Raw genomic sequence first — 72,089 nt, forward strand, 5'->3', positions numbered from 1 at the left:
ACTGACACTTATTGGTTGCTGAGAGGGGAGATGCCATTTTCCTCAGTGGTGTAGATAGCTAGCCTTATGCTGGTACATAATGTGCCCCCATGTTAAAGCAGGGCATTAAATAAATTAGTGGGGATTCACAAAGAAAACCTAAGAGTTTAAAGAGGAAATTTTGTGAACAGTTTCAGAAAAAGAGTTGAATTCATTATGTAAATTTATGAAATTGTCAAACAATAATAGCCCATTATGAATTTAAAATAAATCTAAAACATATAAAAATTGAAATCAAGATAATCTCATTTGATACCACAAATTTTTGCCACTGTACTTTCATTGGGTTAAGTTCTTATTAGCTTAGTTTTACCTAAAAATACTAACTGAAAATAGCCTTTTATGCTTCCTTTCTTTGCATGTCTATTCCCAATATTTTATTTTCATTTTTATTCATTGAATTTAGTTTCAGTGTTTAAAGTTTACGTGCACGCGCGTGCATGTGTGTGTGTGTGTGTGTGTGTGTGTGTGTGTGCAGGCATCTGTGTACCATATATATCAATGGGAGCCAGAGAATACATTCAGATGTTGAATCTCAGTTTTCAACTTATTTGAGTTAGGGTTTGCTGTTCTCTGCCACTACATATGCCAGATGAGATACCCCATAAACCTCCAGGGATTCTCATATCCCATCTTCCCATGCCACTATGGAAGCTGTGGGGCCACAGATGGGAACCACTATATGTGCTTTTTTGTGGGTACCAAAACTCATCTTTTCCTGACAAGTGCTTTACCCACCAACCCATCTTCTTTGTCTTTGACTATTTCAAAATTAAAATATGAGTAAACAGGAAATCCATTGTGAGCAACTTCCAAAATTCTAGAATTACAAAGCTACCTGGCTGCTTAGACAGTTACAAAAAGGTTTTCTGTAACATGGGGACATCCTTACTCAGCCTACAGGCCTAGAGTGCCTTGTAGATTTCTCAGTGAAGTAGGAAATTTGAAGGCCTATTTTACCTATTCTGGTAAAGTTTTGTCAGTCACTTTCTTCTGTGTCCTGCAGAATGTCTGCCAGACTCTTTCATAAAGTAGGAACCTAAAGGATTGTCCCTCCTTCTTTTGAGAAGTTCATCGGTTATTTTCCTGTGGGTCCAGCATGTCCAGTTTATACAGCTTACAGTCTAACAGTCCAGGCAAGAGCAGTTTCTTATCCAAATGGCTAGCTTTGTCACACTAAAAGCAAACTCCACAAGGAGTTTATTCAATGCCCATCATCCTCTTGAAGTAATTGGTGCTGCCAGGAGCAGATGTCTCACATCCAAAGAATTCTAAGCTCTTAAAACATTTTTAATGCCATATTCTGTAGCCCTCTGAAATGTTTGAAGATATTCTATCTTTCTGAAATGAGACTTGTCATATCTGGAAAACCTAACATGTCTATAAATTTGACTACTATAGATGACTGTTTATTTGTATTTCTTAACTATATGTTACATCTTTAAATAAGTTGCATAATCACAATACTTTAAATAGGAGTGGAAATATAAAAATAGTATAACAAAATATACTTTAAATTTGTATCAATAGACCAAAATTTATACTAATATAAAGTATTTTGAGTTAAACAATTATTTTTTGGATTAAGGTAGATTTAATAATCTAAGTTTTTTCCCCTCATTTCTATATCATATTCCCCTTTTTCTTTAGAAATTGACTATGACCATTAACCATTTATAACCAACCTTCTTTAAATGAAATCAAACATTTATAAACAGTGTTTGGGAATTTGGGTGTAGTTTTCTATGTTACTTTCTACTGATTGGGGGCACTGGTAATCTTTTAGGGATCGTAAAAAAATGCAGAATTACATTAAAGTCCTGACTGGGGTATTTTATGTGGTTGGTCCATCTCTTTCAGTATCCTTGAAGCTGTTGTGGATGTTGAATCACCTGGGCCATCATCCCCAGTGGATACCTTTCATAGGGTCTTGCTCAACCAAACCATATTAACCTAGAAGGAACCCACAGCTTTTGATCTCCTATGGAAACAAAAACAGAACTGCTTCTCCCTCTAAAGCAACATATCTTCTAGTTATATTTTACAAATATGTTTATTTTTTACTTTTGTTTTAAAGTTATGACATTTTAAAAATATTTCAGTTGGTTTTATTTGTCAGTACCTCCTTCAGTCTTATGTCTCTTAGCAACTGTCCTTTGCTTTTGAGCAACCAAAAAAAATCAAATTAACACAATAGTATACAGGATCCAGACTCCTTGTGTATTTTTTATTTTTGTCTGGCATTATTTTTGTGTGTGTGGTTTTTCGAGACAAGGTTTCTCTGTGGCTTTGGAGCCTGTCCTGGAACTAGCTCTTGTAGACCAGGCTGGCCTCAACCTCAGACTCACATAGATCCACCTGTCTCTGCCTCCAGAGTGCTGGGATTAAAGGTGTGCATCACCCCTGCCCCTGGCTTTTTAAATAATACTCTATATCTCTTTAAAGACTTTGTTTTTTAAAATTATGTTTTCTATAACTGTCCAGACCCATTTTCTTTCTTTATTAAGCCTACTCACATTGTTAAACACATAAAAACCTGTTGTGAAGTTCTTCTGTCTAGACCTCTTTTTACTGTGTATCTTTCAGTTTTTCATCTATATTTATATGTTTCATAATTATATTTTACATTTGAGGACACAAGGCCAAATTTTACAATTCTTTGCTTTCAAAATACATTTATATTGATAGATGAAAAGTATTGAGTCGCTGCAGTGATATACAAACTAGTGATGTATGTACTAGTCAGGGATGATGTCATAACCGTTTATAAAATGGCACTTGTCCACCCTCACTTCCCTACTGTTCAGTCAACAACATGAGGCATTAAGAAGCCCAAACCAGGATAACTCAATTAATTTTGGACTCGGAAGAAAATGTGTCAGTTACTATAATGAATAGTTTGACTGTCAGTTTCATACAACCAAGATCATCTTAGGAGAGTCTCCTTAAGGAACTTTCTAGATCATGTTAGCTGGTAAGCATGTTTATGGGGGAAATGTCTTGATAACATTAATTGATATAGTAATATACAGCCTTACGCTAGGGGGCTCTGTTTCCCAGATTTGGCCCTGATTGCTAGCTAAATATAGTCATATATGCATTCCTTTATCTCCTGTCTTGATTGTTAAAGTGATGGCACATCAATACCATAGCACCCCGATTGTCCTAAAATAATGGCCTGTATTTTTGTTGTGGACTCTCACCTGGCTTTTTACCACGGGATGTTATCACAGAAACCTGAATGAAAACAGCACAGCTGTCTAGCTTAGGAAGATTGCCATTCTTCTCCAGCAGAGTAACCTGTGTCTTCTTCATTTACCATAACTTTCAATGTCTTCTCTGATAATTCACTGTTTTGTGCATGGGTTCTTCCTAAACCTTCCTCTTCCCATGATACTTATACGACTTCCAAACAGAAGTACATTTTGGTAAAAAAAAAAAAAAAAAAATAACATGGTGTACTCTTGAGTTCAGTTTTTGAATGTGTCATTATAAAATCTGTATTCTAGGAACACAGACCTAATACAGAAAACAACAGTTGTAAGTGCCAAGATGTGGCCCTTGAGCATCAGAATGCCTCTGAGACATGTCAGGAAGCACATGTGTCACACAGCACACTCTCTGCCCGTGAAGATGCAGTCCAGCTTGCCAGTGAGCTTCCCAGATGGGCTCCCACAGCAGACTAATTCAAAAGAAGATATGACGGCCAGATAGCTTCCACAAATAATTATAAAGTGATATGAAAAAATCAGAAATAAATGCCACTGTCGTGATGTTTTCTGATTATTAAAAGATACTTTATTTTAACATTAACACAGAACTTAAATAAACCTGTATTGAAATTATCATCACCATTTAGGTAACTATTAACACACTTAAAACTGATGAATATAAACCAAATATAAACTTTTTTTGGCATGAGAGTGCACAATTTTGAGTAAAGGAAGCCAAGGAACTACCTAAAAAGAAAAAAAAAGATACTAAAACAGAAGAAGGAGAAAAATAAATCAAAATTTTATGATATGAATGATTTTACATGTGAGTTTAAGAAAACATAGAAGCGTTCTGAAAGCATCAATTGTATTCAAGCATCTGAACAATTACTCAAATATTCCATTAGTAATACTGGTTATTTTTGCTGTCAGTATATACTTAACTTTAGAAGTACACATTTACAAACATTGCATCTTCAGTAGAAAATAAAGCATCTTAGCAATTATCTCAAATGTTAACTACATAAACTATAATATTATTTGGTAGAAAAAGCAAAGTCTCTCTCAAAATACTGACTCAATACACTTCATGTATATATTTATAACAAGGCCTCCCAGTTCCCCAGGAAAAGTATATTACCGTAAACGTTGCTATTTTCGTAAGAAAGTCTATGAGTCTCACTTTCCAGGGTTCTTCAAGGTTTTCTGGAAAGGGCATATAAGTATAATAAGCAAGAAGGATGCAAGATAATCCAAAGAGCCGCGATTTATTCCCCATGATAAAACTCGAAACCTCTCTCTGCTGATAGTCACATTGCTACCTCATATATAAATTGCTAAACAGTAAGACAAAGGTAGCAGGCCAAGTCTTCCAGACAACACGGCAATAAAGCAACTCATTTACTATTCATTTCTAAGATCAGGCCACTGTTGTAACAGGTAATGCAGCTGTGCTTCTTTGTGTAACACAAGGTACCATAAATAATCTATTGAAAATTGGGTCAAGAGTAAAACCATCACGAGAGGATCAAGTTCTTTCACATCAGTGAGACAACTCTTAGTGAGACTCGCAGCACAGCACAGGAAAGATTAAAATCCACTTTCTGGTGTCATTTTAACAAAGTAGTGGCAAGACTTTAAAAATAATTTATAAGTAACATTTAATCAATGCAAAGGCTAAAGCCTATAGCACAGATCATTTTAAAAAATAAAATATACTGTGTCAAGTGAGCTGTAGGAAAGCACTAGAAGGAGGGAAAATAAATGCTAATCAAAATTACATAAATAATTCACTTAATGAAGAAATATTTGGGCAGTATTAATCACACATTGAAGTTAAACTTAGGGAATCCATATAGCTACTTGCATCATCATGAGAATATTATATTACATTAAACAAAGATTTGTTGCAACATAGTATTATGTTCTGTATTAAGTAAGAAATAAATATTTGAATAAACCTGAGATATATCTGTTCTTTTATGAAATTTCCTTGCTTTTTTTCATTGTTCTAAGCTCTGTCTATGTATGTTATCACAGAATAAATTTCTTACTTGAAGCCAGTTCTGAGTTACCACAAGAAATTTGAGGCTGAAACTGTTACTGGCATGATTAATTGTTCCATGTTGTTTTTTGCTATGCTTCCCAACCCTGTTTTCACATCCACCAGAAAAAAATATGTACAAGACAAAAATGCCTTGTGCAAATAAATAGGTACTGGAGAAACCAGGAAAATTAAACACACAGCTTACCTCTCTCCCTGGAATGCTAGGAATGATGTGTTCTTACAATTTGGTGATCCATTACTGTTTGATGAGATAGACTCTATCTGTATTTTCCAGAATTAGTTTTTCCTCAATCCCTTTCTCCCTAAAACTGGAGCATCATTTACAGACCATAAACCCCACCCTTATGAATGATGTCACTTGTGTTTTACAACAGCCTAAGTGACTCCTATGTTATCTTGAGACCAGGCCAGTCTTAACACCCACAAGTACTATGCTTCCCCTAAGTCAAGCTTTCTAGACACTAAATCATGGGCAGTATCTCTCAGACAACATTTCCCATTCTTGTGAAAGAAACCTGGTGTACTTTGTAAGGAATCTCAGTGTAAATGTCTTAAATTGTGCACTTTGGACTGACTTAATTGTTATTGGAATACCTTATTAAAAATTATACTATGCTTAAACATGGCTAAAACAAAATGATCTGGACCAGACGCTAGAAGTCCTGGTTTCAGCACAGGTTACAACAAAATCAGACTAAGTCATTCTTATCTCTTTGTGGACCATTTTCCCCTACCTGCTATAAAGCCTGAAAGATAAACACTTACAAAAAAAATCAGAAAAAGTCATTCTTTCCAAGCATTTGTGAATAAATATATGGCTCCTGGATAGAATATGCTGAGCAGAGCAGGGTACAATTATGCATTTTGGAGTACATATGCCTAGTTATTGGTTGTTCAGCTCTTTATTAGACCAATCAGGTGCTTTGGGCAGACAAAATAGCACAGCTTCACAGAGCTAAACAAATGCAGCATAAAATACTGCAACACATCTTTGCATCATTAAACAAATATTCTACAACATAAGTAAAAGTAAAACATTTTAAATTACTATTTCACACTATTTTCCCCTTTTCATTTAAATTGAAACAAAAAGTTTTAAACTTTAATATAGTAAAACTAAATACAAAAAAGGCAACTATCAATTAACAATTACCTTTACAATATTTTGTCCATTTGTATTTAGCAAGTTGAGAGAAAATATTGCATTATTTATCTCATCTAAGTGATTCCAACATTTTATACCTAATTTATTTTCTATCATAACTAAAAAAACTACAACTCTAATTATTTAGTTTTTAACTCCATCAAAGATCCCAGAAGGAAAATGTAATATTACCTGACAACAGAGATATTTGGCTGCCTGGACAATCACTTAAAGCTGCTCATCAACACTGAAGCACCCATCTTTGACCTGATGTGGGTCTCTATCTCTATCTCCATCCTTTCCAGGATGAAGGCTCTATGGTGATGTTCAAGATAGTCATCAGTCTGACTACTGAACAAGGCCAGTTCAGGCACCCTCTCCCCCACTGCCCAGGGTCCTAGCTGGGGTTATCACCATGGACTCCTGGGAACCCCTCCAGAGCCAAGCCTCTTGTCAACACCAAAATGGCTTCCTCAATTAAAATATCTCCTCTTTTGCTCCCATATCCATCCTTCCTCCATCTCAACCATCCCACGCCCCTAGGCTCTCCCCAACCCCCCACTTCTCCCCTCCCCCTCCCCCTCCTCCCTTTCCTCTACCCTCCCTTCTTGCCCACATACTTCCAACTTTTTTCTGGCAACCTTGTCTGCTTCCAATTTCCAAGTGGCTCTATATATGTTTTTCTTTGGGTTCACCTTATTACTTAGCTTCTCTAGGATCATGAACAAGGTTCAATGTTTTTTGTTTATTGCTAGAATCCACTAATGAGTGAGTACATGCCATATTCATATTTTTTTTGGTCTGGGTTGTCTCACTCAGGATAGTGTTTTCTACTTCCATCCATTTGCATGGAAAATTCAAGATGTTATTGTTTTTTACCACTGAGTAGTACTCTAATGTCATAGATGTTTTTCACTTTCTTTATCCATTTTTCAGTTGAGGGGCATATAGATTGTTTCCAGGTTCTGGCTATTACAAATAATACTGCTACAAACATAGTTGAACACATACTTTTGTAGAATGATTGAGCACCTTTTGGATATATTCCCAAGAGTGTTATTTCTGGATCCTGAGGTAAGTTGACTCCCAATTTTCTGAGAAACTGCTACACTAATTTCCAAAATGGTTGCACGTTTGCACTCCTACCAACAATGAATAAGTGTTCCCTTTACTCCACATCCTCGCTAGCATAAGTTATTATTTATGTTTTTGATTTTAGCCATTCTGACAGGTTTGAAATCAGTTTTGTTAGATATTAGGATAGCCACACCCGCTTGCTTCTTAGGTCAGTTTTATTGGAAAACCTTTTCCCAACCCTTTACTCTGAGGTAGTGTTTGTCTTTGAGGTTGAGGTGTGTTTCTTGCAAACAGCAGAATGCTGGATCCTGTTTTCATATCCATTCTCCTAACCTTTGCCTTTTTATGGGTGAATTGAGTCCATTGATATTTAGCGATATTAATGACCAGTGGTTGTTAACTCCAGCTACTTTTTGGTGGTAGTGTTTGTGTGTTTCCCTTCTTTGAGTTGTGTTGGTGAAGGTCTGTGTTATTATGGATGTTGTTAGCTTCCTGGGCTGAGGTTTTCCTTCTAGTACTTTGTGTAAGGCTGGGTTTGTGGATACATATTGTTTAACTCTGTTTTTGTTATAGAATATATTGTTTTCTCCATCGATGGTGAAAGAAAGCTTGCAACACCAGAACTTTACTCATTAAGCCACAGCCTCATGCTCGTCATGATACACAGATTAGTATAGATGAGCTAGTTTAGGATGTAAGGCCTAGCCAATAAGAATCTAGAGCTAATAGGCCAAGCAGTGATTTAAATAATATATTTTCTGTGTGATTATTTTGGGGCTGAGCAGCTGGGAATGAACAAGCAGCCTCTTACAACACACAACAAAAGCCATTCTTTGTAGTTTTAAACTTTTTCAAGTATCTCTTTTAACATTTTGTCGGATCTAAGGAGTCTCAGTTAAAAGGGGTCACATAGAGATGCTTCTCTGCAGAGAGCACCGAATCCTTCTGCTGACTGTTGCTGAAGAACTTTCTTTTCCTTAAAGACTGAGTTTTGTTAAATCCTACAGAATGCGGCAAATGGTCACACTTACATTTAACACATGGTATGTTGTAGGGTTTGCTAAAATTCCTAGGAATATACTTCCATGCACATACATGTGTGTGCATGTGTATGTGTAGCATGTGTGTATGTGTGCATGTGTGTGTAGTGTGTCTATGCGTGTAAAGGGGATTTATTGGAATGATTTATAGGCTGCAATTCAGCTATCTAGCAAGGGTTAGCTGTGAAAAGAAAATCCAAGAATCTAGTAGTTCCTCAGTCTCACAAAGGTGGATATCTCAGTTTGTCTGCTGTGTATGCTGGAATTCCAAAGAACTAGGCTCCAATGCCAGTCAAGGAATGGATGTACTAGTAAACCTGATTCAAGAAGAATCAGGCAAAGAGCAACAGCTTCCTTCTTCCATGTCTGTGTAGAGGCTTCCAGCAGAAGATGGGGCCCAGATTAAAGGTGGGTCTTCCAGCCTCAATATTCCCATGAAAGTTGTGTGTCTTCCTACCTCAATTCCATATTAGAAATGGACGAATCCACTTCAAAGCAAGCAGAAAATCTCTCACAGGTGTGCCATTCATTACTGATGTCGTCAAGTTGACAACTAAGAATAGCCATCACACTAATCTTCTGGTTTTCTAACTATATGTTCTTGTTTTGTCAAAGCTGCAAAAGTGTGATAAGCAAGCTTATTAATAAAATAGGGGGTTTTCACATGTAGAGTAGAGATATTTTCAAATCCTGTCTAAATATAAAGTACTGTTTAAAAAAAGAAAAAAAAACTGTCTAGGAGTTTGCTGAGCTCATTCCATGAAGGTGACATCAATGGAATCCAGAAAGACATAAGACCAAGAAACAGAAAACAAAGTAACAGGTTGGTTTTTAAGGCACACTCTTCCACATGGGAGGAATCTTAGGCTGGGAATCTGCTAATCAGGCTCTGGGTTAGGAGCTTTATGGAGCCTCTGAGTTCTCCCCTTTCCACTTTTGGTTATGTTTAGAAACTTACTTCCAACCCATCTCCCATTTTATTTTATTATTTTATTTTATTTTTTTTAAACCAAATGTCTTCTCAAAGAATAAACTGTCACTTGAGGAAACCCACATAGACTTTTCTTGTCTACTTGTGACCTTCTAACCTTCCTTCAATTTGTGATTAATAGTTAACAAAGACAAACAATTCTCATCAAGTCTGGTTTCATAAAAGATGACCAATATTCTTTTCCTTGTACAAATGAAACAAGCAAACTGATGTTAGTCACTCTTTAGTCTTGATCAATGTCAGTCTTTCCTGACGTTCTTGCAACAACTTAGTGTCTGAATGTCAGGGAAGAGGCTCATGTGATTAAACTGAGAGATTAGTGGGCAGCTCAAGGTTGAGATAAACAAAAAGGTTCAAGATGCAGAGAAGAACTAATGAAAATATGTTTGGAGATGAGGTCAGGTTACCAGCTAAATCCACAAGACACACTTAACTTCCACTTCACAAAGTTTATTGAACATTAAGAAAAAGCACAAGCAGCAGAATCACTGGGATACCAGAACATTAAACATTGATTTCACCACTTCCCAGCAGAAATGCAGATATTTATGAGTTTATTTGTGCTGATGGGAGTATGGGTCACATCATCACAGGGAAGCAAACAGGCCTGAAGATCACCACTCAGATAACTCCCCAGATATGCAGCCTCTGTGTGTACAATAATTCACTACAAAAATTCAAAAGAGTATTTTGAATAAATCTACCTGCACTCTACATTTGGCTGGGTACCTTTGTGCATCAAGGGGATTGAATCAAGTTTGATATTACAAAAGTTTAAGCAAATATTTAAGCTTTAGAAATAATTTACAGTTCCAATATTAACCTTTTCCCTCTAATATACAAAGAATTCTTGAAAATCAGCTAGTGAGAGGAACAACTAGCTTAATTTACCTAGAGTAAAGTATGGACAACACATGACTAGAAAAATCAAGGTTGAAGTACAGTATAAAGCTCAGTCCTTAAAAGATGTCTTTGCAATCCTGCTTTATCATACTTTCTCCTCATTCACGGTTTCTTTTAGTTACTCTTTTAAAGGATTTTTTCTAAGAATTCATGCCACTATATAGCAATGAGTGGGCTAGACCAGCCTGGCCTTCAACTTACAGAGATCTGTGTGCCTTATTGCTTCTAGAATGCTGGAGAGTAATTTGCTAACCCACCCTCCTCATGATTCCATTGAGGTTACAACCTTGAATCTCACCACATTGTTTCACATTATTCTACTATTTTTGAATAGTCAGAGTACATCTTTTCCTGACAAATAATAATTAATAGGAATAATAAAGTGAATATCCTGATTTTAGCAATGTTTTAAGAATGAGAAGACAAAAGCCACTCTCTCAAACATACACAGTAACCTTCATTCAAATTCAAATGTAGCTTCATCCAAAAGCCGGATCATTCTGTTCATATTCATCATAAAACATAACTTTCTGGTTACTCTACTGACTACCTAGCTGCAGGTATCATTGATTTATAGATTTTCCTCTAGCCAACTAATATACTTATCTCTCATTTTTAATCCTGAATATAAAAATACCGGAGCTCTGGTAAATGACATGGCTCCATGGATTCCTTTCTCCATGTGATCATGGGTAACTTGGACCCCAACATTTCTAAGCCGTGTGACGTAAATGAGACCATCATCTCGTATGATGTCATGTTCACAAGTTAGGATGTAGGTCTGGGGCAAACTCTGTAACTGGGAGTCATTGGCTAACAAAGGGAACAGCCTATGATCCATAAGCGCCACATAGGAAGCATTCAATTTCCCAAAGATGGGCTCCGTGTAAACATGGTTCTTTTTATACTTCTCAGGAAGGAAGTCACTCCAGTTGACAAACTTGAACAGGTGTCTTGACTCTTCAGGGATGTGTTCATTCTTCAGTAAAGCCTGGGGCAGTGCTTCATCTTCAGTCAAATATAGGCATGCCAACTTAATTATCACCTCCCTGGACAGAACTGGACCATGTTTATAGTCTTGATATGATGGCAGAAAGGTGTCAATCAACTGGAGGCCAGGATATATCAAGGCTTGTGCCTTAATTCTGTCTTTGAATTCTGGATCATTCTGTAACTAAATATATAATGAATACTAATGAGTTAATAGCTTTCAAACAAAAGGATTGATAGCTTCAGTTTAATATCCTGTGGTAAAATAAATTTATTAAGTTGAAACATTGTTGGTGAATTTCTCATAAAATTAACTTATTAATGTAGAGGCATGAGTGTGTCATTTCACTTTCATCCATACAGAAACAATGCATATTCTGTTGCTCACACAATTGCTCATGTATGACATCCAAATAGGAATATGATCAGAAAGATCAGAAGCATCCTAGGAAACTATAATGATTTTTTGTTTGTTTCTTTTTTTTAAGATTTATTTATTTTGTTTACAGTGTTCTGTCTGTGTGTATGCCTGCATGCCAGAAGATGGCACCAGATTTCATTACAGGTCGTTGTGAGCCACCATGTGGTTGCTGGGAATTGAACTCAGGACCTCTGGAAGAACAATCAGTGCTCTTAACCTCTGAGCCATTTCTCCAGCTCCCTTGTTTGTTTCTTTTAAGAAATTTAGCTTTTAGCCATGGGATGGTGGTGCATGTCTTTAATCCCAGCACTTGGGAGGCAGAGGCAGGCAGAACTCTGAGTTTGAGGCCAGCCTGGTCTACAGAGTTCCAGGATGGCCAGGGCTACACACAGAGAAACCCTGTCTTGAGTGCCCTCCTGCCCTCCCCTGCAAAAAAGAAATTTAGCTTTTGTTGTTTTTAGTAAAGTCATACTATGCATCTCAGTTTGTTCTGGAGCATTCTGTCAATCTGTCTCAGCCTCACAAGTGTCCTATGAATAAACATACATTACCAAATCTAGTTTCCCTAAAATGATTTTTGACCTAAGTAATATAATGGGCCAAAAGTATAACTATAAAAGAACACAAATACCAAAAATCTGATGGAACTTGACATGCTAAAGGAGACAATTAATATTTATCTAAGTAGTGTGGCATGATTGAAGTGACAGAAGATAAAGAAAATAATTTATGAAAACCAGAAGATCTGGAAAGGAAGTTCAGAGCGACCTAGGTCAAAGCAGGTCTGAGATAGAGATTTCCAAAAGATCAGGGTTGATCCAGCGACCTGAGCCAAAGCAGGCTTGAGGCAGTGAGCTCTGCCGGAGTGAGATTGAACCAGCTCCCAAGGCTGGAGCAGGCCTGAGAAAGTGAGCTCCATGCAAGCAGGGGCAGATCCAGACCAGGGACATTTGTAGAGGCAGGACTGAGCTAGCAACCTGGGCCAGAGCAGACCTGAAACAGTAAACTCCACAGGATCAGGTACAGGGGAGCAACTGATGAGTAAGTGGGCCAGAGACAGAGATCACTGTAGGTCTGGATGTGAATATGGGACCTTCAAGGGAGTAGATCTAAGTCAGGGCCCCCGTGGGTCTAGGTGTGAAATCTGGGACCTCCAAGGGTATAAGCAGGAACCAAAGATCTCTGCAGGTCCAGGTGTGAGTCTGGGACCTCTGAGGGAGTAGACCTGAGCCAGGACCTCTGTGGGTCTGGGAGCACCCAAGTCTGGGATATCCAAGGGAGTAGATTGGAGAGAGAGATCTTTGAAGGACCAACCCCAAGCCTGACCAGGGACATTTACAGAAACAGGTCTGAGATGACGACCTAGGCTAGAGCAGGTCTGAGATAGCAAACTCCAAGAGAGCAGAGCAAAGCTCAGGAGCACTGAGTGACCTCCAAGAACATGGAGTGACCAATGGGATAACTAGAACAGTGGTACTGACTGTATCATGAGAAATAACCATCTGAACCTTGGATTCACTGGCACCTAGAAGATTAATCAACAGAATCAAAGACAGCCCCAACCACACCCATTAAACGAAAAGATGAGTAGAAAAGAGAACAACGCACACAACACCACAAAGAGCAACATGACACCAGTGAAACCTAAAGAGTCTACAACAGCAAGACTTGAACAACCAAATATAGATAAAGCAGATAAAAATGATCTAAAAAATAACTTCAGGAGAGTGTTTGAAACTCTTAAAGAGGAAATGAGAAATTCCATCAAAGAAATGGAGGAAAAGACAAACAAAAAATTAGAAGACATCAGCAAATTCCTTAAAAACCAAGAAAAAGCAATCAAACATATGAAAGAAACTAATCCAGACTTGAAAACTGAAATAGAGACAATAAAGAAAACACAAGCCGAGAGAATTATAGGAACAGAAATCATGAGAAAATGAACAGGAACCATAAACACAAGCATAAACAGAATACAAGAAATGGAAGAGAGAATCTCAAGCACTGAAAGATACAATAGAGGAAATAAACTCATCAGTCAAAGAAAACATTAAATATAATGAAACTTAGCCCCAAATACCCAGGAGATATGGGACAACATAAAAAGGCCAAATCTAAGAATAATAGGTATAGAAGAAGGAGTAGAAGTTCAACTCAAAAGCACAGAAAATATATTTAACAAAATCATAGAAGAAAACTTTCCCAACCTAAAGAAAGATATGCCTATGGAGATACAAGAAGCTTACAAAACACCAAATAGACTGGATCCAAAAAAAGTTTCCTTACCACATAATTATCAAAACACTAAACATACAGAGTAAAGAAAGAATATTAAGAGCTGCAAAAGAAAAAGGCCAAGTAACATATAAAGGTAAACCTATCAGAATTACACCTGACTTTTCATTAGAAACAATGAAAGCCAGAAGGTCGTGTTCAAGTGTTATGCAGACATTAAGAGACCACAAATGCCAGCCCAGATGACTTTACCCAGAAAACCTTTCATTCACCATAGAAGGACAAAACAAGATATTCATGACAAAACCAGATTTAGCCAATACCTAGGTACAAACCCAGACCTACATAAAATATTAGAAGAAAAACTCCAACCCAAGGAAGATGGCTACACCAACAAAAACACAGACAATTGATGGTCTCATCATAGCAAATCCCAAAGAAGGGAAAAATGCACAAATTAACATCACCAACAATGAAAACTAAATTAACAGGAGATAGCAACCACTGGTCATTAGTATCCCTTAGTATAAATGGACTCAACTCACCTATAAAAAGGCACAGAAAAAATGTAGAGCTCAATAAAAGTCAACTTTAAAAAAGGCACAGTCTAACAGATTAGATACAAAAACAGCATCCATTCTTCTTCTGCATACAAGAAACACACCTCCATATCAAAGACAGACATTGTCTCAGAGTAAAGAATTAGGAAAAAATATTCTAATCAAATGGACCTAAGAAACAAGCTGGTGTAGCTATCCTAATATCTAACAAAAGAGACTTTAAAATAAAATCAACCAAAAGAGACAAAGAAGGACATTACATATTAGTCAAAAAAAATCCATCAAGAGGAAATCTCAATACTGAACATCTATGCCCCAAATACAAGGGCACCCCCATATTTGAAAGAAACACTTCTAAAGCCTAAATCATATATTAAACCCCATACACTAATAGTGGGAGACTTCCACATTCCACTCTCACCACTGGACAGGTCAGTCAGATGAAAAATTAACAGAGAAATAAAGTAACTAACAGGTATTATGACTCAAATGGACTTAACAGATATCTATAGAACATTCCATCCAAACATAAAAGAATATGCCTTCTTCTTTGCACCTCATGTAACCTTCTCAAAAATTGACCATATACTTGGTAATAAAACAAACTCCACCAAATACAAAAAGTTTGGAATAACACCATGTATCTTATCAGATCAATTTTATATTGAAATACAAAATAAAGTGAATGAGAAATGACACTACTCTGTCAATAAAGTATTTGTTGATACACGTTCAAGGGCCTGATTACAGATGGCCAGAACCACGAAAGCCGTGCATAGCAGCATATGTGTGGATAGGGTGGACAGAGGGGGATCCAAGAAGTTAACTGACAGTCATCCTAGCTGACTCAGTGTTCTCATGTCCGATAAAAGGTCCACTTTCAAAAATAAGGTAGAGAAATACAGGGGAAGACATCTAGTCAACCTCTGACTTCTACATGCATGAGTATACACATGAACAAGCACTTGCAAATACATACATTTTTTGTAATGTATATACTCGCATAAAGACATAGACAGAGACATCAAATGACAACTACCGCACTGAAGGTGGAGAAAAGGAGAGAACAATTGTTCTCTAGGCAGTGGTTGAAAATTCCACATGCTCTAAACCAAAAAGAGCTGGGAGAGATGCTATGATACGCTCCCCATGGAGGACGGTGTCTGGGATTCAAATTCCACTAGTTCTCTGCTGTCCTGAGTCAATAAATCCCTGTGCTAAACCCACTGTGATAAAATTTCATGGTGAAAATACTGTCTTTATGTCTTAAGTTCTTAGTTTTAATGTTTATTATCAAAAAGATTTTCCAATAAAACCATCACAGATACTCATTTATACCAATGTCTTTCATTACAAATTCCAAAATGTGGATTCTAGTACACATTTCTGAAGGATTTCTGAAGGCGATAAGCCAAATCCCAAGATTCCTTTTCACTGAAGAAGACAGTTATGAAAGAACTGGCCATGTCTAAATTTACCTAGGACATTGAGGAAGACCTTAGGAGCAGCAATGGAAGTCTTGACCTTGGCAAATCACATGGAGCACAGAGTCTAACCTGGACAAAAGCACCTGACTCTTGCAGCACAGAAAGGACACTTGGTGGCCACATCTCTGCCTTTCATGGTCTTTCCACATCTGACAGACTGTTGTGACACCACACCTGGGCCTGTGGGAGAACCTTCACCTTTACAACAGAATAAAAAGATGGCCTAACACTGTCCAAAGTTCAGGCCCTTATTCCAATTACCCTGATGCCAGAACCTTGGAAGAAAAATCAGTACAGCTGTAAGGATGACTTCCGTCAGGATTTTGTGAAGAGGACCATAATAAACACCATGTCTGAAATTGCTTGACTTAGTTCTAAATAGAATTTCACTAGCCACTCCAATGAGATGCCAAGGCACTTTGGGCAGCAGTAAAGCAAAGGTTACATTTGGCTCCCAGTGTGGGTGGTGAAACATAGGGCACAGAGTACAGCAGAAGGGCATAGTGGCAACAGCAGCAGTGTGGGCCCTAACATCCCAGCACAGCAGAATCATCACCAAGGTAACTCTGTGTACTGGTTTCTTTATTCAGCCTTCCAGTATATGCTCCTAATCCCAGACAGACAGACAGACAGACAGACAGACAGACAGACAGACAATCACAGACTGAAAGACCCCAGCTTAGCTGCTTAGCTGCTGTAATGCCATTTTGCAAAGCTTTCACACAAACAAGTATAAGTTCAAGGTAAAGTCAGTACTCCTAGACTGCCAAACAGGATATCAGACACCAGGCCTAGGAGGGGAACGGACAGTTCTGGGAAGAACTACATGTGCCCTAGATAGGGCCAAGTCAGCTACTATCATATCTTCATGTCCCCGAGGAACTTGTCCCCTAAATGAACCCATCGCCTCATTCAAACTGACCAATGAGATCCCTGTAACCATGCATTGCTTCTGTATGCCTGCTTTTGCCACCCTTTTCCTATAAAAAGACCTTCTCCAAGCCCGCAGGTGCGCAAGTCCTCCGAAAGGACTTTGCCGCCCACAGGTACCTGTGCCCTCCCAATAAACCTCTTGCTAATTGCAGCCAGTGGTCTCGACTGTTCCTTGGGTTGGGGTCTTCTCCTGAGAAAGGACCACTCTGAGGATCTTTCATTTGGTGCGCTGGCCGGGAAGCTGAGACCCCCCCCCACCCAGGGACCACCGACCCACCACTGGGAGGTAAGCTAGCCAGCGCCCTGTCTGTGTCTGTGTCTGTCTGAGTCTTTTGTCGTTCTGTCATTCAGTAAGATTCGATTGGATCTATCAGTATCTGGCGGGCCAGGGAAGGAGCTGACGAGCGTGTGTGTGTGTGTGTGTGTGTGTGTGTGTGTGTGTGTGTGTGAGAGAGAGAGAGAGAGAGAGAGAGAGAGAGAGAGAGAGAGAGACTACACACACACACACACACACACACACACACACACGGGGGTGGGGGCAGACAGACAGAGACCATGGAGGGGGAGGAGCATCTTTGTGCATGTGGAGGTCAGAGGACATCTTCCAGGAGTTATTCTCTTCCTCCAACAGTTTGAATCCAGTGACAGAACTTTGAACATCAGGGTTGGCTAACCAGCATTTTTACGCAGTGAAGCAACTTTTCGGTGACTGATAACTCATTTTGTTGCAGTTATTTCAATTTCAACTCTATATTCCTAAGCGTCCGTGTGAAGTTTGCTTGTCTAGCATTCAGTGCTCCTATCTATCTTAAAACCTAAGTCAAATTTAATTTTCAAAAATTAACTGAAGGATTAAAATGTACCAAATTAATGATTGTGTACTAGCCAGAACCACAGGCTATCAGTCTGGCAAAAACTACTTCATTTATTTGATTATATATTAATTAATTTCACCATAATCATGAACACTTGTGTTTGCACATGTTAAAACTTAATCAAGAGCATCAGTTCCTAAACTCACAAGTAATTTACCTCAATTTCAATGATCATTTGCCACCTTATGTTAGACACTGTATGCATTGTGCCTAAAACTTGCTCAGTTAAAGGAAAGGTGATCCTGTCCTTATTTATCAGTTAAATTTTTTTAATTCCTTTTCTCTTGACACTTTCTGAGCCATTGCAAATGTGCCTATCCTAGCCACACATCTTTATTGAACTAGCCCATCTTTCTCAATGATTTGCCATCTTGAAGACATCACAGTTCTGCTCTCCACTGAAGTGACAAATTTTAATCTCTCTTTGTTCGTTTTGAACCACATGGTTTAGAATAGTGGCAGTTTTTTTTTTTCCCCTGATGGAACATGAGAGAAAAATGTGGTGTGTCACCACCTGAAAATGACAACTTTGAGGATTTGGTTAGTTTTTTTTCCCCACTGTGTGGGTCCTGGAAGTTAAATCAGGCCTTACGGCTTGGCAGCAGATGCCTTTGCCTTCTCAACTATCACATCAGGCTCCATGTTTCCTTAAAACATGAGAACACACATGTTTTGTACTCTTGTCCATCTATATCTTGTCTTTCTACTAGAAAAACCTGACCTGCTTTAGAAGTTTCTTTAAAAAAGTAGTTCTTTTATTCTGAGAGCCTGTTCATGCACCTTATGAAACAGAACACTGAAGTGACTCAAGAAAGATTTTGAGTATTTTATGGGCTTATATGATATGGTATTTCATAACAGTTGAATAATAAAAGGGATAGTAGTCTTAAGATGAGTTAACTAGTCCTAAAAAAAGGAAACATTATTGATTGGACTAAATTTCAAATAAAAAATAGAAGTATTTATTAAAATAAATAAATACATACTTTGAGACTACATCAAATTTATACAAGGAGGTCAATCTATGTAATAGAAATGCTACAAAGTATTCATTTTCTTCTACAAAAGCATTTGGGGGAATATAGGTCATGTGTTGGAAGCTTAGTACCAGCAAGCATCATTCTCTGAATTCTAGCCATGAGAGGTAAGAGCAAGCAGCCTTACGCTCCCACTGCCACAGGCAAAAGCAGCTCCTACAGCCATGCCTTCACTGCCTATTTTAAACAGGAGCTGTTATATCCTATCTCCTTTCTTAGCAGTAGACAATTAAAGCTAAATCTAAAGTAACATCCTGCAAAATGGATACTCTTGTTTATCTTAAATTCCATAGCTAATGATTTGAAACAAATGCAAATACACCTAAAACAGTGCTTCTTTTGTGTTAGGATTAAAACATGTATATAATACATACAACATACCAGTTGAACCACTGTTGCTGCCAAGGTACCCCCAGAACTGTCTCCCATAACACAGATGCGAGAGGGATCCACTCCATATTCTGCAAGAACCTTATCCTGGAGAAAGAACTTGCTTGCAAAAACACAATCTTCAAGGGCAGTTGGAAATCGATACTGAGGAGCAAGTCTGTAGCTTTAGAGGGAAATCAAGAAGAAACACAACAGAGCCCTTGTTAAAAATATGTAACTAAATATCTCTTATACTCCCCAACAGATACACTGATATTTTGGCCCTACTCTGAATCACAAATGTCACCAATTAACCCCAAGATAACTGGTAACATTGATCTTAAAAGTGAGGAGTAGATTCCGGTTCAGGTTTTCAGGTACTGATTCTAAGGAGAAATGCCTGAGACAGGTGACTTAACCCTATGAAGCCTGTATACTTCCATGGTCCTCAGTGCACTTGTTGACACATAAACAATTTTAAAACAGTGATGAGAATACCCAGAATTTTTAAATGCCAAAAAATGAGAGCAAATTATTGACATATGACTTCAATTATAAGCATATGTAGATCCATATTCTTTAAAATTGTAGAATTTCATATCACAAACTGAACATCAGAATTTAAGCCAACAATCATTATGGAATAGGAACATTCTAAGTATACCAAAGGATCTTACTCAAAATGTTTAATTGTTTCATAACACTAAGTACTAACAGTAATACAGTGTCTTTTCATTTTTCGCTTTGCTTCGTATGTGTGTGTCTGTGTGTGTTCTGTCTTTGGAGCACACCTCCAGTGGGCTACAACATTTATAATTCTATCAGTTTAATATCTATTAGAATCAGTGAATTATTCACATGTTTATTTTAAACAATATCAATCGTATGGGTACATGTAGATATTTGTATTTTAATCTGGGTCTTACATATTTGAAAATTAGTATAATATGAGCAAATGACATACAAATATCATTACTCGTCAAGGTAGAGAACTGCAAGTACCTAAAAATGTGCAGAATTCTAAAACATTGTACAATATATCACACCATTTAAAAAACTAATTTAAAATGATAATATGATAAATTTGGCTAAATTATTGCAGGAAATGCACACCCTTATTACTATCTTAATTTAGATATTTCTCAAAACTCACACAATATGTCTTGTCCCATTAGCAATAATTGGTTATGAATAGGGCAGAACTAATCTCTCTAGTATATCCTACTTGCTGACAATATACTCTCACTACAAAATTCTTTATGGTGTTTTTGTCTGAGGTCTACAATCCTGTAAAATCTATTTCTACACTACGTGCTTTGGTATTGGCAAGAGGTGCAGCAAACTTTTCATCCTCCTGATAGAAGTCTCAGTGGTTCAGAGGACACAGAAGTTCATAAAGTAATAAACACTTGCTCATATTTTTGTATGTTATTGGAAATGCTGGTAAAAACAATGAGATAATAAAACATTACTTGTATAATGTCTTAAAGTATTTGAATTTTTCCCAAAGTTTTCACCAAAAAATACTAGACTCAAGAACAACACTAACTGCGCACTCTTTTATAACTAGGTCAAATAAAACCCATCATCTTAAGCATATAATGAGTATACTTTATGTATGTTACTTGCAGATCAAATAATCTGCTCCTTTAACCTAGGTGGGTGTCAAGTCCGGAAAAAAAGCCAAGCTTAGGTAGTGAGAGCAAGGGCTGTGGTAAGAAATGCTATCATCCCCTTACTCTATTCCCACAACAACAGCACCAAGCTTGTTTGCTGTCCATCTGTTCAGGTCGTCACTGGTTGATATCTCTGAAACAATAGAAACAAATATCAATTGATGCGCTGTAATTAGAAAATAATGGGAACTCACCAGTACCTATGAATATGATAGAAATGTGCATTGCGATTAATGACGGAAACCCTGCAATCCCCGCTTTTGTCGCCGTGGAGTGCAATACTCTGTCAGAGCTCAAGGAAAGAAAGGATTATCTGTCACTCATTAGCACCATATTTCATAAAACTCTTGGTAGGGGAATCGAGAAATCTGGCATGAAGTTAAAAATAACATTGCAGCTAGTGTTACAATGTTCACAAATTCAGATATTTTTCAAAGTTATTTTTAAAGAAACTTTTCAATGGAGGAACATCAACTTACTCAAAGCAAGGTGTAATTTTAGTGTAATTAAAACAAATGAGATTTTCCTTCGCTAGGCTTACATATTTATGTAAAGTCATGCATATTTAATCAGCTTATAAGTAAACTTCATATTCCCTTTCTGCATAGAAGATACAATTTAATTTTTATTAAAATCAAATAATAACATGTTCTTAAATTTGTAGTTCATTCAAAAAGTTAACTGTGGATATAATCAACTTAAAAGAATTCAAAAGGATAAAAAAAGAAAATGTTTTACTAAACTTTTAATAGATAGCAGTGACAAGATTCATTTTAATTAGCAATATATATTAATTCACCTCAAGATCATAAATTGGTATTCATCATGTTAAATGTAAAAACATAATAACCACCAGCAAATAAACTGGATAAAAATCATAATTTTTGGTTAAAAAGTAATATGTTTATGAGAATATATGTAGGCAAATACAGTTGAAATCCAGAGTTAGAGGCAGAAAGTAGGCAAAATAAGAAAATAGAAATGGAAGATCTATACTTCAATGTGTGACAAAATGTTTATTACTAGATGGCCAGTACATCTGAAATGTTTCTTCACGATTAATGTGGTCATATTTCCACATTATGGAAGGTTGAGAAAGAAGGCAGCAGAAATGAAGAAAGAGTGGAGAGCAGCCAGGAATGAATGAACAGGGAGCAATCTAAATGATAGTCTACGTAGGGAGGACAGGAACAAGAAGATGCTCAAAACTGTGTGGCCGGAACATGTCATAAAGCATAGGAGCTAAAAGACAGCTCAAATAGAGCATGGTGTTCATTACTGGGGGTCATTCACCTTTCTCGTGTTTGTGGAGTTATTTCCAAACTTACTCTTTTTTTCTTTTTATTAAGATTTTTTTTAATACAGTCTTTTCTTATTTTACATAGCTATCCCCATTCCCACTCCCTACCCTCCCTCAGGCTTCACTCTTCCCCCTACTGTTGAAATAAGAGCGGTGGGGCTGCATCCCCAGCACCCCGGCCGCCTGGCTAGCTTATGCCCGAAATAACAACACACAAACTGTATTCATTTAAACACTGCTTGACCCATTTCTATCTAGCCTCTTCTAGGCTAATTCTCACATATTAATTTAGCCCATTTCTAATCATCTGTGTAAGCACCCCAAGGTGCGCTTACCGGGAAGATTCTAGCCTACATCCAGTCCATCCTGGGTCGGAGGAGCTTCATTGCGTGCATCTGCCAGGGAGAGCGGAGCATGCCTCTCTGACTGAGGCGTCTGGCTCTGAGAAGAGCTGCATTACTTCTGATCTCACTTCCTCTTCCTCCCAGCATTCTCTTCTGTTTACTCCACCCACCTATGTTCTAACCAATAAAATGGGCCAAGCCAGTTTCTTTATTAGCCAATGACCTTCCTCCATCACCCTACCCAACCACCCACTCCTCAGAAATGGTAAGACTTCCCATGGGGAGTCAACAAAGTCTGACTTCACATAAAGGCAAGACCAAGGCCCTCCCTGCTAAGTCTATGCTGAGTAAGGTATCTGTCCAAAGAGATCGTGCTCCTAGATGCTATTTCAAGCTTGAGGGATAAATCTTGGTCTCACGGCCAGTGGCCCCACAGACTGCTCAAGCCTCACAATTGTACCGGACATTCAGTGGGTCTAATCTGGTCCTATGCAGGTTCGCCCGCTGTCAGTCCAGAGTCAGTGAGCTCTCACTAGCTCAGGTCAGCTGTTTCTGTGGGTATCCCCATCATGGTCTTAACCCATTTACTCATATTATTGTTCCTCCCTCTCTTTCCCTGGAATGAGGAAACAGATAAGACCTCCTGAAAAAATTCGGAGGCGGGCGTGAAGGGAGGAAGGAAGGGCAGGGGGAGATGCGAAGGGAGGGAGGAGGAGAACATGAGGGAAGGAGATGCTCAAGAAAGGGGAAGGGCAGTGAGGGATAGAAAGGAAAGAGATGTCTTGATTGAGGGAGCCATTAACAGACAAGCGAGAAACACAGCACTGGGAAATTCCCAGGAATCCACAAGGATGACCTCAGCTAAGACTCTAAGCAACAGTGGAGAGGGTTCCTAAACTGGCCTTCGCTTGTAATCAGATAGTTGACTACCTTAACTGTCATAAGAGAAGCTTCATCCAGAAACTGATGGAAGCAGAATCAGAGATCTACAGTAAAGCACTGTGCTGAGCTACCAGAGGCCGGTTCATGCTTACTCTTTAAAACAAGAATATGCTACATCTTCTACATTAAAGAATTCACATGATCCGTTAATGGCCAGTTATAGCTGTTAAAGAATTCTCGTGATCCATTATTGACCAGTTACACAGTCCATTTCACAGTAGAATTTACTGAACTTAAGTTCAGCAACAATGTTAGAGATTAAAATCAGGATGCATATGGAGAAAACAAGTAAAGAATAAAGTAGAGAAAAACATGAAACCAATAACTAAAGAAGTGCACACTAAAATATTAGAATATTAATATCTGTAAAGTCTAAACAATAGCTTATTTCACAGTGGTTTCAGCTTTTCATTTGTTTTAAAGTTGTAGCCACAAATAAAGGGATAATGTAAAGGAAGATGAAGAAATTTATTTTATACAAGCTAATAGTAAAGAATATTAGCGCTTTCAGATTACACAGCTGAAAGAAAGAATCGAAAGGAGAGAAAGACAGGCATGGGCACAAGTCTCTGAAAGGAAAACACAATTAGGCAATAACTAGAAAGAGCAACAGGGTTCAACAGAGGTGAAGGCAGAAAAGACAGCACATACCTATGAGTCAATAAAGGGGTTATAATTGCAGAAGAAACACAGTTCAGATGATGATTTGGAAGGAAATATGCTAAGGAAAGCGGACTTATCTTGACCAAAAGATAAACATGTCTTTTCCCAGGATATAAGTAGAGAGCAGTGAAGAAGGGATCAGTAAGATACAGTAAGTGTGGAATGGGTAAGAAGAGAAGTGGACTGGGAGGTGACAAGCATATGGTACTTATGTGCTGGAAGGAGCAGGTAAGGTTGGAAACAGGATGGAAATTTAGAAATGTCATTGGAGCCAAACAGAGGGACTATCTGCTTCTGAGAGGTGGCATTGTCCAGCCACTGCCACTTGGATGGCCTGGAGCCCGAAACCCTGGAGGAGGAGCTAGAAGCCCTGGTTTCTGCCAATAGGACTGTTGCTTCCTCCCTTTTCGAATTCTTTGAAAACCTTCCTTAATCATTTGCTTCTGCAAAACTAAAATGCTGGCGATAAAATCAATCCAAAAAAATGCTTACTTAGTTGGCTGCTCAGCTGAACACATTAACACTTTAATTTATTATATTTTTATTTTTAATTTACTCTTCTCTCATTTATTACATCCGGACCACAGTTTCTACTCTCTCCTCTCCTTATAGTCCCCCTCAACTCCCCTCTCCCTCAAATTCACTCCTAGAGAAGGCCTCCCAGGGATATCAACAAAACATGGTATATCGAGTTATACTAAGACTAGGCACACCTTCTCAGTTTTGCTTGTCTTGAAATTTTTTCCAGTCCATGAAGAAAAAATACTGGTTATAACAAGTTATAGGCTCATTGAAGAAAGGAGTGTTATCACTTGTTTATTATATATGTTAAGCATACAGTATGATAGCCCAATACTTTGCTGTACAGTGAATCTGTAAGTCATGAAAGTTTAAAATGGTGTGTCTGTCTATCTGTCCATCTATCTATCTATCTATCTATCTATCTATCTATCTATCTATCTATCATCTATCTATCTATCTATCATCTATCTATCTATCTATCTCTCTATCTATCTCTCTATCTATCTATCTATGCATGCCTCTGTGTGTGTGTGTCTGTCTGTCTCTCTGTCTTAGCTACTACATTCTTTCCCCTTCAGAGATGAATCCATGGGTTATAGTCAGTAACTGATTACTCAGCTTTATTTTATTGTATCATTTTAATACAAAGTTATGCTTTGGATTATAAGTGTCTATATTATTGTTGTATTACAATCTACAACTTGAACAAATGTTAACCATGGTATGGCAGTGATTATATTAGTTCAGATCCAACAGTTAAAGAACTTTGTACACACACAGAGAGAACCTGGTTCACATCAATGTTTTATATAATTTGTGTCATTGGCAGCTTTTTGGCTCAATTCAGAGTTTCTTGTTTACACTTTCAAGTCTAGGCTGTATATATGTTTATTTAAAAGTAAATTTTTCCTAACAAAACAATTTTAGTTCCACATGATGCTTTACTTACCAATATGTGTGAGCCATAACCCATACATTCCAATGTATCTCTGTTAAGGAGCAAATATTATTCAAGTCAACTTTATAGTGTTACGTACTCTGTCAATGCATAGCACTTATTTTAATATTAATATATGAACAACACATATATCAGAAATACACTTACTGCAACTTCCGAAGACAAAGATGCCACCGTGAATGTAAATTACAGCTGGTCTCTGTCTTTCAGACTTCTTTTTTGGCAAGTACAGACGAACAGGAATGTCACTAAAGTTTGTGTCAATCACTGTAATGTTTTCATCTGAAATTGGTTTTGTATAGTGAGCTGCTGCTATTAGTGAAAATACTTCTTCATATTTCATAAGACCTATGTTTTCAAATAATGTGCCCTATAAAAGCAAGACAAAATTTTAAACAGTGAACATTTTAATAGCAATAAATATGCACACATGTAATGATAAAATTAAACAGTGATCATACTCTAGAGGATTTATTTTATTTCCTAACAGTATTTTGGTAGCATGAAATTCTCAATACATTTATCTTCTCCATATCAGCACAAGATTGAGTTCATGAATAATTCATTATGGATAGCAGATGGCTCAATACAATACCATTGCATTGAGTAAATAGTGGTTGCTATAGGTTAATAAGAAGATGAGTCATTTTCTTGCATAGCTGTTAATTATTTACCCTTCCTATAGTAAATAATCTCCTTCCAAGGCTCAAACAAGAAGATATTAAACTCATTGGATCACACAAAAGAATGAAGACTTGAATGTTGTACGGAGGACGCCACTTGTTTGTCCCGGCCTCCCAGAAACAAAATAAACAAACAGAAACTATATTAAAACCCTGCTGGGCCCACTAGCTCTAGCTTCTTATTGGCTAACTCTTCTGTTAATTTAACCTATTTCTATTAATCTGTATATCACCACGTGGCAGTGGTTTACAAACAAAGATTCGACATGTCTGACTCTGGTGGCTCCATGGTGTGTCTCCCTCCAACTTCCTTCTCCCAGCATTCAGTCCAGTTTTCACCACCTACCTAAGTTCTGCCCTATCAACAGGCCAAGGCAGTTTCTTTATTCATTAACCAATAAAAGCAACACATAGACAGAAGGACCTCCCATACCACGTGAAAGTAGGAGAAGAACTTGTTGAGCAAATGGATTCCCAGCAGACACAGAACTAATTGAGAGAAGGGAATTAATCAGGAAAATGTATAAATCTATCAAATGATAAATAAATAAATGTTTGGAGATATTAAGCTGATATTGACCTGGAAGCTTAATTCCTACTTGGTAGTTTTTATAGGGTTGAAAGATGCTATGCATACTGCCAGAGAAGCACCAGTTTTGCTCAACTGTGAACTCTGTGAGCTACAATAACCACTGGACTAGCAAGACTTGCTCACTTTTAAAGCAGGGGTTTGACCATCATGGGGATAACCAACCACAATCTTATTGCATTTTAGTACCATTATAAAGGATGAAATTTATATCTAATTCCGTGTTTCATTAAGAATCTGTGGATAGAAAGGCCATAGGACATGGGAGAGAACCTACTACTGCCACTCTGTTAAACGTAGATTATTAAACTGACTCTTAATGACTGACTCTTGGACTCTTAGATCAGTACATCTCTCAGTCTTCATCAGAGAAGCTTCTGTTTGTAGTAGACTGTGATTAATAAAGAGATGCAAATGGACTAAGGTGAGGAGAATAAAAGACTAACGAAGGTTCAACTATAAATGGAACATCCATAGTGCCTTCTCTCCTGCCCAAACCCAGAGATCATTACAGAAGAGGGGACTGAAGGACTATATAAGCTAGAGATAGTGACTGAATACAAAGAAAGAAGGTTCTCAAGGTATAAAATGACAGTTTAATGAATTCTCTGATTGTGACAGCATGCACCAACCCATGCAAATTCAAATCTGGCTAAATCCCATAGTGGAAGAGAGCAGTGAACATAAAGTCCTACTCCCAGCCAAGGAGCTATTGGCATTTTTAGCCAGTCAAAGAGGGAGAATCAATTTTTTTAAGGATGTGGCTTCTGGTACATCACCTGGCCTCCTGTGGATAGCTAAACATCCAAGAGTATTCAGGCAGTACAGACTGGACTTGATGGGTTCTTATGTGGTGTTGGAGGAAACAACACAGGTAAGGAACTTTGGAGGGTGAAGTAGGGAGTTTCAGGAGTGGTAAATATACATAGTATTTTTCTGTGTGGCCAAGGCTGTTCTGGAACTCACCCTGTGGACCAGACTGGCCTTGAACTCACAGACATCTGCCTGCCTCTGCCTCCCAAGTTCTGGGATTAAAGGCACGTGCTACCACCAGCTGGTTTATAATTTATTCTGTAATAATAATTATAATTTATTTATAAACTATAATTTTATTTAAAACAACATTTTCTGAAAAGTGGCATTTTATGTATGTTCCAGTATTATTTTATTTTGTTGGTCATTCAATTTAGTGTTATAAAATTATCTGTGTGTGTGTATATGTTTGTATGTGTGTGTAAACATGTTGGCCATGTGTGCTTGTGGAAGTCAGGTATAAACTTGGCTGTTTTCCTTATCATTTGAACTTGTTAAAGACAGGTTCAGTTGTTCCATCTGTAGAAGTCAGTCTTTCTGGCCCAGGAGCTTCTAGTGATCCTCCTGCCTCTACCTCCCCTCCCTCTGTAGGAGATGCATGCTACCATATCCCACAGTCTGTGAGCTCTGGAGACCTTGGGGCAGAAACTAATGCTTGCACAGCAAATGTTTTGCCCTCTATGCAGTCTCCATCATCACTAGTTTAGTTCAGTGTGTTAAAATGCTATTCAGTAACTATGTTACTCATAGTTCATGTCCTCTATGAAAAAGCTATAAAACAGCATCTTCTCTTCTTAAGATGACTTGAAGCCGGAAGAATTCACCTTCTATTCATGAAATTGAAGACAGGCTCTTTTTAGTATTTCTGATGTGCCATCTAAAACATCGCTGACTGATTTCAGTTAAATCATTATATATTTTATGTGTCTAGAATATTTCAGTGCATTTACTGCTGTGTCTGCTTCATGATGCTAAGGTTATACATGAATACAGATATTATGCCCATCTACATTAATGGTGAGAGTACCTACTCCAGAAAACCCCATGGCTGATCATTGTTACACAGATAGTAAGAACAAGGTAAAATGGTTTATCAGGGCCAGCGGTACATATGGTCTTCTTTGTAGAATTAGCTGCTACATTATATATCTGAAAAACAAAAGTTAAAAAAAGATAAATTCTAGAAGACTGTAACAAGTAGGAGATCAAAATGGTAGTTGTATAAAATTATGTTTGAGGAGTGACAGGTACTGTTGATAGTATCAGAACTGTTGTTTCATTATATTCAAGATATTTTTAATAGTATAAACTTTCAATTTAAAAACAAGTATGCATATATAGGAACATGCATATAGGAACATCTATTAAGAAAAATATCCAAAGCCAGATAGTTTTAGGGTAGAATTTTACCAGGCTTTCAAAGAAGATTTAAAGTTAATACTCCTCAATTACACAAAATAGAAACAGAAGGAATACTGACAAATTTATTTTATGAGGCCACAGTTACTGCTGTAATTTTTTAAAGAAAGAAAGAAAGAAAGAAAGAAAGAAAGAAAGAAAGAAAGAAAGAAAGAAAGAAAGAAAATCGGCTCATGAGAGAAAGACACCAAACAACAGAATTCATGTAGAGGGGCTTTTATTAGGGTAACTGGAAAGTAAAAAGAGAGAAGGAGGGAGACCAGCCTCTCTATGCCCTTAATATTAAAGCACCCACATATTTCAAAGAAACAAACTCAAAGCATACATCAAACCCCACACACTAATAGTAGGAGACTTCAACACTCCTCTCTCACCAATGGACAGGTCAACCAGACAGAAACCTAACAGAAAAAAGAGAACTAATGGAGGTAATGAATCAAATGTACTTAACAGACATCTATAGAACATTCCACCCAAATAGGAAAGAATATACCTTCTTCTCAGCATCTCATGGAACCTTCTCAGAAATTGATCACATACTCGGTAACAAAGCAAACTTCCACAGATAACCACCTGTGTCTTATTGGATCACCATGGAATAAAGTTAGAATTTAACAACAATTCTACCCCCAGAAAGCCTACAAACTCATGGAAACTGAACAGTCAACTACTGAACTACCCCTGGGTCAGGGAAGAAATAAAGAAAGAAATTAAAAGTCTTCCTTGAATTCAACAAAAATAAAGACACAACATACCCAAAACTATGTGACACTATGAAAGCAGTACTAAGAGGAAAGTTTGTAGCACTAAGTGCCCACATTTAAAAAAAAATGGAGAAAGCTCACATTAGAGATTTAACAGCACACCTGAAAGCTCTAGAAAAAAAAAAGCAGGCTCACCCAGGAGGAGTAGAAGACTGGAAATAATCAAACTGAGGGCTGAAATCAACAAAATAGAAACACAGAAAGCAATCCAAAAAATCAAAACAAAAATAAATGAAACAAAGACCTGGTTCTTTGAGAAAATCAACAATATTGACCGCTAAAGAAATCCATAGAATCACAAGGACATATTTTTTTTAAAGCCACACAAAAAGCATCCACCATAATCAAGTAACCCTTGAGGGGTCATTGGAAAGCCACTGTTATAGAAGATTCTTAAACTTTTTACACACACACACACACACACACACACACACATATATACATACATACACACATCTATCTATCTATCTATCTATCTATCTATCTATCTATCTATCTATCTATCTATCGAGTTACCAAATAACAGAGTTGACAATATCCAAATTAGACATCTTTTACCACCAACTAAAAAGTCCAGTGCCAGAAATAGGTTGCGTTTAATTTATTAATTGACCTAATCGGCCCCAAGAAAACCTCACAATAACTCAAGTCATTGCCAAGACTAATGGCTGCATTCCACAAAATAATGTTATGAAAATATCACCTACATACCTCATTCAACAGGAAGCAGTTGAGCTGCTGCCCAACTAGAGCTCTTTCCCCTACTGACTATTGCTCATGGTACTGGAAGGCACTCTGGTTACCCCCAGTAAAGAACAGCAAAGACTAACCCAGCTACAAACCCTGTGGTTTACAGTGTTCCTGGTTGATAGACTCATGCAATAGTCGTACAAATATTGTGGGAGTTACCAACCACTCTCTGTCCGGATTTTAGAACCCATGACTGACTCTGCTTCAGTGGCTAAGACCCTGAGACTGGATAGGTCAGAGGCTTGGGGAAACACAAATGTTATTAGTTCGTTATAGGCTAATAAATGACTCCTAATGAAATTCTGTGATTCGCATAGATCAGTGTCTTGCTCAGCCACATTTAGAGAAGCTTCTTCCTGTGATAGATGGGAACAAATAGAGAGACTCACAACTGGACAATGTATAGAAAGTGAGGGACTTTTCTATATTCATTTTCAAGTGGGATGTCTTCATCAAACCCCTCCCCTCAAGTCTCAGGGAGCCATAGGGAAGAGGAGGTGAAAGGATTGAAAGAGGCAGAGGAAATAGATGATTCCAAGGAGATCATGTCTCCCAGACACAGCAGGACGGACACACATAGGATTCAGAGACCATGGAAGCATGCACGGGGCTAGACAAGCTCAAACCAGATGGGGCTCTGGTGCTAGGAAGGGGAAGTGCACAGGAGCTACTATCATTAATCAAGTAGGTATCTCAAACCAATCACGGTTTGCATTGCAAAAATTAGTTTTATCCAGTGGAGTCTTACTGGGTATATAAACCACACTGAAGGGTAGGCCCATGTTCAGCACAGATGGTCAACACAAAACAAACTCTATAGTATTCTGCAGTTTTTTTTGTCTAATATTTTTTAGGCATTTTAAAATATCTTACTCAGTGTATGGGTGCACCCCTCGCGGTCCTGAGTTCCTTGCTTGTGCTCTCTCTCCTTCTGCTTCTGATTTGGAACTTGAGATTTCAGTCCGGTGCTCCATTGTGGGTCTCTGTCTCCTTTCATCGCCTGATGAAGGTTAATATTCAGGAGGAAGCCTATATGATTTTCTTTGGGTTCTCCTTCTTATTTAGCTTCTCTAAGAACCCGAATTATAGGCTCAATGTCCTTTATTTATGGCTAGAAACTAAATATGAGTGAGTACATCCATGTTCCTCTTTTTGGGTCTAGCTTACCTCACTCAGGATGGTGTTTTCTATTTCCATCCATTTGCCTGTGGTGCACCCATACACTGAGACAAGGGGGATGTTCTATCGGGAACTCACCAAGGCCAACTGGCCTGGGTCTGAAAAAGCCCGGGTTAAAACCGGTCTAGCTGAACATAGTGGACAATGAGGACTACTAAGACCTCAAGAACAATGGCAATGGGTTTTTGATCCTACTGTACCTATTGGTTTCGGGGGAGCCTAGGCAGTTTCGTGGATGCTCACCTTACTAGACCTGGATGGAGGTGGGTGGCCCTTGGACTTCCCACAGGGCAGGGAACCCTGATTGCTCTTTGGGCTGACGAGGGAGGGGGATTTGATTTGGGGAGGGGGAGGGAAAGGGGGAGGCGGCGGTGGGGAAGAGACAGAAATCTTTAATAAATAAACAAATAAATAAAAATTAAAAAAAAAAGAAATGCGGCTACCAAAAAAAAATAAAATATCTTACTGGTCTTCTCTTTGTAATTTATGGCTTCCAATTTTGTGTTTCTGTAGTTGTATATGTATGTGTTGTGTTTTTTTTTTGTCTGTTTTTTTTGCCTGTTTATTTTCTAAAGAAAGAAAGAAGGGGTGGAATTGAATGGATGGGGAGGTGAGGAGTGTGTGGGAGGTGATGTGAGAGGGGAACCATCATCAGAATATAGTATATGAAATTTCAATAAAAATATGACTGAGTTTCAATGCATATATATACAAAGCACTGTAACACTAGACTGATCTCAAAGTAAGCATTAATTTCATATGCTGATTTTTTTAAATTGTGGGTTTTTAAATTTTTATTTATTTTTATATTATATGCAATGATGTTTTGCTATGGGTATCAGGTCCCCTGGACCTGGAATTACAGACAGTTGTGAGCTGCCATGTTTGTTCTGGGAATTGAACCCAGGTCCTCTGGTAGAGCAGTCAGGCTCTTAACCACTGAACCATCTTTCCAGGCCCCCATATGCTGACTCTTTATTTTCATGTATAAAATTGAAATAATAATAACTTTTTCAGAGTAAAATTGTAGTAAAGAGATCTGAGAAAATAGACTAAATGCCACTATCACTTCTGTATGTTATTAAAACACATTTGGTATAATTGTAAATCTATTGGTTTTACTAACTTATAATGACAACATCATTATCATTATAAAAATTTGTTCAATAGTTAATATTGACAAATATTATCCAAATAATATGCCCAATATATACCCAAATAAAAATTTATTTGGAAGCCTCAGTAATGCAAAGAATATGCAAATTTTCTGTAAACAAAAAGTTTGAGAACCACCTTTAAAAAGAAAATCACTAGAACAACAAATGATTAAATGCATCAAAAGTTTAAACTTAACGGACATAAATGAGTTAGTTTTCAAGGACTGTATGAGCCTGGGTATTACTGAGAAGATTAAACATATCCAAACTTCCTGACAATTTCTAAATATTCTTTGTAGATAATACTATATCTTTTATGCTGATGTTGATATATGGTCATTGCATGGACCGGTTTAGTAAACATTGTATGTCCCTGTGTCAGTAGGTAATCAGTTAGACACTCTAGTGATTAATTACACATCAATATTATCTGATTTACATATCATAAGGAAAGCCAGGTGGTGGTGAATGCCTTTATACCAGCATTCAGGATACAGAGGAAAACAGATCTCTGAGTTCAAGGCAAGTCTGGTCTACACAGTAAGTTCTATGACAAACAGGGTCACACAGAGAAACCTTATCTTGAAAACCAAAACTAAAACTCAATCCAAAACCAAATGGAATCAACCAACCAACCAAATACCAAAAACAGAAACAAAAAAAGAAAACAGAAATCTCTTTCAGACACTTTGAATTAAAAGAAGTTTCAAATATACTTATAACACGGTATCCCAGTTCCCCCAGTAAAAAAAAATATTTTACCACAAATGATATCGTTTTTATGAGAGCATCCATGAATCTCACTTTCCAGGGTTCTTCAATATTCTCTGGAACAGGTGTATAAACACAGTAAGCAAATAGAACACAAAAGAATCCGAAGCACAGAGTTCTGCACCCCATCATAAAAATTTTCCAAACCTGTGTGTCATGATAGTCAACAGCATCTCATATATAGACTACAGAGCAGTGAGACAAAGGTAGGTGAACTCTCTGAGGTAAAACGACATGACGGCTTTAGCAACAGTGCCATGACATTCACTTCTCAGATCAAGTTGAAACTGGTTATGCAATTGCATAGCTTTGTGGAAAGAATTTACTACAAAAAGACTAATAAAGCGGCAGCAATGACGAAGTCATAAGAGAGTAGGGCCTCCTCCTTCACCACATAACACCAGGAGAGCAGAAGCATTATGATCCTAAGGAGAGCACACCAAAAATAAGGACCAAGTGATCCCTTTGTTGTCTTGCCATTTTGCAAGGAGTAGTAATAAGAGTTTTAAAAAGATAAAATATTAGGTAATGTTCATTTTCAGCCTTGAGGCTAACACCTACACCATAGGTTATTAAGATCCAGCTCTAGCAATCTTGGGCACATACCCAAAAGGTACTCAGTCATACCCAAAGGACAGCTGCTCAGCTCTGTTCACAGCAGTCTTATGTGTAATAGCCAGAACCTGAAAACAACCTAGATGCCCCACGAATGAAGAATGAATAAAGAAAATGTGGTTCATTGACACAGTGGAGTATTTCTTAGCTGCAGAAAAACAATGCCATAATGAAATTTGCAGGCAAATGGATGAAACTAGAAAAAAAATATTCTGAGTGAGGTAACCCATATCAGAAAGAAAAAAAAAAAACATGCTATGTACTCACTCAAAAGTGGATATTAGCTATAAAACAAAGGATAACCAGGCTGTAATTCACAGCTACAGAGAGGCTAAGTAACAAGGAGGGCTTAAAGAGAGATACATGGATTTCGCTCTGTAGGGATAAGAGATCTCCTAGGCAATCTGGGGGTGGTGGTGGAGGAAATGGGGAATGGGAGTATGAGAACATGAGTGATCAGGATGGGCAGGTTGGGGTAGGATGGAAGGGAAGTGTAATGAAAAGAGATATCTTGATGGGTGGTCACATTTGGGTTAGGGAGAAATCTGATGCCCAGGAAACTCAGGAATCCACAAGCATGACCCCAGCTAAAACCAGCAATAGTGGAGAGGGTGCCTGAACTGGCCATCTACTGTAATGAGATTAATGACTACCCTAGCTGTCACTAGAGAAACTTCATCCAGTAAAGGATGGAAGCAGATGCATAGATCCACAGCTAAGCACTTGGCCTACCTCTGGGAGTCCTATTGAAGAGGGGGAGGAGGGATTATAGAGCCAGGGCGTATCAAAGTCTTGATGGGGAACCTACAGAGACAGCTGAGTTCCTGGGAGCTCAAAGACTTTGGTCCAACAGACAAAAGCAAGCATAGGTCCTTGCTAGGTCCTCTGCATATGTGTGACAGTTTGTGTAGCTTGGATTTGTGGGACTCCTAGTGATGGAATCAGGACCTGTCCCTAGTACTTGAGATGGCATTTGGGACCATGGATGGAAGAGGGCTAAGGAGGTTGCAAAGCAGCTGAAGAGACGATCCCACATGTGTGTCTTGGAAACACCAACTCACCATTTACAATCTCAAGTTCATTTCACAAGCTCCTCCTCCATCTCTGCTAGGAACTACAGAGAACTTACAAGGAATTTGATGGACCTTAGCCTCCCTCCCATCCAGTCAGGTATGCTCCAAATTTTCAAAAACAGAATTTTTTTTATCAATATACAAAAAAGCTTTTTGCCTGTCTGGCTTCTGAAATCCCATATTTTTTCTTAATAAGAAAGAATATAAAGAAACCATAAAATTAAGGGTTTGTTCAGTGGTTTTAGTAAAAACATGAAGGCAGGAAAGGTGTGCCAATAAAACTTATCTCAAAAGAATCAGAGAAAGAATTAAAGTAAAAAGTAACAAAATATGAGACATGCTTTTGTCCATGGTCCACTGTTCATGGTTCATGTCTCTCAGGAGCACAAGAGAGGAGAAGTGACGGGGGAGCTGAAAGAGATTGAGAGTGGCTTCGAGTCAAACTGGCAGAAGACACAAACGACACAAACCCACACTCTAACATCTCAGTGAACAGCAAGCAGTCCACAACAGTCTCACAACTGCTGGCAAAACAAAGACAAACCCTTGTAGGAAGCAGAATTTCAAGATGGCTCCTCAAGAATCCCAGTTACTGGGAGACTCATACAGTCTAGTCAAAGAACAATCTTAGTCCTCGGTGAAGAAATTTTGTAGGTGGAATGAATTATTCAAACACGGGCCTTCAGACAAAGTGACTAGATGGGTTAGCTTAACAAATCACATGATCCCTTAAACCAAGAAGTTTTCTCCACTTAGACACGTGAGACAAGCCTGAGAGTGGAAAAAGGGAGGCCACATGAGAGGCTCTCAGTTGCCCCTTGAAGTAGAGAAGGTCGCATGACAGCCCTTAAAAGAGAGAAAGCTGTTCCCAATCAAACAACTGAAAGAAACAAAACAAAGTTAAGTCAGGCAGGTGGGTGCAGCTGAAATCCCAGGAACAGAGAGTCCAAGGGAGGAATCTGGAGTTCACAGTGATCCTGGCAGCAAGCTTCAGGGCAGTCTGACTATGGGGCAAGACCTTTCCCAAAAATGTAAACGAGGCAAGGAGGAAGGAAGGGACAGAGGGAGGTGTGGGAGGGACGGCAGAAGGAGGGAGAAGAGGGCAGGAGGGCAAAGAGGAAGAGAGAGGAGGGGCAGGAGAGGGAACTAGGAAATGTCCTTAGAAGGGAAGAAGCCTTAGTTCTACGACCATAGAAAACTACAGTATAACATCCAAAGATCCGCACCTAGCAGCCCACTTCTGCTAGCTGGTTTTTATCCCCCATCAGCCCCTGGCTTCTATTGCTACCAGCAATACTGGAGTGATGTTCTTGGGGATTTGAGCATTTCAGGCTAGGCTGAAGCTGCAGGGCTCTGAGTTTTCGAGAGAGGTTAGGAGGGCATCCCAGCTGCTGGTGTAAATTCTGGCAGTGCCCAGGAATTTTCCTGCAGTTCCCATTGCCCCTGATTGATAAACCAAGTGAAGCGGGCACCAGGCTATCAGGGGGCAGACAGTTCCTTTCAATACCAACAAATGATGTGGGGGGGGGGGAGGAGAGTAGGGGGTGGGGAGGTAGAAAGTCAGATCTCCCTCCTCTCTCACTGTCTTTCCTCTAACGTATGATTCTGGGGTGTTTGTCTAAAATCAAGGGGACGGAATCACATGGACGTATTTTCATGGCTTCAATTCCAATACTTTGAATACTTTTATCTACATGTCTGTTTTTTAAGACTGCTTTATGCTTGTTTCAATTGTATGGCTCTGCATTATACAGAATGTAGCATGGGGATTCATTGAGGAGTATTCTTTTTTCTAGGATTGATTTAGCTATGCAGGGTCTTTTGTGCTTCCTAAGGATTTAACATTGGTTTTATCTACATAAGTGAGGAACGACATCGCAGTTTTAACAGACTGAGCTGAATCTATATATTCAATGATTTGCTTTGAATATTGGATGTTTGCTTTTGCTTTTGTATAATGGACATTTTCTCAGTACTTATTATTGATATTCTTAGCCATGTTTGGCTTTTCTTTAGTTTCTCCGTTTCTTTAAAGTTTGATCTTTTCGTTGTAGACGTCTCTCCCTTCCACTATTAAGTGAATCACAAGGTTATTGTTTTCTCAAGGTATCGATGATAAGATTATTTCATGGATTTATTTCTCAAAATGATTGCCAGTTGTATAGGGGAAGGCCACTGATTTTTTATTTTAATTTTGACTCCTTCATTGTAATTGTATTTACTGTTCTGTTCTTTGTGTTTTCTGGCAGAGTATTGAGCTCTGTCAAATCATGATCATGTCCCCTGCAAATAAGGAGACTTTGACTTCTCATTACTACTCATATCTCTTTTATTTATCTTCTTATTTATCTATTCTCTCTCTCTATATCTTTTTAAATGTCTCTTTATACATCCTTTATTACGTTCAGATCTATTTCTTCCTGTTTGAAGAATTTTATCATGAAGGGTGTTGAGGTTTTTTTTTTTGTCAAAATCTATTTTTATATCTATTAAGAAAATCCTATGATCTGGGCAGTAGTGGTGCATGCTTTTAATTCCAGCCCTTGGGAGGCAGAAACAGGCTGATCTCTGTGAGTTAAAGGCTGATACATAGAGAAACCCTGTTTCAAACAAACAAACAAAACCAACCAAGCCAACCAACAGAAAAACAAAGATATATAGAGAGAAACGAAAAATAAAATCCTATGATTTCTTCCTTTCTTCGCTTGAGTTCATTTATATTTTTTACAATATATATTGATTTATGTATGTTGAACCACACCTTCACCTCTACAATAAAGCCCACTTGTGGTGAGCAAACAATTTCATGTGATTTTGAATTTGGTTTACACATTTTTTGTAAATATTTAACCATGAACATTAGTTTGTCATTTTCATTTTTCATGGAATCCTTAACTGGTTTCAGTAGCAGGACAACACCAGTGTGTTACTTCGTGTTCCAAGAGACACCTTGGAAGAGGAAACAGAAACTGAGGAATGGGTTCCATCACATTGGCCTGTGACTGTGTCTGTGAGAAGTTATCTTAATGAATGATTGGGGGAGGGCAGACTAGCATGGACCATCCCATCCCTGGGCAAGTGATCCTGGGTTCTGTAAGAAAACAAGATAAAGTCTTCCCAATAAGCAGTATTCCTCCATGGTCTCTCATTCCATTCCATCCGCTCGGTTCCTGTCTACAGTACTTGGTCTGGCTTCTTTCAGTGATCACACACACACACACACACACACACACACACACACACTGCACACGCACACGCACACTCACGGCACACATGTACACATGTGCATATGCACAAATACACAGGTAGGTTGTTTTTGTTTAAGGTTTTTTCCCCCCCATAGTAACAGGAAACAAACTAGGTCAGAAATTGATACCTGTGAGTGGAATATTGCTGTAGTGTTATTTGTGGGGGAAGAATTTTGGTTAATTTTAGGGTTCTGCGATAAGAACTACCATTGTCTGCTCAGGGATTAATATCTGTTATGACAGTTAAGGAGATAAGAGTGTTGACGGAGGTCCAGATGGAGGAGGCCTGACCCGTGAAGTTTCTGAGCCAAGCAACTAGCATATCCGAGTCAGTTATGTGATATTTTCATTAGTAATCTGTGAAAGTGAAAGCTTTCCTTTATTAGATTATTGGTGCTGGATGTCTGGGGTAGAAAGTAATTGGCAATGCTTAATGAGGTGGTACACGCCTTTAATCCCAGAAGGCAGAAGCAGGAGGATCTCTGTGAGTTCAAGGCCGGCCTGGTCTATAAAGCTAGTTTCAGGACAGCTAGGGCTGTTATACAGAGAAACCCTGGGACGGGGAAAGAGCGAGAGAGTGAGAGACTGAGCAAGCGAGTGAGAGAGAGAGAGAGAGAGAGAGAGAGAGAGAGAGAGAGAGAGAGAGAGAGAGAGAGAGAGAGNAGAGAGAGAGAGAGAGAGAGAGAGAGAGAGAGAGAGAGAGAGAGAGAGAGAGAGAGAGAGAGAGAGAGAGAGAGAGAGAGAGAGAGAGAGAAGCAGCATGGTGAATTTTCTGGGACCAAACAAGCTGATTTGTTCCAGTGAGGAGCAGAGTGTACTTCAAGCTGCCAACAGAACTTGTCAAATACTGTGTAGTGCAGAACTCTGTCACGTGGTACTTTTGGAATGCACGAGGGGCCGTGGAGAGCTGCTGAGGCTCAGCACCTTGTGGCAGGTTCAGAGCTTCCCTGCAGAGGCCAGGGCAGGCCTTGGGTGAGGATGAAGCTTCAGTTACAGTGGAGACCACAAAACACTGGCAATTTCAGGATCAAAAAGTAGTTAGTTATCCTCATAACAATCATTCCACTATTGCACTGGGAAGCATATCTTGTGAGACCGCTGATGGCTGTAGCTCATAAATGTCTTTCCAGTGTATCTAGCCCTCAACACCGAAGTTTGTAGATCAGTACTAGCTTCGTTTCTTTATGCCCTGTGTCTCAAATGTCTTCAGCAGTTGAGTTTCACCATCAGATTCTGGAGTGGATCCCAGAGAAATTGCAATAGCCTTTAAGGTTTGGGAGTGAGCTATAGGACCCACTGACTACCACCTTGGAAAGGGGCCTCCCTTTCCTGACCCTGATTCTTTTCATTGATAGAAGATGCTGTCTGAAAGAAGCTGTGCTCCCTGATACACAACACACAACAACTCTTTGAAATTTAAATTGTTTCCATATATATATGTATACCTACACACATATGTATAATATATTATGTATATATATCACGTACATGTAAAATAGTAGGTTTCTATGAGACTTAAAAGGTTTTGCTTGTTATTCTTCCTCCTCCTCATACCCGCTCCTTATCCTGCCTTTCCATTTCATTTTTCTCCTCTCACCCTTTGTACCATCTGTTTTCTTGAAATCCTCCTATGACCTTACCAGTGTTCTGATTTCTTTGTGTACTCCAGCTAAACACATTCATCTAAGAACTCAAGGATAACATGCACACAGGAGGGCAGGCATGCAGAAGCTATATTTCTGGGCCCAAGTAACCTCACTCAGAACCATTATTTCCAGATCCGTCCATTTACGTGTGACTTTCGTAATTTCATTTTTTCTGTAAATGGAGTGATAGTCCTTTGTGTATATTTTACTATCTGTTCATCAGCTAGTGTGTGTCCTAGGCTGTTTTTATTTTATTTTATTTTTTGTATTGAGAACAGAACAGTAATGAAAATGGAATAGTAAGCATATTTGGGTAGGATATAGAGTCCTTTGGAGGGATGTCCAGGAGTGGTTTAAATGGATCATATGGTGGCTATATTTTAGTTTTTGAGGAAACTTCATGCTGATTTCTGGTGGTTGTACTGGCTCAAACAGTCAGTAAGTGTTTTTCTTTCTCCATTGCCATGCTAGCATTTCTTTTGAGTTGTTTTGATCTGATAGAAGAAAAAGTGGAGAATATTCTTACTCTCATTACCACAGGAAGAGGTTGTCTAAATAATATACCAGTAGCACAGGCACTAAGATCAACAATTAAAAATAGAACTTCATGCCGTGTGGTGGTGGGTGGCGCACGCCTTTATTCCCAGCACTCTGGTGGCAGAGGCAGGCGGATCTCTGGGAGTTCGAGGCCAGCCTGGTCTACAAGAGCTAGTTCCAGGACAGGCTCCAAAGCTATAGAGAAACTATCTTGAGAGACCAAAACACCAACTAACTAACTAACTAACTAACTAACTAACTAAATAAATAAATAAATAAATAAATAAATAAATAAATAGAGCTTTATGAAACTGAAAAGCTTTTCTATGGCAAAGGGCACCCTTATTTGAACAAAGTGACAGGCTACAGAATTGGAAAAGACCTTTACCAATTACATATCTTATAGAGTGTTAATATCCAAAATATATAAAGAACTGAAAATGACAGTAAGAAGGCAAATAATCCAAAAATCCAATTAAAAATTGAATACAATTTTGTGTCCAAAACTGCCTTTCAAATAGAAAGAAATGGACAACAGACCTCAGATGAACGTTTGTCTCCTGTTCTGTGGAGCCCCATTTTGATTCCAGTCTCCCATTTACCCAAATCACCAGAAAAAGGGACCAAGTCTGGGGATGTTTCTGTAAAGTATCCATTTATAAACAAACCTACATTACTCCTCATGGGGAAGTGTTTGGACTCTAAGAGATAAGAACAGTTCGTGTTTGTTAAGTACTTTCTTGGCTGACAAACCTCTCCGCCAACGCAAATAATCCCAATCAGACCAAATTAAAAGATGCCCAGGTTTAATAAATGGCAATACTCCCTCCTGGGGGATCCCGGGAAAACACAGAGAGGGGTAGTGGGAAAGGGGGAGACCATGGGGAACTAGAAGACCATGTGCTCATTTTCTGGGGGCAGTTTAAATAGCCTTTGGGAGTGGTCTTGACCTTCCCTGGGGAGGGGTTACCATTTGGCAGGCTTTCTCAAAGGTGAGGTTTGAACTGAGGCAACTCTCAGGGGAGGGAGCTTATGCCAGGAGGTGGGGTGAAGCTGCCAGCTAAATATTCCAGACACTTTGTATAAAGGGGGGCCAGGGAGCTGAGGTGACACTTCCAACCAAACATTCCTGACTTTCTTTGGATAAAGGGGCTCCAGCTCAAGTCTGGCTACTTCCTTTGGGCATGGGGCGATGTGGGAGAGGTGAGAGCTAGACGTTGGTGGGCTCACGCTCAGCGAGAGGTGTGGCTGGAGAGGCATCCAGTTTACTGTCATCTTGGAGACATTAGGCATGTGTTTCTTGAGGGAGATGAGAAGGCAGGTGCCCAGGAGAAAAACATATATTGTTATTATTGGGGCTATAACTGGGGCTAGCCATGGGAAGTCATTAACAGCCAGAAAGAATGGGACAGGGAAGTGCCCTGGTTGTACAGGGGAGGCTTTATAAGTGAGACACAAGAGCAGATATGCCCTTTTACAACCAGTGTTTAGTTGGTTGGTGTCCTTTTGAGTTAATGGTGAAGTCCTGAAAGCTGGTGCAGGTGTTGGCATTGTCTGGCGAGTGCTCTGTAAATTGGTCGTGGCCCAGACAGCAGGAGTGACCTGTAAAATATGCTTGAGAATGGGTGGGGTTAAAATATGCTCTGGACACTGTTAGTTTTTTTTTGCCATTTTTTTTTTGAACCTGCAGGTATCTGTAAAACAACTGGAACAGGAACATTCTAGAACTTTGGATCATTTAAGATATACCTAAAACCTGTTCATCCTAAACCATGAAATCTGTGAAAGAGGCACACCTGTCTATAATTTTAATAGGAAAATTAACAAATTAGATAATAAGCTACCAGTACCTTAAGTCATCAAATACTATTAGACAGATCTAAGAGGATAAATGAGCAGAAATGAGACAGCTTTTTTTTTTTTTAATATACGCAGGCAATTCCAAGTCTCTCCTTAGTCCTTAGAAGCAGTGCTTGCCATTAGCTGCGGAGTACAAGAGGCCTAAAGATTTTCCTGTGGGAGGAAGATTTAGTCTACCTCTCTTGGCAGGAAGAGACAATCGATCTTCTGGGTAGCATCCAGGAAGCAGAAGAGGTGGAAGGCCACTTTTTGCTGTGCGGATGGCTTTGCCATACCCAAAGGCAAGCCTTGATTTGGAAGATCTTTTGCAACCATGCATCTTTTTGAAGGAGCTATAGGATGCTGTGGGAGCTGGCGTGTCTCTGTGCTAAAGGCTTTTTTGTTAAATGTCATAAGCTCAGATCTGTAAAGGCACTTGAGAATTTGAATACCTGTTAGTTATATTTAAACTAGACATATAAGCTAAATTTAGACATGTACTTTACCCAATTAGTTACAGCTTACCAATGGTAGTAAATGTAAGAAGATTAAAAAAAATCTTAATAAAAGAATACTAACACATGTGGGTACTCTTATCCAAGATGGTGGTGAGGTCAAAATGAAGGTTACCCACATGTTTGAATTTTTCCCAGAGCTGTTGTAATCTGGAGTTATAAGCCATATGGATCTTAAAACACACACACACACACATACACAGACATAAAACAAGCATACTGTGGCAATGGACACACATACTCACATAGACATAAAATGTGCATACTGTGGCCACATTATTTTAACAGACAAACTTCTTTTAGGAACCTGTGTTAGCTGACCAATTTAAAAATCCCAGTGGAGGTAGGTGGCAGAAATCAGGGAAGTACACAGGTGGTCCCATTAAGGACCAGATTAGCAGATGCTAAAAGAGGGAACAGAAAAAGGATGGAAGAGCTATACAGTTTTAGAGTGGAAAGATGGGGGGGGGGGGACACAGATCCAGATCCATTATAGAGAACAAACAGGGAGAGACTAACAGCCAGAGAAGCCAGGAGGAGAGTGAGGAATGGGAGTGGGGGCAGGAGTAACACATCTAGAAACCATGGGCTTTTGGAGTCTTGTTTATTTTTATGTTAGAGGTTCGCCCCAATTTAAAATAATTTTTGTAAAAATCAGCCCCAGGGCATGTAGAGGATCTGGCATCGAATCGCAAGAGCCCATTTTAGAAGTCTATGCCAAATAGACTCCGGACTCAAGCCTATCACAATGCATCCACTGTGATAGGGCTCTTGAGTCAAAAAACAGGGTGGGGGGTCATGAGAAATGAGTGGGCAGACATCTCTATCCACTCAGTCCCATCTCAGCGAGAACAGTCTCACTGCTTGCATTGGGCACCTGGCACGGACCGTGACTAACACAGGAAAGCCTGAAAATTGGCAAACATAAACAAACTTAAATGGGCCCTGGGTCCTACAGGCATGTACTTGAAAAAGGGGGACTCACAGAGACCAAGCCGATCTTAGCCTGGCAGGGAGCAGAGAGCATGGGCAAGAAGGGCATTTTCCATCTAGCCCTGGGCCAGTGGGAAAAACAACCCCCTCGCCCCCACCTGTGGGTTCTCCAAATGTTAAGTATTTTCTGACCAACAAATCTCCTCATGGATGCAAATAATCCCAATCAGACCAAATCAGACCGAATTAAAAGATGCCCAGGTTTAATGGATGCCAGTGCTCCAGGGTGGGGGAAGAAAACCAAAACGACCACTGGAAAGGAAAGAGGGGAGTTCATTCTCTGAGGGCCAGTTTAAATAGCCTGTGGGAGTGGTCTTAACCTTCCCCGGGTAGAGGTTACCATTTGGTGGGCTTTCTTGGAGGTGGAGTTTGGACTGAGGCAACTCCCAGGAGAGAGAGCTTTTGCCAGGAGCCAGGGTGAAGCTCCCAGCTAAATACTCCAGACTTTTTGTCTTTGGTGTCAGGGAGCTGAGGTGAGGCTTCCAACCAAACGGCATCTCCTTTCCCATCGTGGACCTACTTCGATAGAAATTGCTTAGTAGCCATGAGCTTCTCTAGTTCTGTTTAGCACGGACAGTTTTTCTTTCTCTCCCAGTTCTGGTAGCTTTGCTGGAGACCTAGAGACGGTATCAGAGTTGGCAGTCCTGTCTGTCAGATGGAATATGTCATTCCAGATTCCTTGATGCTTCGTTTCCGATGAGAAGTCTGCTCTTCTGCTGGGTTTTATTCTACACCCAAGTTGCCACTTTTGTCCTGTTTGTTCTATGGCTTGCTCTGTGTACTTAGTGTTCTCAACGTAATGTGATGTAGAGAGGTTCTTGTCCCCACAGGATCAGTTCACACTTGTTAAACCAGGTTTGTGAGTAGGCTGTACAGGATCCCAACAGGATGCCTCTGGGGTTGTTTTCTGCCTGAACTCAGCAGGGGTCAGGCTTCCCTCATGAATATCTGAGCCATTCAGATATTGTTGTACCCTGATTCCAGGATATCCTCTTCCTTGCAGTACTAATCTCCACTGTTTTCTCCAGGCGTTGGTTAAATGGGATTCCGGGTACAGATTTCAATGTCTGCAGTCCTGACCTGGCCAGACCCCTATCTAGAGAAGATGGAGAATTCTCTCCTTTTCTGCTGTTGGTGTTTCTGCTGAATTTGAGTCTGTCGTTCCTCTTATAAATGTCATGCTTAGTATTTTCCTATTTTATCTCTCATGTCTGCTGATTACTGTGAGTGTACGTGGCTTTTTTTTTTTTTTTTTTTTTTTTTTGGCCTCTCATCTTTCCTTAGTGACACTTACCAGATACGTTTATTTCACAGGAAAGTGCCATTTCTCCCTACTGGCCATCTTCTCTCACATTGGCAGGTCTTACACCTCTTATTTACTTTATCTTTAGTAACATGTTGAATAGCCCTGGACAGAATGGATATTGCAAGGTCACTTGGAGAAATAAAAGCTTAGCAAACACAGTTCAGAAAGCATCCCAATAGAAACGACTTTAAGTTAGAAAATAGAAAAGTGTAACTATTGTTAATGGAATAATTTAAAAAAAATGAACAATTGTACCATTAGCTTAACAAAGTGTTATTGCGTATGTGCGAGGTGGTTTGTGTCAGCTTGACACTAAATTCCTCTGGGAGGTGGGAACCTCAGTTAAGGTGTGGCTTCCCTCAGATTATCCCGTGAGCAAGTCTGGGGAGGACTTTCCTTGTTTAATGATAGATGGAGGATGATGACTCAGACCACTGTTAGCAGTGCCAGGACTGAGCAGACAGTTGTGATTGTTAAAGAAAACACACTGAATAAGCCATGGAATGTAATCCAGTAAGCAGCTCTCTCTCTTCCGTGGCTCCCGCTTCTGTTTCTGCTGGACTCTTCCCATCTTCCTCTCCAACTCCTCCTGTTGGACTCTGGCGTCCAAACACCGAGAAGGAGTCGCCCCCAGAGACCACACATCACAGCCGATGCAAAAGCATGAGGATTTTATTAATTCTGTCATGACAGGGTCCCCCAGCATTCGGGAAGCCGAGGGACCTCGAATAGCGGGTACAGTCTACTTTTAAAGGGGCCACAGAAGCAAGGGGGGTTGTTCTTTGACTATTCTGATTGGCTTATTTGAAAGGGCTATTACCAATAATTGACTGGAGAGCTGTTGCCAGATCAGATGAGGTAAGAGGTCATTTTGACCTCGTTTCCCAGGGGACAGAACCAAAGCATACGTATATGGGTAATTGTTCAGGAACTGAGTACGTGCAAGTGTAGCTGTTAGGTCCTTGGTTCCCAGGGGAGGAGGGGGAGCACTATGGCACAGAGGCTGAGAGGATTCAGAATTGTCAAAAATGGCTTCAGGATTGTCTTAAAGTCTTACACTCCCTTGTTCACTCTTCTCTGCTCTAATTATGACCCTTTCATTCTGTAATTATTGTGATATACTCAGTAATATATGTTTATGTATTTCAGTCAGTGTTGCCCTTATTTGCATTTGCGTAGGGCTGATTATTTAAGACTGGAGGCTCCTCTGAGAAAACAATGACTGCTTTTTTTCATCCTTGCAGATGCACCATTTCACCATGGTGCATCATTTTAATATTTGGTAACATTTTGCTTCATATTACTTTGTTTGGACATTTTGTGGGGTCTTACTGACCTTCTGCTTGTATGTTACAGTTTCTGATTTTGTGTTTGTGTGGGTTTTTGTGTGTGTGTGTTTCTTGTGCTTTCTCTTTGCTAATTTTCTTTATTCTTTTTTTTTTTTTTAAATCTGGTTTGTTTGCTTTGTTGTTTGCCTGCTTGTTTTCTAGACAGGTGGGAGGATCTGGGAGAAGTTTGGGGAAGGAAACAGTAATCAGAAAACATTGTGTGAAAAAATGTTATTATCATTAAAAAAAAGAAAAAAGATTTGATAACATTGTATTGCATATATATTAGGCTTTATGATATATAAATTGGATTTCCACTGGCTGAATTTCACAGATAAGTGCAGAATATTATTTCCAAATTTATTGTGAAAATTTTATGTACATAGTTTTTGGGGATTATATGAATATTTTTAGTGTTAGAAAGTCATGCAACTAAACTCATAGGAAAAGCCAATGTATTTCTTCCTCTGAAATAGCTTTCACAAGCCAAATTTAAAATTAGAAAAATCAAATACTATAATATATTTCAAAGTGGATTAGCAGCTGAAAGTACAGTATAAAACATTATTAGAAAACTGAAACATGAAAAAAATAAGAATGATTTTAAATTAAATCATATGTAAGAAATCTTACATGTAATAAAACAGATTTTTGTAAATTGCATTCACGCTTACCTGTTAATCAGTGCAAAGTGAACCATACATGTAATTTCGTAGCAAAAAATTAAGAATTCCAATTATAAATTTAATTTAAAATATGCTCGGTGGAGGGTGGCAGAGGGGGATAGAGAGAGACAAAGATGGAAGAGAGACGAAGAGATTATCTAAAACTATTAACACGGTGTTTAAGCCCACCTGCACTTAAATTAAGAAATATCTCAGGTATAGAATACTAACTTTTGTTAAGATGATACTGTAATTTCCTTCAATGAGGCTTTGGAGCCTGTCCTGGAACTAGCTCTTGTAGACCAGGCTGGTCTCGAACTCACAGAGATCCGCCTGCCTCTGCCTCCCAAGTGCTGGGATTAAAGGCGTGCGCCACCACCCCCGGCTCAATTCCATTTCTTGACTACTATCAAATTCCACAAATTCCAGGCAATACAGCAAACAGTATCAACAGTCACGTGCCCGTGGTTACGTAAGATTTTATTGAGAGTCTGTGTGGCTATCAGTGTAGAATGTTTATACGTTCACACATAAACTTACTCTGAAATACTTAACTAGGGAGAAAATATATAATTATAAAAGTTATCAGCTATGAAAGTATGCTTTAAATAGTAAAAGCCAAGAGGTACTCTTGAACTGTAATCTTGCTTACATTGAAAGTTGTGAAAGGTATATTATAGCCAGGTAATGCGATTAAATTTAGCAATGCTTATGACCCCAAACTGACATAAAAGTTTGCAAGACAAAATAATCTATCTCCACATGTAAATAACAGTACAATTTTCAAATATTAACCTTACTCCATTTCATTCATTAGAATATCTGTTGCTTCTAGAAAATATGACTACAAATACCTATATTTGTCTATATTATGCCTAAACACCATAACTATGCAATAGCATAGGCATAGTTATCTTTATTTTAAAATCAAAGGTTAGAAGATTAAATTTTTATACATATTTTTATAAATGACTTTCTTAAGAAAAGCAGTAGCGATTAAAACCATTTTGACTTACTCTCATTCCATAAGTTTTTCCCTTACACTCAAAGACGTAATAGCTTCAATAAGATTACTTTAGATTGCTGCCTACTAAATGATCTCTGTAACAGGGCCCTTGAGCTTAGTACACCTGAGACAGTACAATTGACTCCACGATGGAAATGCCATTCAGGCTGTCAAACCCAGCATGTAGACAGAACCGCCTTCCAAAAGTAAAACAAAGGTCTAATCTAGCAAAGTCCATATAGTTCTGGGAAAGCCTCTAACCATACTAACCTTGTTTGTTAGCTTCTGTAGCTCTGCTTCTGGCTAACTGTTCTTGTTAACTGAAGTATGTTAACCTAGAACATGGTTTTTGTGCTTAAAGGCTCATCCTGAGAAAGGCTCAATGCTGCACTGGAACCCTGAACACCCAGTGCACTCACCAATCGGCTAATAAAGACTTTCTATTGTTTTAAGCCCATGTCTTAGCATTCTTCTCTGCTGAATAACCCACAACCGTGTGATGCTGGTGCATAGCATATATTCATAAACTCTTATCCAGTTTATCCATGTATTTACCTAATGTCCTGCTCCTGGCTGTAAAGGAAAAGATCATGCTATGAATGTTAGCAATTCGTGGAGTCTTCCTCTAAGGTCTCAATTAAGTCAAGTGCCTACAATTGAAGTTTTGCTGCGTTTATGATCCCGTTTTCTCATATGAATTGATACGAACAAATGACAGTACAGGCAGATTCTATTGTTAGGGATAGTTAGTCCACATGGGTTTTATCATTTATTACAGAGCCCTGGAAATGAATGACTGAGTCAATTCCCTCTAACCCACTGCTTACTTCTCGGAAAACAAGCTAATAAACAGACTTGAACTGGTATTCTGATTTCCTAGGCTTATGTTTGGCTTTTCCCTTGTCAGTGAGTTGTAGTGCAAACCTAATTGCCAGATACAAACCATGCTCGTTTATTTATTTATTTATTTATTAAAGATTTCTGTCTCTTCCCCGCCACCGCCTCCCATTTCCCTCCCCCTCCCCCAATCAAGTCCCCCTCCCTCATAAGCCCAAAGAGCAATCAGGGTTCCCTGCCCTGTGGGAAGTTCAAGGACCTCCCACCTCCATCCAGGTCTAGTAAGGTGTGCATCCAAACTGCCTAGGCTCCCACAAAGTAGCCTTTGATGGAGAGGTTGTGGAGAAAGGGGTACACTCATCCATTGCTGGTGGGAATGCAAACTTGTGCAACCACTTTGGAAATCAGTGTGGCGGTTTCTCAGGAAATTTGGGATCAACCTACCCCTGGACCCAGCAATACCACTCTTGGGAATATACCCAAGAGATGCCCTATCATACAACAAAAATATATGCTCAACTATGTTCATAGCAGCATTGTTTGTAATAGCCAGAACCTGGAAACAACCTAGATACCCATCAACGGAAGAATGGATGAAGAAAGTATGGAATATATACATATTAGAGTACTACTCAGCAGTAAAAAACAAGGACTTCTTGAATTTTGCAGGCAAATGGATGGAAATAGAAAACACTATCCTGAGTGAGGTAAGCCAGACCCAAAAAGAGGAACATGGGATGTACTCACTCATATTTGGTTTCTAGCCAGAAATAAAGGACATTGAGCCTATAATTAGTGATCCTAGAGAAGCTAAATAAGAAAGAGAACCCAAAGAAAAACATATAGGCATGCTCGTTTTTAAAGGAAAAAAAGTATAATTTAAGTACCAATTGAATATAAACTAAAATGAGGCTTCTTCACTTTTTTATATCTGTGCCATGCTCTATCAATAAAAATATTAATGTTATTCATTTTCTCTTTAAAGATCTCTATCACACTCATAAAGGTTTTTTTCTTGGTCTTTTTCTTGTTCTTCATCTATGTTGGCATATTCAGGGCCTACTCTGGTGGAATAGTTGAGCTCTAGTGGGTACATATTGTTTTGGATGTTGTTGTTTGTGTATTTACACTGGTACTTAGGTATCTGGGTTTGGGATGAGTATATGTTTAGGTGCTCATTTCTGAATTTGTCTTTATTGAGTTGGTGGTTTTGTTCCTTTGTTTCTGTTTCCTCTCTGGATTTTCAGAGCGTGATGGCTGTTTTTTTGCCTCTTTCCTGGCCTGTTCAGATAATGTGTTCACAAGCAATGCCCGTTGGTCTTGGAATCTGGGTAACTGAGATGAATTGGAGAAAGGAAAGTTGGAGAAAAAAGTCTGATTGATTGGAGATGGGAGCAAAAAGGAAAGGGAGACCATAACACGTTTCCCACTACAAGGCTGAAGATGAGATAGGGGGATTGGATTTTAGGAGAGGCATAGGTCTGTCTTCAGCCTGCTTGTTGCCCTGGGATTTGTGACCCATGGGTTAGCAGGGGGTGCCTCCTGGAGTTGCGGTCTGGGACACAGTGACAAGTAGACAGAATTTAGGAGGGGATGGTCTGTGGAACCCCAGGAGATGTGGGTAGGGGGAGAGATGGGTGGTTTTCTGTTGCAGCACTCGCGATGTGACTGTAGGATTGGATCTGGGGAACACTGGGTAAACAGGAAAAGTTCCGAGCACAATCCATCTGGTTTTCTGTGGTTTAGCAGGATATGCCTTCTGGATTTGCTGGCTGGGATACAGCAAGGACTGGGAGAAGGGAGGTTAGGAAGAGATGGTCTGCAGGAGCCACAGGAGAAATGGGCCGCAGGGAGCGAAGGCTACAGCTGCTGTTCAGTTGCAGCGCTAGGGACAAGACTGAGGGATTGGTCTTGAGGAACAGAGTGCCAAAGATCTTTTGAAGCGCGGCTAAATCCAGAGTCATCAGAGCTCTGTAAATGTGTTCACCTTATCTTTCACCGTGTAGACCTCCCACAGAGAAGATTTACGTTCACTCACTATCCCCCCCCCCCCCCGTTCTATTTTTCAAGGAACCTATTCTTACTCATCAGGGATTTGGTTTTAGTCGTTCAATTTTTTTATTGGCGGCACAGTTATACAAAGTATAGCCCACATAACAGTGTTCATGTGATACTCAAAGTACATATTACCTTGATTGAGTCTTTACTTTCTGAAACCCTGTTTCTCTTTATTCGTGAAGACAAAAGAATTTGGCCCTTCAAATATGGTTTAGTTAGGTGTGATCACTTCAGGTTAAGGTATCTGTTAGTTAAACACCACCTAAGTTAAAACTACACAGCCCCATCTCCCTTCATGTGGTGAATGGCAGATACACTATGAAAAGCCAGGACTCAGGTGTTTGGAAGGCTTACATACTTCACCACTGGCTAGATGAGACCGCCTTTGTGGCCTGAAATAGAACCAAGGCTGAGATGACAGATGTTAGCTTGCCAGTAGTAGCCACAGCTGAAGAGAGACGAAGGAAGCTGTTTGGTTTCCAGCCTTTGGCATTGCATCTTTGGGATGAAGGAGTTTGGCAAGTCATTGTTCCCACCACAAGGGAAACAGGTGTTCTGAGCCTGTCAATCGCGGCTTGACTTCAGTTGAGAACACACCCTTAACTTCACGTCCAGTCCCATGACTACTACTCCTGCTTGGCTAAACCAAACTTTTTGGCTACAATATCCAGTTGTATATTGTAGGAGTCTTTTCTGAACAAACTTTGACTCTCTGGCAGCATCTTTTAGAAGACTGAATTTCTTTAATTGGACTAAGATAATGTGTCAAACCAAAAGGAATGTGAGGAATGTGTCAAACCAAGAGCAAAGATGTAGAGAATATCACCCCAAGTCTTAAATATTTTCTGCTTTTTTTTCCCCTGTAGCCTTGACAAACACTTGGGGAAAACAGCAATTATATCTGTATGTACATGGAGCTGAGATAAAAAAAAAAAACTGAATGAAATGCTGATAATAAATTCATAGCGATCCACATAAGATGTTATAAGATGTGAGTTTATGGGTTTAAACATTTGTATGACGCATTTAAAAACATACAAGAAAAAATATTGGCACTTGGCTGGGTATTGTTTAAAAGAGAGAAATTTTAGAATTTACTCAACATAAAACAGAGATAGCTCTTTTACAACGAGAGAAGAATTTAGATAGAAACCCGAGGAGCCTGGCATTTCTTGCCAAATGGAGAATGAGCCACGACTGTAATCTCCAGAAGGGGATTTGTTTCAGCAGACGTGAAGTAAGAACTTCAGAGATCTTGTCGGGTCCTGTTTGAGAAAAGGTCAGAAGTCGGTCTGATGTATCTCAAAAGTCCTCAGTGAGGACTTGGCGAAAGTCTTAATTTGGAATTTTACTTATTGTGGTGAGAACATTACTCGTTATAAAAACATTTCTGAGGTATATTTTTTTTCTCATAAACCTTTGGCCTGGCCTGGAACAGTGCCAAAACCTCCCAAGACATTTCCTTGGCACAGATTCTGTGTACAAAACCCAGGGGAAGCTGCAACAGTTACCTCTGCCCTAAGCAGTCTTCAGGCTGCTACATAAAGCTACAAAACACAGATGCAAAGGAAACTGTCATTGCAGAAAACCTTTCTTTTTCTCACTTCCAGGAGGAAAACAAGTTAAAGGTTTGACCAGCTAAAGACCAATAATGCGAGTGGTTCCTGCACCAGTCTAGGAAAATGCCCAACTTTTTGTGTAGGACATGGAATTGTCTTTCTACCTTTCAGGACAAGCAAATGATCATTTTAAACAGGGCCTTTGGAAGGGTATGTGTCATTGCCAGAATTAATTACCTTCACAGATCCTAGGGCTGGGTCCACAGAACAGCGACACTGGGCATCCTTCTCTCTCTAGCTCTCCAAATGCTGGTAGACTGTTTCTCTGGAGGACACCCCAAATCATCCCAGATGAGAGACATTCCTGTTTAAACTAAAATAGTCACTAAATAATTTATACTTTATTAAGATATAGATTAATTCTACATTTAATTAATTTCCATTTGAGTGTTCATTTTATGATTGGAAATGTAAACTTTTAAGTATGGAAGCTAAAAATATTGAATTTTTAATAATTAGAGAAAATATCTCTGGTAAAAGAGATATAAAGAGATCTATGTCGTAGGTGTAATAGGATAATGTTATTTCTTGTATAGTATTTGGGGACAGAAATATGGCATTAAATAAAAAGTGAGGAAAAGGATGTGTGGACCTCAAGTCAGCATTATTATTTTTTGTTTTTTAATTTTTTATTGATTTTTCTCTGCTCCACTCCTTGCCTCTCCCCTCCCCTTCAACCCTCTCCCGCGGTCCCCATACTCCCAATTTTCTCAGGAGATCTTGTCTTTTTCTACTACTCACGTAGATTACATCCACGTATGAAAATGGAGTACAACGTTAAGCTTTAATACTAAACACACATTGTCACAAATTTATAAGCTAGAAGGGAAAATATTCGTAATACATATCAGTGATGAATTTAATGTCTCTGTGGGGAGGCAGGAACTGACTGCATGATGGTTGTCTTAAGATCTTAAACCCTTATATGGCAGTTAGCCAAATCATTAACTTGAAACAATAGCAGTCGTTAATAAACGGGGTTGCTGGAGCACGGTGCATAGGATCTCTTAGTACTGTGTACACATTTTTTTTTCTTTAATATAAATAGAATATATAAACCTAAACATATTGAAGAAGTTTTGGAAGTTTCTAAGAGTTACGGAGAAGAATTAAATTGGGAATGATAGGGAACCTCGGTAAGTGCCCCACCCCCAAATGCGAAACAACAAAACCACCAAAACCTCCCTAGACCAAGAGAAAAAATAGGACCAGTAGAGCACTGCTTCCTGCAACTCTTGCTTTTCTTTCTTTTGAGTAGGAAGGAATCAGGTTTAAACCTGAGAGCAACGCAGCAGCTAGGAGCCCATGGGAAACGTTCTGGGAGAGGAAGGGAATCGGACGCATGGCTTCCTTGTTTCACACAGCTGATGAGCTCCCCCAGTTTAACTTTCTGATTGAGTGGAGGGTCATGTGTCACTGCCAGAGTGAGACAAAATCTCAGGAGGTTCTCACCAGTTTCCGGCTGCAAGACCAGGAGGAGGCCCGCTCCTTTGTTTTTCTTCTCTTGGCCTTCACCCCAGATTCTTGTGACCTTAGACTGTTCCCTGGAGTGTTAAGGACCTCCACTGATAGTAGATGTAGTCAGGAAACCTCATCAAGGGACCCAGGCTACCAAATTATCTCCCTTATTGTCGATTTTATAAGAGAATATTAATATGTGTACTTCTGATGAAACACAGACAGCCCCCAAGTGTTGTTTATGTGCCAGATGCCAGTGATTTGATTCACTTGGTTCAGTCATCATATTATCTATATTTTGCCATCTTTCTAAAATATGGCAAGTATTTGGTTTTGATCTAACTTCCTGTGTTGTGATCCAGCTGCCCTCACTCCCCCTGACTGACAGCGGAACTTCCTTGTGGTCTGTAATTGACAAGGATGTTTGTATTCTTTCTGGCTGATGGGTCTCCACAGAAGGAGCAGAGGTATAAAAGGTTGCTGGGCAAAACAAAGGTTGCTGTTCTTCCACCTGAAAAGAAGCCTCCGTGTCTCAATCCCGGCACGTCCCCACCCCCCCCCCCCCCCCCCCCCCCCCCCCCCCCCCCCCCCCCCCCCCTTAACAACCTCTTGATGATTCTCCACTTCTATTTGATCATAGCCTGAAACACATTCTGAAATCAAGGAAGATTGGCCTATCAATTCTAAACTAGCTCCAGGTGTATGTGCAATCAGAAAACAGGGTGACGCCTTTGGGAGTTCCTTTATTGTACAGGATTGTTTTGGCTCTCTTGGTTTTTTGTTTTTCCATATGAAGTCCTGAGAGTTGTCCTCTTTCATTCACGTACATTCTGTGGCATGCATGTGCTCGCACTTACACATATCCATCATGCATACATAAACATACACTTACATGTGCTGACACACAGAAGTAGCAATAATAAAATTAAATTAAAAAATATAGAGACAAAATCCTCACAAAGGAGTGGATAAATGACAGTTGTCCTGAAGTTTTTAATCATTTCTCACAAAATGAGCATTATATAGGATATATAAAACAATACATATGTACAGATAAAATAAGGCGGGTGGGGAGATGGCTCAGTGGTTAAGAGCACTGCCTGCTCTTCCAAAGGTCCTGAGTTCAATTCCCAGCAACCACATGATGGTTCACGATCATCTGTATTGAGATCTTGTGCCCTTTTGAGGAAGAGACCTGGTCAGTAGTCCTCATCAACTCAGACCATGAAACCCAATATAGACAAGTTCAACAAAACCACCATATGCAGGCTGCTCATGGGCATAAGAAAATAGAAAACACATAAAATGATACAATAAGCAACTAATTCATGATTTGTGTACTATATTTGCAAAACACTTTATAGATTCACAAATTTAAAATTTGATATACTTAGATACTTTATTTTATTAGTTTATGTTATAATATTGACAAGAATATTAGTTTCATTTATTCTTATCTAAACCACGTTAGATGCAGCAGATTTTAATTTTCTTAAATTAGCTTTAGTGTTGACTATTATCTAACATTTTATCTTGTTTTTGAAGCCTTGCTGCAACTCTTTTCCAAATGGAATAAAAAAAATGGATTTCCTGTTTTTTCTTGTGCTTTCTTGAGGTCCTAATAAGATCAATTATGTTGTTTATTGTGAAATAAGAACCACCATCAGCTGCTGTCTTTATATTGTTTTCTCTTGATGCATACTTAGTAGATATGCTGGGAATTCAAATTCACAAAGAAATATAACTTCATCACCAGTTATTACCTTGATTTTCATTCTGGAACCGAATGTTGTCAGTTTTGTTAAAATAGATCTATCGCCTGAGAGAGTTTTCCATCTGCCTTTGTTGCCCAACTTAGCATTTTACATATGGATTGCGCTGAATTATTCACATGGACATTTGGAAACGAGTGAACATGGGTTGCAACTCTGGGCATTGCACTGCCTTGTTTTATATTTGCTTATTATATATACACTCCCGTATCAGAAAATATTGAAGAGTGTTGGAACATTTGATTATGGATACTGTTATGAAAGTGACATAACCTATGCTAGTATTTTCCTGGGAAACTTAGAAGCCTTGTAAGTAAATATGTAATTTATTTCAGCTAGTATTTTGAAACAGGCTTTGTTTTTTCCTTAGGGATTAAAAGCCAAGTAATAATAGTATTTATCTAATTAATCATTAACTAACTATGTCAAACTATGAAATAGAGAATCCTTGCTAAACATTTATTTCTAAAATAAATATGCATATATTGCTATTGCAATAAAATAATATTATCTTTGAGGAATTACTAAACTTGAATACATCTGAGATTTTAAGGAAGCCTAAGCTCATATATTCTCATAAGTTTTTCATATATATCATTATATATAAAATGTTATGTATATTTCATCATTTACTATTTTTTGAATATTGGAAAGTTTCCAAATTTTTGCCCTCAGAAACTCTGTTCATTTTATGAGTTTATGATGAATCCATAGAGTTGTAAATGTGGCTAACATTTATCAATAGCAAACACATTAACTCAATGGCGAAGTGTGATCCTAAATTCCTGTTTCCATTTCCCAGTTGTACTGAGATTAAAGATGTGTCCTGCTACTGCCTTGCATCTATGGTTAACTAGGGACTAACTCTGTCCTGCAGGCAAGCTTTCTTTGCCAGAACACAAGCAAGATATCATACACTACAGTGATAAAACAGCTTGGGAAGATGAGATTTTATTGCTCTTAGCCATTCCAACAGGTAAAGAGCCAGGGCGTATGGAGGACACCAAGACAGCAAGGCCCTTTAAGTCAACATGAGCACAGCCCATACGGACTCACAGAGACCGAAGCAGCATGCACAGTATCTGAACAGGTTGGCACCAGATCCTTTGAATATATATTTTGGCTCCCAATTTTATTTTTTCTGGAATTTCTCACTGTGTGAACAAGTGGTGTCTTTGATTCTTATATCTTCTTTTTGGCTCTTATTATTCTGAAGGTTTGTCTTGTCCAACTTTGATGTATTAGTTTTTGTTTTATCTTATATTTGGTTTTGTTATTTGAAAACCTAGCTACTAGGGTAACTGTTAACAACTGAACTGTTACTTCAATTTGCTGGGAGAAGGAAAAATCAGTTTTCTCCAATAGAATGACATTAGGTATATCAACCACTCCAAGTCAGGTCTCACAGTCAGGAGTAGTTAACCAACATGTAATTGGACTTAGAGGATTTTTTAAAGTGTCTGTCTCTGTGTGTGTTTATTTGATTACAATTTGGTGTTCTGTTTAATTTTTTTCTTTTGGGGTGTGGTTTTATTTTGTTTTCTTGTTGTATTGGGTTTTTATGTTTTGAGCAAGAACTCAAAGTTGTGTTGGGGGGAAGCAGAGAGAATCTGGAAGGACTTGAGGGAAGGAAAAACGTGATCAAATAGGTTTAAATTTAAACACCATTTTAAACAGTAAAATTTTTAAAAGTTTCAAAAGTAATCAAACCTAGTTTCAAGCCTAGTTTCAAGATGTATTTTAATCTATTTTGCTAATATTTAAATTATATTTTCAGGTTGAAGACAGTAAAATCTAATCATCATTTACTTGTTTAACTTTCATATTTTATGAAAGGTTAATCCTTGAAACACATGTTTCTATCATCTTCTTTCCTGTCTACCAACTCTTATCAGCTCCTCCTCTCTTGATTTTCCACATTGCTCTATAGTTTTCGTTGAGAACACCTCCAAACACCCATGTTAAAAGCGTGTAGCCCAGGCCACATTACTCTTGGGAGGTGATGGAACAGTAGCGGTGAGCCAACATTTACCATTGGAAAGGCCACTGGCTTGAGGAGAAGATATCAGAGCCATAGAAAAGATGTTTTGGGAAAACTGTTAAACCAAAAAAAGTCGGAAATGTCATCAACAAACACCATTGTGCCATGGGTGTGATGAGCAAAGGTTTATGCAGAGTTGTGCAAGGCGTATCACACAGGTGAGTAACAGGGCAGCTGCATGCTCAGATTGGTCCGCTCACCCGAGGCAGAGACTTTGCATTCAAAGAGCTGTACTTTGAAGATCCCTAAATATTCTGTGTTATATAAATCTAAAAGTTGTTACCGATCAGAAAGGCTTATGATACATCTTTTTTGTTTGTTTTTGCAAGGAATAGTTAAATCTGCAACTCTATGTCAGGCTACAGAAGTTACATGACTGTTTCTATGGAGAACAGGGAGGGAAAGAGAAAGGCTGCTTTCTCCTAGAGCACATGGAAGATACTGGAAGAAAACATTTTTTTCCCAGAGAATGGGGAAAGTTAATTGTTTCTGAACAAGACTGGATATTTCAGGTTTCTATAGAATTGCTTTAGTCAGTTGTCTGGCTCTAGTCAGTGGTCTCACTGATGGCAGGGCTAGTAGTAAGTGTAGCTTACATATTGCTCAAATATGTGGTCACAAAATTCGACTTGGACAACTAGGAGAATTTGCCCAGGGATTCCTTCTGTTACAGAACTTTTAAGATGTGGGTACTAGCTAAGGAAGTTAGCTCATTTGGGGATATGGGGGATGGGATGTTCCCTTGCAGGGAATGTTGGGAGCCCTTCTCTGTCTCTTTTCTTTTAGACCATCATAATGTAAATTAGCCTCTTCCCCTATGCACTTCCACCACAGATATGAAACTCTGCGATTAAGACACCGTGGCCTGAAATCTCTGAGAACTTTAGCCAGAACTGACATCACTGTAAGATGAATCTCTCAGGTTTTGTCTCAGTGATGGGAGATGGCTAACATAAATATGTTATGGAATATTACTTTAACCAGGCAAATATGTGTTACATTTGTTTATACTGTGTTTGTTTAATGATATAAAATATGTTATATTTGTTCATGCTTCACCTGTTTAGTTATATAAAAATGTGTTGTTGTTTCACCTTGCCTGCCTAAGGCACCTGATTGGTTGGTCTAATAAAAAACTGGACAGCCAGTAGCTAGGCAGTAGAGAAATAGGTGGGGCTGGTAGACAGAGAGAATAAGTAGGCAGAGAATGAGGGAGAACAAAGGGGAGGTACCCAGGGCCAGCCATTCAAGCAGCTGCCAATCAGAAAGACATGGAATAGAACATCCAGAATAAAAGAAAGTGAAAAAGCCCCAAGGCAAAACAGGTCAATTTAAGTTATTAAGAGATAGCAAGAAATGAGCCTAAGATAAGGCTGAGCATTCATAACTAATAATATTTCTCTGTGTCATGATTTGGGAGCTGCTTGGCAGTCCAGAGAAAGTCTACTACATCCTAAGGTATATGTACTTCTATTACTTCAATTAAGACATTAAAGCACAACTCCTCAGTCTAAAATTTATTAAATCATCATGCAAGGATATGTAAACAGATCCTTACCTATAGCTCTTGTGACCACAGATCCCTATGAGTCTCCCATAATTCCAAACAAATGTAATCACTGGAGGCTTGGTGCATGCAGACTGTGAGTCCGATTTCTTTTACTTTATGACTAGCATACAAAGCACTGGGATTTATGACTACATTTTCTCACATACTTCGCATTCTCTGATCATCATCTGCTCCATTCTCTATGTCCTTACCTTGACTCCATCTGGCATCGAGTGTCCCATTCTATGTTTATGTCAGTTTATTCTTACTCTCTTCCTTCTCTCCATGGTTTCCTCTCTTGTGAATATCCCCAAATAAGAAAAATGATATTGTGTTTGGCGGGGCGGACAAATTTTGTTCTTCTGAGTGAGCCCACTTTCAGATGGGTGCAGTCATCACGGTTTATTTTGGTGAGGAAATGTAGACAAGCAATGCTCTTAAAGTCCCATTATTAGAAAGAGATGAAAGCAAGAGCCCTTCTTAGGCTTTTCAGCATGACCTAGGGCTTTAAGGCTCACATTCTTTATGAACAGCTCCCACTTCTTCTATATTTATTTAAGATAGATTCTTGTCTCATGCAATATATCCTGATAGTACTTTCCCCTCCCATCTCCCCTCAGATCCATTCTGCCTCTGTTTCCCTTCAAAAAAGAGCAGGCTCCCAAAGAGACAACAACCAAACACAGCAAAATAAGATACACTATGACAAGGCAAAGGCCCTCATACAGAGGCTACACAAGGCAACGCAATAAGAGGGAAAGAGTCTTAAGAGCAGGAAAAAGAGTCAGAGACATACCCACTCCCACTATGAGGAGTTCTATAAGAACACCAAGCCAACAGACATAACACAGTACCTGATGCAATCCTTTTTAGGCACAGTATTTGCCACTTCAGCCTCTGTGAGTCCATGTGAGTCACGCTTAGTTGATTCAGTGGGAAGTGTTCTCCTGGGGTACTCTATCCTCTCTGACTTCTGCATCTTCCCTCCCCCTCTTTTGTGGGGTTTCCAGATCTCCAAGGGGGAACCGCCCCCATGGAGCCCTCTAATTTAGACTCTCTGCACAATGTCTGGCCATATCTTCTGCAGGGGGAAGCCTTTCTGATGACAAATTGACAAGACAATGATCTATGAGTATAGCAGAGTATCTTTAGGACTCAGTTATTTTATTTGCCAGTCATATTGGGTTCTAGCCTTGGACTCTGGGCTATCAAGTCACTGGGTCCTGGCTATCCAGACAGAGGAAGGCATGGGCTCCCTCTTGTGGCATGGGCCTCAACTTGAGTCAGACATTGGTTGTTCACTCCCATAAGTTCTGTGCCACCCTTGCCCCAGCACATCTTGCAGGCAGGACAGACTGCAAATTGAGGGTTTCATAGGCTGGGCTGGTGTTCACTTTCCTCTTTCCATACCCTGCAGAATACCTCCTGTGAGAAAATACTAGAATGTGTGGGTGAAGGCTCCATTTGGGTACCAGCTGGACCTCTGTGTTCTCAGTGTTGCTGGAAGATGCGGTCTCTCAAGTGTCTTCCGAATCATTTCTAAAACTTCTCCATTCCGAAGCCAACCACCTCCTCGCAGGCCTTCTGCTGACACAGTCAGCATCCCCTGGCCACTTTTTCCTTTACACATTTCACACCATCTTAAACTTATTGGCACCTTACTAATCCTTTATCCTTGTCTCTCTGCCTATCTCCTAGGAGAAGGTGCAGTGTGTTGTCCTTCGGGTCAAGAGAAGCTGCATCTCCCTGCTTTGCTTTGGAGTATATTTTCTGCTATGCCATACTGTGAGTTTTTTCTTCACTCTTTGACCTGCAAGTGTGCTTTGTTTGCTGACTACTAAATGTGTGCTTTCTCCCCTACTTTGAGCTCGCACGACCTCTACTAGCTATGATTTTATCGTATTTCCTTTTCTCAGATGAATTCCTACATACAAGAGTGTCATATATGTGTTTTTTTTAAATTTCTCTCTCATTTTTCAAGTGACCTAATTTGAAAATAGCCTTTGATTTCTTAGACGTTGTTAGTACACATCTTTTTTTCTCCCCCACTAACTTCCCTTTTCTTATTCCCCCTTAACTGCATCCACAGTTATGAAAAACAGAAGGCCATACTAAAGTAAATTAATGCCTACACTTTCTAAGTATTTCCATTTCCCAGAAATCCATATTCCTTCCCAGTTGTCGATTTTCAATGTTCTTCCATTTTGGTCTCTAGTCTCCCACAATAGCTCCCGTGCCCATCTGTTGATACAGGGTTCTGTATGTTCATCTATAGCTTTGATCCTCATTTCAGATCAATGAATGTGTTTCCTTAATAATGCAAACCCATAGATCAATAGTAGGTCATAGATACCCAACATGAACTCTTTAACAGGAATCTTTTGCCCAAATCTCCAACAAAATATTTTCTATGCTTTACACAAAAAGCTCAGATCAATAGAGTTTATCCTATGGGAAACAGAGCACAAAGGATAGAAGGCAAAGAAAGGGAATTGGTTAATACAATGAAGGTCAATTAGAAATAAAATATTGGGCTAGAGAGAAGGCTCAGTGTTTAGGAATGCTTGGAGGACCTGGATTATGTTCTGAGTGCCGCGCCAGCATGGCAACTGTCATTCTTCTGAGTGAGGGACATCGGGATTAACACGCAACACAACTTCAGGTTCTGCGGACAAGCCTTTTATTCCACTTTCTCACAAGTATATAGAGCCCTCAGCAGGGGAGGCCAAATCATCAATAGCAGGAAGCTCATCACCGTAACTCAATGGCCTAGGGGTAAACATCCTTAGAAACATTGCTGAAAACAACAGATTGTTCCTGTTTCTGTTCCTGTTTTCAACCAATCTCAAGAGTGCAAAACAGATCAAGTGGGGTGTGCGAAGGCCTGTCCTCTAGGGACCCAACACTGAGCACTTACACCATAACTCACAGCATCCGTATCTCCAGCTGTAAGGGACCAGATGTGTTTTCTGACTTCTTCAGGCACCAGGCAATGAGTATTTAGGCACATATGCAGGCAAAGTAATACCATACAGGAGGTAAAATAACCATATCTAAAAGAAAACATCTGAATAGAAGATTGGAGAGCTCTGGTATACCATGAGAAGATTATAATTTTGAGTTATTGAAACAGAAGAAGGGGAAAACTGTGTAAAGCATAGAAAATATTTTTAATAAAACATAAAGAAAATTTTCCCAGATTTAAAGAAAGAGATATTGAACCATGTACAGTAAGCTTGTAGAACATCAGGGAGACAGGATGAGAAGAACTCCTGAGGGATTATTATAGTTGCAACACTAAAAACATAAGGAAAATAAAGGGAAGTGAAGCTACGAAATAAGAGGGCAAAGTCATTTAAAAAGACACACCCATCAGAAAAATGTTTATTCAACAGAAACCTTAAAAAAAAACCGAATCTGAGAAGATGCATTTCATAAAGTTCATAAGAGTACAGCTATTAATACAGCAAAAAAACCCCATTTAAATTGAAGGAGAAATAAAAATATTGTTAAGAGTAAAATTTAAATGCTAATCAGCTTGAATTAATCAGTTCACAACATTTGCATATGTCAAAACACATGTTAATCCACAGTATATACAATTATTAATAAATAATAGCATAATAAAACTATTATTAAAATAGGATAGAAATGAATGATTTTGCTGTCAAAAATCTAAAATAAATGGACAAAAAATTGTTTCATGAGAGAGCTGATCGTACCACATTGATTCAAACATTGATTTCTTTCGTAATTAGAGAAAATTTAACACTTTCCCTAAACTTGCACTTAAGAAATGCTTCAGACACCACCACACAATTTTTTAAAATATATTTTTTGTTCTTTGAAAGTTTCATACATTTAAACAACATACACCAATCATACCTATTCATAACTAGTGTCTTCCAATAATCCTCAAGTTTAAGTTCAACTTTAAAGTGTTATTATTTTTAAAGACTTTGGGGACTTTTATAGTGAGAGGGTGGTGGGTATAAGATGTGGGGTTCACGAGGAGTAGGAAATTTTTTAGAAGAGTTATAAGTATCATGCTCAAACAGACAGTGTAGTGGGGCATCTGAAAATAGTTAGGGCCCATTAAATTGGGTGGGAAGACTCCATTAAGTCAGGTGGGAAGACTCCATTAAGTCAGGTGGGAAGACTCCATTAAGTCAGGTGGGAAGACTTGCCAGTTGTTGACGGCAGCATCGTCTAGGCAGGAGATCCTGGACTGGATGAGAGAAGAGGAAGCTGGCCGAGCACTAACACACACGCATTAATTCATTTTTCTCTGCTCTTAACTATTGAGATGATATGAAAAACTGATTCACGTTCCTGTCGTCTTGAATTCTATTCACCAATAGACCATGACCAGGAACTATGAGCCAAAGAAACCTTTTGTCCCTTCAGTGGCTTTTGTATTCGATCACAGCAAAAGGAAACAGAGCCAAGGCAATACTGGTGGGATTTCACCCGCTTCATTACTCTACCTAGCAGAGCCGTTAATGTTGTCCTTGCTCTTGAGACTATGCCAGAAATTCTTTAAAATCTTTTCTATTTACTGATTATGCATTCTGTTCTTAAAAAATATGAGGGAAAGGGGCTCACCTGGCTGCACGGAAGGAAGGACAGAACTCCTCCATGTAAGGCAATAGTTTCTCAATCTTCCTAATGCTTCAACCTTTCCATACAGTTTTATTATGTTGTGGTGACCACAACCATAAAAATATTTTATTACTACTTCATAACTGTACTTTTTCTACTGCTATGAATTGTAATATAAATACCTGTGTTTTTTAATGGTCTTTGGTGACCCCTAAGAAAGGGCTGTTTGACCCCCAGAGGCTGAGAACTGATGACGAAATTCTATGTAGAAGAGAGAAGAAACAGAAGGAAGAACTTTGCAAATGGAATCTAATATTTTAAAACTCGGCTAATTCTTCACTACATACACATGGGAGTTTTCCCTTCAGATTTTGCAGTATTCTTATTCTCTTTGCTTCATCCATTCAAATTCTATATAGCTCTATTTTCCCAAATGTGCACGAGATCGACCTTTCTTCCAGATATAATGATGTTTAGATAGGCATCAAAGCACTGTTGGTAACGGTTGCACCACAGACCAGCATGGAACAATTAAAGGTGTGCTAAGAGCTTCTGTCCTCAATTAAGTGGAGAAGCCCGAAAGTGGCCTTAAATGATGACACGGCTCTATGGCAGAGTTCATAGGAATTCTTAGAACAATGAATAATGACGAGACAGAGGGTGTTTCACAAAGGAATGGAGAAATACCACGTTTACTCCATATTTATCATATGATGTATAAGTATACAGCAAATATCTTTCTTATATATGATATTAAATTATACAAATAACTACATGAATTAGCAAATTTTAATTTATGGTGAAGACTGCATGAATGTTTCTGTCTCTGATGAATTAATTCTATAATTTTGGCAATAGCATCATTTTCCATTTTCCTAACCTAAATTTCACTTCATTCAGTAGATTTTAATTTTCTAAACCATCTCTGTTCTACCATTAAGATTGATTAAATGACATCCAACACTGCATCTTTCCCCTTTTATTTCTTGTTTATTTAAGACTTTTTTTTTTCCACACAATGTGTCCTGATCACAGTTCCCATCCTCTATATTCCTCCCAGTTCCTTCCTATAGCTCCACACACCCACCCACCAAAATCCTTCCTTCCTTTCTTCTTTCTTTCTCACATACACACTCTTTCTTTTCTTTCTTTCCTTCTTTCTTTCTTGAAATCGAACAAAACAAATAAGCCAGAATAGAAAAAATGAATAATCACACACACACACACACACACACACATACACACACGACAGAGAAAACCTATAAAACACAAAACTGTATATGTGCCTCATGTTTTTCAAACCTTTGCAAAAAGATATTTCATGGAGGATTTTGTGTGGTGTTGAAATATGAAGCGGCGGCGGGGTTGCGTCCCCAACACCCCGGCCGCTTGGCTAGCTTATGCCCGAAATAACAACACACAAACTGTATTCATTTAACTGCTTGACCCATTTCTATCTAGCCTCTTCTAGGCTAACTCTCGCACCTGGACTAGCCCATTTCTAGTAATGTGTGTAAGCACCCCAAGGTGCGCTTACCGGGAAGATTCTAGCCTAAGTCCATCGTGGGTTGCAGCTGCCTGGGAGAGCAGAGCATGGCGGCTGTCCAGTCCCTCTGGAAGCAGCGCAGAGTCTGACCTCACTTCCTCTTCCGCCCAGAATTCTATTCTGTTTATTCCGCCCACCTATCTTTTAACCTATCAGGGCCAGCAGTTTCTTTATTGCTCAGCCAATGAAATCAACAGATTGATATGACACTCCCACATCAGTGTGTTCTGTAAAGTCCTAATTAAGTGTTCTTTGTTGTCATTGTACAGATGAGAATTTCTAGCTGCTGTCACGATGTTGTTTAGTGTTGATATGTATTTGGATATATGGTTATAAATTTAGTTTTAGTAGACATGCAATTGCAAAATTCAATACAATATGACTTAACCATAGGCAAGTGTTGCTAAAACAGTCATATTACTTCAAAGTGCTTATGTCTTCCCTTTGACTCAATGTTGTGTAGTCTGTAAACGGGATAACACTAAGCATTGCAGAGAAGTTGGAATATAAAACTCTTTGTTTTGGGCTCTCTTTTATTCTCTTGGCTTATTATATTTATATACCCATGCTTTAAAATATTGAAGAATGCTGAAAAGATGGGTTCCTGGTTGCTGGTCTAAAAAATGTTTTCTTTTACGGTAATATATCTTAATATAATAGTTTATAAATTACTGAGAACTAATGCAACATTTTAAAATCATTTTTCTGTGAATTGGGGAGTCCTTGTTACAGTTATTTGATTTCTTCAATATTAATTATTGATTACAATGATTTCTTTAATAATAATTTCAAGGAGACTTTGGTTTTATTATATGCCAATCAAAAAAATCTTTTTTTTTTTCAAGACAGGGTTTCTCTGTAGCTTTGGTGCCCGTCCCAGAACTAGCTCTTGTAGACCAGGCTGGCCTCGAACTCCCAGGGATCCGCCTGCCTCTGCCTCCTGAGTGCTGGGATTAAAGGCGTGCGCCACCACCGCCCAGCCTCAATCAAAAAAATTTCAATGCTTTAGTTAATGCTTAGCTTGCTAATTCAATGTGCAGAAAGAGAAAGGCACAATGATTTATAAGAAGCTATTTTGAAACTAAGAGACTGTCATATGCTGATATCAGAATAAAAGAACTAATCTTGTCTACATCAATACTTGAGGAATTTTTAAGAAGCTTAAATATATTTGACCCTTTTCAAAAAATAAGCTCTTAGATGCCACTAAAACTAGCATATACACACCAATTATAATATTTTATGTATATTTAATCATTGGCTATATTTTTCCTTGGTGTATGTAGGAAACGTATTCTCAGGAAGCCTGCACATTCTTTGTGTTACTATAACTCCACAGAGGTTTTCATCTGTCAGTATTAACTGTTAGTAACTAACTCACTAATCATGATGATGATGAGAATAAAGACCATTACAATCTAACACAGTGGTGTATTTGCATTAACATAAAATGTACTTTCAGTAACAGGGAAATGAGAGGTGGGGTATCTTTCTTTATTTCTCAGATCCATGCAACACATTTTAAAAAGGAAAACAGCTGGCTATCCTGTCTGCTTTTGCAGTAATTATTCCGTTGTAATACTCTATTTATGATATCTCCCTGGGAAGCATCACTGTATTCCTAGGAAAGCGTTCTATGACACACACTCTCTGACATATGTCAGAGACCCAAGCAGCTTAAAGACACACCCTGAGTTATGCTGCTGTTGGTGTCTATTTTTGGGCCTATGTTGCTGCAATTTAGGTTTAGTGCCTGCATCTGAACTCAAGCTTGTCACAGAGAAGATACCATGTCCCATTTTACCAATATATACCTCTGTTTGGAAGTCTTGTGGATTTTGCAACAATAGGAAAATGTAGGGATAAGACAGGAGCAAACGATGAATGATCAGAGAAGACACCACAAGGTGTGGTAGGTGTGGAAGATGCTTCTTATTGCTACAGAAGAGACAACAGGCTTCCCAGGCTGGACCACTCTGTGTTCTCATTTCTGTCTCTGATAGTATGCTTTGACAAATGCTGTCTATTGTAGTGAAGTCAGGTAACAGGACCTTGAAACTGTGGGTCATCTCACATCCACCATCAAGAGCACAGAGAAATGTGTGCAGGCCTACTTGGTACTCAGCTGTACTCTTACATCATCCAAGGCCTGAAAACAGGAAGCACTGCTTCCCACTTTAGTGCTAGATTGTCCTACATAGATAAATGTGCAGTATGTACAATCCCTTACTGAGAATTGAAGGTGACTCAACACTGTGTACAATTGATGGTTAAATTTAAAAAACACAACACAACACATAACTCATTTTCTTTACAAAGTCCAAGGTTTTCAAAGTCACTTTTGATCTTATTTATTTCTCCTCAATACTAGCGTCTTGCTTGGTTTACTCCACAATAAAGGAGAAAGTGAATGAGCAGGTGACATTCTATAAAGAATGAGTACTTTATCCTCCTTGAGTAGCTCATAAGACTTCAAATTGACTAACAATCGTTTGCTTGAGTATATGGATGCATTCATAAAACACAATTATGGAACTTTAACTTTTCACAATACAAGTAATACATGCTTTTGCTTATACCTGTATGTGTATGAGCAAAATATAAGTTAAATTATCAACCCAGTGATTGACCACCTTCTACCTAGAGCTCAGTCAATACTATTTGATTTTTAATACTAAATTATAATCTCATAATACCTTAAAGAAACAATTTTTAGATTTATTTATTTAACTTTATGTATATAATTTCTTTTCCTGGGACCTCTGAGAGAGTAAGCCTGAGCCAGGTCCTCTGGGGGTCTGGGCACACCTGAGCCTGGGAACTCCAAGGGAGTAGATTGGAGCCAGACTCCTTTACAGGACCAACGCCAAGCCAGGGACTCCTGCAGGAATGGATCCAGTCCAGGGACATTTCCAGAAATAGGTCTGAACCAACAACCTAGGCTAGAGCAGGACTGAGACAGCAAACTCCAAGGAAGTGGAGCAAAGCCCGGGAGCACTGAGCAATTTCTAGAACACTGAGTGACCAGCGGGATAACTAGAACCATGGCACAGACTGTACCATGAGGAACAACCATCTGAGCCTTGGATTCACTGGCACCTGGAATATTAATCAACAGAATCACCAATAGCCCCAACCACACCTATTAGAGGAAAAGATGAGTAGAAAAAGTAAGAAAACATGCGACTCCACAAAGATCAACACGACACCAGGAAACCTAAAGACCCTACAACAGCAAGACTTGAACAACCAAGCATAGATGAAGCTGATATTTACATTATGATTCAAAGCAGTAGCAAAATTACAGCTATGATATAGCAATGAAATAATTTTATGGATAGGGTCACTACAACATGAGGAGGGTTGTAGCATTAGGAAGATTGAGAACCACTGGAATAGATAGTTGTGGAAAGACAGGAGAATCAGATGGGTAGTGGGGAAGGAATATGGAAAGGGACAATGAAATTAAAGTCTGCTTAGGAATTGTATAAAAACTTATTACACGAACTCACAGAAATCCTCCTGCTTCTGCCTTCCAAGTGCTGGCATTAAAGGTGTGCACAGCCACCACCCAGAGAAATAGTAGAAGCTACTTAAATTNTATATATGAAGGTTATCTAAATGAAATTACCAAGTAACAGGGGAGAAAACCTCAACTGGATCTCTCTCATCACCAAATGAATCTTCCAGTGCCGGGAAAAGGCTATAAGTTTCTCTCCACAAACTGACAGCAAGGCTATACTGCTGCAAGTAACACACACACACACACACACACACACACACACACACACACACAATTTATTGAACATGGAGACATTGATCTGATGCCTGCCTAGAGCCTTCATCTCTTCTGGCTAGTACTCTTGGTACTGGAAGGAACTCTTCACACTGCCAAGGAGAAACAGAATCTCCAACCCATTTACAAGCTCTTTGATCTACAGTGGCGCCCTGCCTGCAAGGTACACTAGTGCATTGGTAGCACAAAGGTTTTCGGGGTAACCAGCCTATGTCTGCTTTGACTTAAGGTCCACTACGTGAGATGGAACCCATACCTGATGCTATGTGGGTGACCAAGAACCTGACATCAGATAGTCCAGGGACCGCCAGGATCTGCTTAGTTAGGCCCCTGACAATGGGAGCAGAGAGTGAGGAAAAAGATCTGCTGCAGAGCTGGGAATGGGATGGGGTGATCAGAGTCGGAGGAGTGGAGAGAGAGGTGAGGATCTGGAGTGGCCTGTGTGTTCACAAGGATGCCTGCTGGAGTTGGGGCAGAGCGGTCACAAAGCAACCACTAGGGGAAGGGAGATTAGGAGGCAAAGATCTGTGGGATCCTCCAGGGATGCAGAGGGGAAGGCTGCTGCAGGTGAGCTCTGCTGCAGAGCTGGGTTTTCTCTTTTGAGCTACTTTGTCCGTTCAGTGTGGTTTTCTTCTTGGATATCACTTTGTGTAAATATTATGTATTACACAAATATTGTGTATTATCTCCAAACTTCACATCTCAAACCTAGTTAGAGATCACAAAGAGTAGAGAAAGCAAATATTTTTCTCAAGCCTTTTTCCAGTTACGTTTCTCATTGCTGTAACGATGCCAAAGAAGAAGCAGGGTAAGGAAAAAGTAGATTTATTTTTGCTTACAATTTGAGGGCAGACATACATCATGGTGGTAAGGCATTGCAGCAAGAGTGGGAGGCAGACCACACCCACTGTGACTGCCCCCAGGAATCAGAGAGCGAGCAGAAAGCTGGGCCAGCAGATCGCTTCAGATCACACACAGCTGACTCACTTCATCCAGTGAGGCTTTTCCTAAGAAAAGTGCCCAAATGGTGCCACTAACTGGGGACTAAGTGATCGAGGACATGAGCCTGTGGGCACATTTCACGTTTGTACCACAACACCCTTCATAAAACTATAAAGGTCAGAGCCTGCACTCAAAACTGATTGCACACTTGTTTTGAAAATCATTGACAGGGGAAAATAAATTTCCAAAAGTAACTTAATCAAATCTATTCCCTAAGACAAATAAGAGTCCTAACCCTCCTGGACAAGCATGCCTACCCAGCTTCTAAACATTGATTCCTCTGTTAGTGAAGAATAACTTGAAACAGGCATGAGGTGTGTGGACGATTATTCTATGCTCCTGCATAGAGATCCATCCCTTCCTTAGCCTTTAGTCAACACTAATTTGTAACTAAGTTATGGAAGTCAGAAGTTTAAACAGGGTCAGCAGAGCTGCCGTGTTTCTTGAGGCTCTATGAGAGAAGTCGTTTCAGTTTCTAGAAGTTGTCTACATTCTTCTTGGCTTGTGGCCCAGCATTACCCCATCTTCTGACACAACTTTCACATCTCCTTGTCTGCTTCTGGCTGCCCTCTCCTGGGGTTGTTAGTTCCTCTCTAGAAGATCCAGGGCAACTTCCTTGCTGCTAGTCCTTAATCGTATTGATGACTCTTTTACAAGAGCAGACAGCATTGGCACACATTGTAGCAACTGAGAAGTCTTTGAAGAATCATTATCATTGCGAGTCTGAGCCAGGAGGAATCTCTGTGGGTTTGAGGCCAGCCTGGTCTACAGAGTGCGTTCCGGGACAGACAGAGCTACACAGAGAAACTTTGCCTTGTAAACAAAGCCCCAAACCCATCAGCACACCCATTTAACATTTCACAGTGACATTGCAAAGTGGCCAGTCTTCTTCAAAGCATTATAGAAATTTAGGGCAGCATTAGTCAAAATACCAGACAAATTTGTTAAAAAGAAATTTTAGTTTTAATGAGTACAGAAAATTAAAGCTCCCCTTATATAACTAAATCAGCTCTGGGAAAGATGCCCAAATGAGTGGGAAACTCCTATGCAATATTTAGAATGACACTAGGATTTGTCTCTACTGCATGTACTGGCTTTTTGGGATCCTGTTCTATTTGGATGCATAC

General features: G+C 39.1%; 1 protein-coding gene across 1 annotated transcript; it reads right to left on the reverse strand.

The window, feature by feature from the left end:
• Positions 1–11,045: 11,045 nt before the first annotated feature.
• Positions 11,046–34,040, reverse strand: LOC126495560 (arylacetamide deacetylase-like 2). The gene is made up of 5 exons (XM_050133158.1): positions 33,903–34,040; positions 25,934–26,156; positions 21,121–21,190; positions 19,394–19,565; positions 11,046–11,648 (listed from the first exon to the last, which is right to left on the reverse strand). Exons 1-5 carry the CDS (start codon positions 34,038–34,040, stop codon positions 11,046–11,048), a joined length of 1,206 nt encoding a protein of 401 aa, XP_049989115.1.
• Positions 34,041–72,089: the final 38,049 nt, after the last annotated feature.

Source organism: Alexandromys fortis, unplaced genomic scaffold, assembly GCF_014885135.2.
Source record: "Alexandromys fortis isolate MF-2015 unplaced genomic scaffold, M_Fortis_MF-2015_v1.1 scaffold_518, whole genome shotgun sequence".
In the NCBI taxonomy this organism is placed as follows: domain Eukaryota; kingdom Metazoa; phylum Chordata; class Mammalia; order Rodentia; family Cricetidae; genus Alexandromys; species Alexandromys fortis.

Excerpts from the sequence above, each read along its gene's own strand:
- LOC126495560 (XM_050133158.1), bottom strand. The coding sequence starts at position 34,040 with ATGGGGTGCAGAACTCTGTGCTTCGGATTCTTTTGTGTTCTATTTGCT. Across the intron at positions 21,191-25,933 it reads CTTTGTCTTCGGAAGTTGCA|AGATATCAACCAGTGACGAC; the intron begins GTAAGTGTATTT and ends CTATTGTTTCAG. Across the intron at positions 19,566-21,120 it reads GCTGTTGTTGTGGGAATAGA|CTACAGACTTGCTCCTCAGT; the intron begins GTAAGGGGATGA and ends TTCCCTCTAAAG.